Source organism: Eublepharis macularius, chromosome 14 (assembly GCF_028583425.1).
Source record: "Eublepharis macularius isolate TG4126 chromosome 14, MPM_Emac_v1.0, whole genome shotgun sequence".
Lineage (NCBI taxonomy): Eukaryota > Metazoa > Chordata > Lepidosauria > Squamata > Eublepharidae > Eublepharis > Eublepharis macularius.
The window spans coordinates 42,990,262-43,062,350 of NC_072803.1; the positions used below are offsets into that span (position 1 = coordinate 42,990,262).

At 44.8% G+C, this 72,089-nt stretch overlaps 1 protein-coding gene across 1 annotated transcript; it reads left to right on the top strand.

Annotated features, from left to right (window-relative positions):
* The first annotated feature begins 23,559 nt into the window (after positions 1 to 23,559).
* On the top strand, positions 23,560 to 41,681 carry LOC129342607 (epididymal secretory protein 4-like). The gene is made up of 8 exons (XM_054998455.1): positions 23,560 to 23,708; positions 29,964 to 30,090; positions 32,294 to 32,421; positions 34,458 to 34,528; positions 35,693 to 35,788; positions 36,916 to 37,017; positions 39,594 to 39,623; positions 41,536 to 41,681. The coding sequence occupies exons 2-7, from the start codon at positions 29,995 to 29,997 to the stop codon at positions 39,608 to 39,610; spliced, it is 510 nt and encodes a 169-aa protein (XP_054854430.1). The 5' UTR covers positions 23,560 to 23,708; positions 29,964 to 29,994; the 3' UTR covers positions 39,611 to 39,623; positions 41,536 to 41,681.
* The last annotated feature ends 30,408 nt before the right edge of the window (positions 41,682 to 72,089 follow it).

The window sequence follows — 72,089 nt, forward strand, 5'->3', positions numbered from 1 at the left end:
AACCGGAGGCAGAGACTGCCTGAATTCTACCTGAACTCCTGCTGTTGCCCTGGAAACCCCAATCTAAGCCCAATTTAGCTTGATAGGCAGGTCTTGATGGCTGGAGGAGAGTCTGCTGGCCCCCAAGAACAACAAACATGTTTGTGAACAGGTCATGTTCGTCAGTGTTCGTTGTTCATTGTCCATTGTTCGTGGATGGCAACGAACAACGAACACCATGTTCGAGGGTTTTTTTCTGTTCATGCCCATGTCTACTCATGTGTATTCCTCCCTGTTCACTTGCGCTCCACTTGCCCTCCACTCAATCAGTGGAGGGCAAGTGGAGTGCAAGTGAACAGGGAGGAGTACACGTGTGTCTCTTCACTTGCTGTTCAAGTGTTATTTGTCACTTGTAGCTTGGCTCCAACTGTGCAGATTACAATAATGTGGTTTTGGCAGATGCTTCCACCACAGTATTGGTTTTGTTCTCTCTCTCACTCCTCTTTCCCAATGTATTTTTAAAAAATCATTCCTCTTGTCCCCTGCACTTGGGCTTCTTCTATATGTGTATATATGTATAGTTGACTCCACTTCTTGTGGTGGCCATTTTGTGGTTGGCTTTGCCTCAGCTGGTGGCCATTTTGTGGTTGTACCCACCACCCTGTGTCAGAATTCCAAAGGTGCGCACAGGCTCAAAAAGGTTTGAGACTACTTCTCTAAAGTTACTCCAAGTTGTCGCCAAGAAACATTAGTTTGTCACTGCTTTTTAGAAAGCTGACCTTTGTTGCAAGTCCTAGAGTTTTGTGAGGAACAAGACTGAGTTTCAGCCATTCTCTGAACAGGCTGGGAAAGGCATCCCCTACAATATTTCAGACAAAAATAGGCACTTGCTTGTAACAACTCATAGAGTTACTGCTCAAGCAGCAGCACCACACATTACCACACATTACCAGCTGAGGAGGCTCTACACCATTTGATCTCTGCTGGACTCTTTCTCTCTGCCATAAATTATCCTGCACTGTTTTCTGTGCGATTAATTTTTTGCTCCTACGAATGTGCATAATTTGGTTCACTGGGTTGTAGAACGTTGATGGTTGATGTGTGTGCGCACATAGTAATACATCCACAAGCTGTGTTTGCTCAGTCTTACAGAAAAAAAACCATAGAAAAATCACAAGGGAACTTACTTAGGGACATCAACTTTAAGAACTAGGTCTCCATTACTTAAGGGCTGCATCGTGTAAGCATAGACTTTCCTCTCTGGTGGCACCTGTTTTGACGTTGCAATGGGATACCATTTCCCGGCCATCTAGAGCAAAGAATTTGTTCTTAGTATGTTATCCTGAAATGCAAAGTCATATATCATGCAACCAGTGATGTGATCCCTTTCCCTTTTCAGTCCAGACTGTTTTTTACAATTTGGGGGTGGGTGGGAGAGGAGAGAGAGGAGGCAAGAGCATCAACCTGAGAGTCAGAATTCGCTCACGCCAGTTCTGATGTACTTTTGGAGTGGTGGGCCTATTGGTAGTTAAAGAGTCATAAAGAGAATATATCCTGAAGACTGCACGGCCTTGCGGGGGTAAAGAAATGCTGGAACAGCCACCTCAACTCATTCCCTTCCTGCTTAGCAGCTCAAGGCAAGCAGCTATCATTTATTTTTATTTATTAATGTAAGTATTTGCACCAAAGATCCCATAAATACAGAACCAACTAATTTCTTCCCTGTGGTCTCTGTGCCTTGAAGTGCTGCATTAAAAGAAGAGGTCTGTCTTTCCCTACCATGACAGCCTCAGAGCAGCTGCCACTGTCTTGGAACTGTTAAAAACTCCAGAACTTTGGCCCAGTAAAGAAGCTAGCAATGCTGATGCCTCCTCTTGGGAGGATCCAATCCATACTTTACAGTCTGCTTCACTCCCATCTTGGCTGGAAACCCACCTTTCCCGCATGGAAATCCTTTTGCTGTTACCTTTTTGAAACCAAAGTCTGGCTGTACAGGAATGGTGTCATGAGCATAAATCAAGCAGACAGAGGCCAACCCAAACAACAGCACCACACTTTTCATGCTTGAGATGGTCGGAGGAAGGAAATTTTGCAACAGCTGAAAAGATGTGGGTTCTTTGATGCCACTTTGTTTTATACCCTCCGCAGATGTTCCCAGTGCTCACTTGAGCAAATCCACCCCATCTCCAGGAATTTGTTATGCCAAAGAGAGAAAGGGGAGAAAACATGAGCAAACAAGGCTATTTCTGAAGGAATGTTTCATTGCTGCATAGAGTGTGAAAACTCCAGAACACTCTGGACATCGCAACTCATCCCACAGACCTGTAAAGGGAGAGAACCCAGGAACTGAATGTGCCCCCAACAGCACAGGAGATGGTTGACAGTGGGCACGAGTGTCACCAGATGTTTGGACTATGACTAAGGGACAAGCTACAAGTGACAAATGACACTTGAATGGCAAGTGGATCGAATGGAGAGCAAGTGGAGGGCAAGTGAACAGGGAGGAATACACTTGCCATTCAAGTGTCATTCGTCACTTGTAGTTTGGCCCTAAAAGTCATGGAGAGCTCTCTGGGTTTGGGACAACTCTATCAGGCGCAAATACCCAGAAGCCATTTAAACCCAACTTTTTATATGCAACTTTGCCCTCTATAAGCTCCACTTCACAGTCTGCTAAGAAATCATGGCATGAACACTGAGGGCCAAGCTACACATGACGAATTGAACAGCAAGTGTATTTCTCCCTGTTCACTTGCCCTCCACTCAATCCACTTGCCATTCAAGTGTCATTCGTCATGTGTAGCTTGGCCCTGAGTTGTGAATTACATCTGTGTCAACAAATGTAATTCAACAGCTCCCGGTAAGGGAGCTGCACCTATTTGCACAGTAGTTGGAGCCAGGAGAGCCATTCCTTATGCTGCTTCCTCAGGAGCAAGGTTGAGCCACGGGCTGCCTGGGTAACCAATCCTGGGGCTACATTCAAATGGCAGTTAGGGGGATTATTGGGGGCTGGAACAGCCATGCTCATTGGCCTCCCTGATGGGTCATGACCTGCCTGAATGGGAAACAGAAACGTGTGGTAACGGGCCTGGCCAATTGCAAGCTACAGGCTAGTGTGGCCAAGCAAGCCAGAGCACCTGGTTTCCCAGCTCCTCCTTACCTGTCAGTCTGTCCACGCCCCTCCCCGAGCCAGGACTCAAGAGACAGGTAACCTATCTGGGAACTTGGGTTGTAGTTTTTAGTCAGACATTCTGGACTTAGCTCTCCTCCCGTGTTTGAATTCCCTCTGCGCACTCTTGTCCTGCCACTATGTGTACTTTCTCCCACCTTACACTATAAGCCCCTACAGCAGAGGGCTCTTGGGCAGAGCCTCTGGCCACATCTCTAGTTACCTGGGTTTATAGGCGCCCCAGTTGGCGGTCATGTAGGGTGGGCAGGGAACTGATTGGCTGCTGGGGAGAGGGTTTGGCTGCGCCAGGAGCATGAGTGGATTGGTAGCCGTGGTAGACAGCATCCTGTGCTCCACTGGGCTGCTTGGGCAGGGCTGGGCACGGGGGAGGGGAAAGTGACTTTGCTCTTATAATGGGCACCTATGGGATACACCATATTTTTTGTGGTGTAACTTTCCACTGCTGCAGGGGGAGTTCCCAAGCCCAAAACGGCTTAGGGAGTGACTAACTTGCACCTCATCTGGCCTGCCAATGCAAGGATTTACGCTGCAGACCCACTTGTGTCCAGCTGCTGAGGCTGGATGCTGGTGGGAAACTCAGGCACAGTGGCACCAAAGAGAACTGCCAACCTAAGAGGGGTTTACACTGGCGTAGTGGGCAGATATGCCATTCTCGGGGCTCGTTGGCTTCTTAACCTCTTTACCTCCACACATAGGATTGTACTGAATAAATTGCTAGGAGGGAAATAGAAAGAGAAAAGCATGGGGAAATTGTGGTGTGCAGTGTGTTCCCAAAGAAACTTACCTTGAGATATTTAGGAACACACTGCACATCACATGCTTTTATTTTTCTATTTCTCCCACAAGAAATTTATTCTCCCTCTAGCAATTTATTCAGTTTTCTATCTTTGTTTTAACAATGAGGAGCACAATCAGTTTGCAAGATGCTGCCAGATCATATTATTAAAAAAAAAAATCAAGAGTGCACATCAGGAGCCACTAGTTTTCCCCTTTAGGGAAACTTACATGTACTCATGGTATTGGTACACGGATGTTTCCCCAGAGGGGCAAAGAGCAGCTGCAATTTGAGTTCTATGTATAGAACTCCCAGGCCACCTGTCGACTGGCCACAAGGATTTCGTAACAAATGAACGTACTGCGTGAGCCACACCATGGCCGATTCCAGATGACTAACCTTAAGTCGCTTCATGCCGCCCTCTTCCGGATCGCGACGGGGAAAATGCGAAATATCGCGTTTCCTCGCGCGAGTTTTGCGCGACGACGCGCAAAACTCGCGCGAGGAAACGCGATATTTCGCATTTTCCCCGTCGCGATCCGGAAGAGGGCGGCATGAAGCGACTTAAGGTTAGTCATCTGGAATCGGCCCATGACTCCAGAGATATTCCCAAAATGAATCATGTAGGTGGACACAGTAAGAGCTGGCTACAGACTTGACAACTGAAGGCAGAGAGAAAGAGAGAAGGACAATGGTAGCCAAAAAAGCAGTGCAATCTTTGGATCAAATGGTTACTTACAGGGCTTTTTTTCAGCAGGAATGCAGTGGAACGGAGTTCTGGCACCTCTTGAAAATGGTCACATGGCCAGTGGCTCCACCCCCTGGTTTCCAGACAGAGAGGAGTTTAGATTGCCCTCTGTCTGGAGATCAGGGGGCGAGGACACCGGCCATGTGACCATTTTCTCCGAGGGCAAGCCACTGAGTTCCACCACCTCTTTTCCCAGAAAAAAAGCCCTAGTTACTTATATTAAGAATAACTAATGTATTTCATATACTGAATGGTGTCAAAAGAATCCTGACTGGCAGAGATCCATCAAAGGATTTATTAGCTAAGTTGTATCTGTGCTTTCAAGATAATGATAAAATGAGATATTAAGAGTAGATGGAAGGTGTATTTAGGGCAGGCTATCCCATTAAAGAAATGAGAAAGAGGCAAAGAGCATTTCAGGAGATAGCTAAAGTATTGCTTAACATAAAGAGAAAAGGGTTTTTAAATGTTCTGGTGGTATTTGATGCTGGAGAGATCAGCTAGATTTATAGGTGATTCAGAGCTAGGGGACTTTCTCTCATCTATGGTGGGCTTGTACATCAGTTCAAAAATTCTGAAATTCAGTTCATAAAGAAATAGAAGTTATTTTAAATTATGTATTTGATTTTAGGCCAAAGACTTATCTGTTAGGTAAACTTCCATTTAAAATGGGAAATTCACTTACAGCACTTGATTATTGCAGTGAGGATGTCTTTGGCTCAAAAATAGAAGCTACTATCTATCTACTCCATCTTTGAGGTATGTACATGATCACAACCTAAAAATGCATGTGGACACAGAAGTCTTGGGTTGCTTCAAAATCTGTAGATATTTGGAACCAGTTTGTTAACTATTGAAATAGTAATAATAATACATATTGTAAAATACAACAACAAATATTAGAGTGTGTTTAGAAATCTTTTAGGTGATATAATGATGGTTGTGAAATATGGTTAAAGGATTGCTTGATATATGTTAATGTGCGATATTTGTAAAAAATAAATAAGAGGGGGAAAGGTTACCTAGGAATTAAAGCAATATAAATGTTTGCCAATCTCTCTCTCTCTCTCTCTCTCTCTCTCTCTCTCTCTCTCTCTCTCTCTCGGTCTTCTCTGCAACAACTCTCGTCCTGGAATCCTCACATCCCATTTGAGGCACATGATTTTGTTGAAGAGTGTAGAAAGTGATATAATCAGACCAAAAATATTGGAGATAGGGATTTTTACCATTTAAAGTGAAGTTTTAATTATTGTTCAGTATAAGTTTTGAATAGATATGAATTTAATAGATATAACTTAGTTTACTAGGAAATATGAGATAATAACATATAAATGGAACAGATAAGTAAGGAATAAAATAAGATTAGGATTGGAAAGCTGTTGGAAGTCTGAGAAAAAAAGGGGAGGGAAAGGGTGGGGAAAATTGATATTGAGGTATTAAATAAAAAAGTTATTTGTAATATGTACTCACCTAATAAAAAAATTTATTATATATATATATATATATATATATATATATATATATATATATATATATATATATATAATCAGACCAGGGCTTTTTTTCTGGGAAAAGAGGTGGTGGAACTCAGTGGGTTACCCTCGGGTAAAATGGTCACATGGCTGGTGGCCGCACCCCCTGATCTCCAGACAGAGGGGAGTTTAGATTGCCCTAAACTCCCCTCTGTCTGGAGATCAGGGGGCGGGGCCACCAGCCATGTGACCATTTTCAAGAGGTTCCGGAACTCCGTCCCACCGCGTTCCTGCTGAAAAAAAGCCCTGAATCAGACAAGGTAACATCACAGATGCTATTAAAATGAATAATGTGAGTTATTCATTTTAGCCACAGAGTTGGCAAGGACAGTAAAGGAGATGGAAAATGGAACCACAAAGCAGCAGCATTCTTCAGGACAACCGGTTAATTAACAGAAGTGAAGTATCTGCAAATACCAGGCTTTTTCTTATTGGTCTTTGGTGTGGATTCAAACAACATGCTACTTTTGAGGGAAGTATCAAAATAAGAGAATCTGCCACACTACCCTTACGTCCACTGCATGGTATGTGGGCAGGTGCACCTGGGTGGACCAAAGCCTTTGTACAGAATGCCCTGTATATGTGCAGACATGTTTGAAAAGGAATAGACTTTGATCACTAAGGTCCATTTTTAACCCCCCACCCCACCCTCCCCACACACATAATCTTTGGAAGCATTATCTGATTCAGAATAGAACATAATGTTCTAGAGTTTTCAGAATGTGCCGTAAACATTGTTTCTGAAAAGAACCCTGCTATCTCAGATTTTCTATCTTGAATCACTAGTTCTTGGAGAATGGGTGGATTTGCTTAAAGGAACTCTGGGATGATAGAGGGTATAAAGTGAGGTTGCATTGGACGCTGAATCAATTGCACCACCAATGTAAGCAAAGGATCATTGCAAGAATGGAAGGTGTGCTGTTGATTGCTGTGTTGACCTCCGTCTTCTTGTTTCATGCTGATGCTGACATTCCCATACAGCGAAATTTTGATATCAAAAAGGTAACAGCAAAATGTTCCCTCAAACAGCTTCTAAGCCCAGGTAAGAATAGGCATCAGCCTATTCGGTTCATTTACCAACTGATTCTAGAAGGGTAGCTGTTTTTGGCTGTTTCCACATGCCCTTATAGGGACGGCCCACTCACAGAACGCTGGCGGCTTTCCCCTAGGAATCCTGACGTCTCCATTTGCAAAACAGTTGTGGGCAGTTTGGCTTCTATTTTTCTGCAGCTTTTCTGGGAATGCACTTTCTGCATTCCCCAAAAAAGGCACATAAAAAACAGAAGCCAAACAGCCTGTAACTGTTTTGCAAAGAGAGTCACAACCAGCGTTCCATGTCCCTATAAGACAGCCTTAGTCTGGTCCAACCAAAACAGCAAAGAGTTATTAAAGCCTTATGAACTGATTGTGGCAAAAGTTTCAAGAGTCAGATTTCACTACTTCAGATACACAATTTTAAAAACAAGTACATGGGTCATAACAAAAGAAAAGGCAGGGGGAGTAGTTATGAAATCCGGCGATCGAAGAAATAAGTTTGTTATGGCATAAAATGAATCAGAGCTGCAATGTACTACTTCCAGTGGATGATGAATGGGCAAAACTAAATGAATGGAGGGGGGTTGGAGCCTGTAATAAGAGGCAATTACTTTCTTCTGTGATGTCCACCCTGGTCTGCATTAAGTTCAAGCCTGAGCGTAAAATCAGCATAAGAATTTCATCTTGGCAGCTTTGCAGTTGACTCTCTCTTTGCAATTTTGGCTGAAGTATGGCAGCTCCTTTGTCTGTTGCTGATCTGGGGGAGACAGGAAGGTTGACATGCTCCTCCACTGTGAACACTGTCCTTAGAAAAGTTGTTCATTTATTCTCTTGCATTGAGACAGCCTGCTTTGGCCAATATAAATGGCAGAAGGACATGGTTAGCATATGATAATGTGGGATGGTAAATGAGCCTGCCTGGACAGTGTGGCAGGTATTAGTGGGCCCTGTAGCAGTATGCCTCGGGGAGGCCGAGTTGGCACCAGGGTTTGTTGCAGGGGCTGGTCAGGGGCCTTCTAGGTTGGTTTGTACTTGCTTCAGGGAGAGGCTGTCCAGGTAACATTCCCACCACCAGATTTCTGGGAGGGAGGGATCACCTTCTTCCTTCCAGGAGGAAGTGTAGGATCTTGATGAGGCCCCAAAGCGGTTTTAGGTGGGAGTGGTAGGTGACAACAAAGAATAACTACACTAAAAAAAAGCCTGCAAAAGGTTGGGAGGGACATAATTGAGCACCACTATATTGAATGTGGAGCTTAGCTCTGTCCCACAGTCTGGGGCAGATAGCTTCTCCAGAAAGAATCTGTACACGGTCACCACATTGCTTCTCCTACAAGTCAAAGGAAGGGCAAATTTTACTTTGCTCCATCTTAAAGGGGAAAGCTGCTAGATCTGGGAGCAGAAGAAACCAAGGTTCAACCATAACTAAGTTTATTGCCACAAAACACAACCAATGCTGAGCTCTTCCCCCTTCAATCACACTCAAAACTACAGAAGCTGAAGAGATCCAAAAATCCTAGTGAAAGGTACAATGCCCTCAGACATATACAACAAAAGCCTTAACATCTCCACAAACCATGCTTAGACACAGCATAACATCACCCTGTATTCCACTTGGGCGTGCTGTGTCCCATATGTAATCTGTCAGGGTTGTTGTGAGGATAAAATGGAGGAGGGAAGAATGATGGGGGGAGCTTCAGAATGGATATATAGTGGGAAGAAAAGTATGGTATAAACAGCCAAATAAATAAATAACCAACTTGTTGGCTAATAGGAGATACAGCTCAATTTCAGGACTGACTGTCACAAAGGGATCCTGCCTCAGTTCCACATGTAGGTGGAGGCAAATGTAGGGATTGCAGCAGTGTTTATGTACCTGCAAGAAACTTAGGAGTGGCAATGTTCCCACAGCATGGGGCCACAGGAACTTTGTTGTATCTAACCTGTATAGATAATGTTTCTTTTCAACATTCTGGAACTTTAATAACTCCCCTTATCGTCAAGGCTGACAAACAATCCAAACATAACACGAATGATATACATATCCTTTGTCATAGTAAATCATGCAAGTAATTGATAGATAAAAGGGGATCAAATTATACAATGTTTATGCAGCTTTCTTTACTTCCTTGCATCTTTTATACAGTTGACTCCTCCCTGTTTTTCCCCACACAAAGACTGGAGGGCAGAAAGCAATATTTCCTCACTTGTATGGACTTTTCATTCTAATATACATATTGATGGAATAAACACCCCAACATTCTGCCAAACCTATCGCATGAATCTCTGTTTCCTCCAGCAGACACAACTGCCCAGGATGACTTGTGGAACAGTTCATTTCATTCTGTGCAATACAAACTGAATTGCTTTCTTAGAAAGTAATAGCAAGTTTTTCTTTCTAGATGGCTGGGAAATGGTATTCCATTGCATTGGTCCTGGATAAAGTTGAAATGTTTCCAGCTGAGTCATCTATGCAAGAACTGGTACCTTCATATAATGGACATCTATATTTAAAAGGGCATGTCCTGAAGTAAGCCCCCTTGAGTTGCTTTGATCATTAACTTTCTTCACAAAATTGGATCAGGAGATGAAGTTTCTTTTTCTGTGTTAGGTAACGATCAACAGTCTGCCGCCCAGACCATCATATTATGTTTGTGCAAGCGGAAAATTAAGCATGTCGAAAATAAAGATTGCATGGATTTAATTTTAAAAAAACTCTTCAATATGTTTCGATTGCGAATCTTTTCTGTGTTTTGTGAATTTTCAACAGCTATTTGGTCTGCAACAATATCTAGCATCCAAAGTTGTCAAAAGACTTTCCAATATTCTACAAATGAAAGGCAGTAAAATTCAAGATTTCACATCACACTATCTGATGCAATTTGACTTGGCATTGTAATTCAATTTGAGAACTGAAAATCATATTTGGGAATCAAATCTGAATTTTGGAATTCACATATTGTGAAGTCTGAAAATTTCACAACCATATTTCAAATTGATCAACTTTCTTCTTGCTCCAACTTTCATATCTATATATAGTAATGGGGAATACCATAGCATGAATTATCTTGTTTTTGGTCCCCAGTAAAACTTCCTTACACAAGGATCTTTTCTAGTTCCTTCATGATTGCCCTTCCAAGCCTCAATCTCCTCCTGATTCCTTGGTTGCAATCTCCCCTTTGGTTGATTTCTGAGCTAAGGAATAGAATAGAAAAACTTTAACAATTTTAGTTTCTTCATTGTCAGCCTTAAAATTGTATAATTCCTCAGTAGTTGTTAGTTTTGTCTTTTTGATGTTCAGCTGTAATTCTGCTTTGGAACATTCATCAGTACTCATTTCAAGCCTTCACTATTTGCCACCAGTATTTTCTCAAGGGGCAATGGTTCTTTTCAATCTGATGATCATAAACACACAAGTGTTGAAGGAAAAGAGATTCATTAAAGTAATCTAGAAAAGTTTTAAAAAATAAAGAAGTACAGAACAGAGAGTATGCTTACACCCCTATACTGCTGTATGACAACTGGCAGACCCCTGGTTCTATTCAGTTGCACGGCACTGCCCTGAGTTGGGGTTCTGCTGTGTAGGAGTTTTCTGAGACTTATATAGAAGCTGTACGGCTGCAGCTGTCCACATGTTTGCCTGTAACTGGCCTTGAACAGAAATGACATATTCAAGGCCAACTGATAAGCAGTACATGGCAAATGTTCTTTTTAAAAAAATTATTAAAACTGTAAAATACAACTATAAACTGTTAAATAATAAGCACACAAAATTTAAAAACATGCATAAAGTCAAAGCAAGTAATAAGTAACAATTAAATATACAAAGATTTATAACTTACAAGAAGTCTATGTTAATAATGAGTAGTAATTATACTGAGTGATGCTTATTACAATATAAGGAATTATAGTTGATCTAGTAAAGAGAGGGAATTCTTACAAAGTACACCAGATATTCTATGAAACTAAGAGGTATTTTATATATTTGCATATGTATGAAAAAACTTTAGGCCGAGCACGGAGCTGTTATATTCCAGATATTCAAAAAATGGAAACCATTTCTCCATAAAATTAGTTGTTCTTGGGAAGTGTTCTACTTGATAGATTTTATCATACAACTTTTCCGATATATAATGGTCCCAATTTTTTTTTTGCCAGTTGTCAGTTGAGGGGGTAGCCTTAGATGGCAAATGTTCTAAAAGACCGTCATGCATGGTGCATGGCTGAACTCTTCAACATCTCACTCCCCAATACAATTACAGGGCATTGTGATCCAATAAGTGGATAGTTAGATGGAAAACATGTTTTTAAGAGAGAAGAATATCTTACATCGCCAAAACAAAATGTTCAGACCTGGCCTGTAAAGAAGTCTGGGCACGAAATCGAAGAACTGTGGCAAACCACTAGCTCCTCAAGTTCACAATAGTGTTCCGCATGTGCCCCTACAGCCAGTAATACGGTATCATCAGCATATTTAAACTGTTAATGTTGCTTCCACCAATTTTCACTCCACCTTCATCTAAATCTAATCCATCTTTTCTTATGATATATTCTGCATAGAGGTGAAACAGAAAGGGGGTATATTATACCTCCTTGTCTGACACCTTTTCCGTTTGGAAACTATTCTGATTCCTCATAATCTGTCCTAACAGTAGCCTCTAGTCTGGAGTACAGATGTTGTGGCACACCCATTCTATCTCTGAAGCAGACAGATTATTTTCCAGAATGTGTTATAAGTAGATATGGGCACGAACAGAAAAAAAATGAACATGGTGTTCGTTGTTCGTTGCCATCCATAAACAACGAACAACGAACACTGATGAACACAACCTATTCACGAACATGTTCATTGTTTGTTGTTCATGGGGGCCAGCAGGCTCTCCTCCAGCCATCAAGATCCCTACCACACCACTCCCAGAAATCCTACCTGAGCAGGCAGCAGGAAATGTACCAATAATAAATAATAGCTTGACCCCAGAGCCTGGCAGCAGCCCTGGAACCTGAAGGGGTAGATCACTACCACACCACTCCCAGAAACCTTACCTGAGCAGGCAGCAGGAAAGGTACCAGTAATCAATAACAGCTTGGCCCAGAGCCTGGCAGCAGCCCTGGAACTTAAAGAGGTAGATCCCTATCCCACCACACACAAAGAAAATTCAAGCTCCAATGCACTCTCCCTGTCTCTCTCTCAAAACGCCAACAACAACTGTCTCTCCCTCTCCACTGTCTGCAAAAACAGAGCTGGGAGCCCCCTCCCCCCTTGCTTCCTTGTAACAAATTTGGAGCTCCACACTTGAAAGGAAGACCTGCCTATCAAGCTAAATTGGGCTTAGATTGGGGTTTCCAGGACAACAGCAGGAGTTCAGACAGAGTTCAGGCAGTCCCTGCCTCCAGTTGCCAAGGGAATTGGTCAAATCATCCTTCATTCTCTCACTCACATATTTTTTGCTTCAGGAGTGTGGGATGGGGAAGAGAGAACTTTATTCCCTATTTGGGGTTTCTCAGTTACCAGTTACAAAAGCATTATGATTTTTTCTTTCTTCCAGAGATGGAAGATGTTGGTCAACCAAAACACCTTTTCGTTACACGAATGAGCCTGGTAAATTCTACACTCTTAGTAAGTATAATCAAGTCAATATCCTGACAGGGGAAGGGGAATCAGTGTTGCACAGGACCTTCTCCCCTGGAGAGGCTCAGAGTAGCTTCTGCTTTCAATATGGTGGTCTAAAGTTAATTTGAAAATTCTGTTCCAGTGTTCTAAAGGTGTGTGGGGAGAAATCCACCTCTGACTTGCATTTTCTGTTTTTGTGTGTTGAAGATATGACTAGCACCCTGCGTATAGTGGATGTAAATTATGGCCGTTACTACATACTTCATGTTGAACTGCAGACTGGTGCAGCTCTACATCTATACAGTAAGTGTCATGGATGATGGTGGATACCTGCATTCTACCACAAATTTTGTTGGTCTTATCAGTGCTACTGGACTCTTGCTCTTTTCTATTCTACCAGTTATGTTTATTTAACTAATTATCTTGCAGTCAAATTATGAAACATATCAGAGTATAATCATATTCAAATTTACATAGTTAAAATGTCTTATGAATTTTATCAGTTGTAAACAAAATTGTTTCCCCATTTCTTCTCAAATTCTTTAATTGGCCTTCTGTTTATACAGCTTGTCAGTTTTGCCATCACAGCATATTCTGATATTTTGTCTTTCCAAATTTCCCTGGCTGGATATTCTTCTTCTTTCCATTTGGTTGCCATTACTACTCTTGCTGTCATCAGCAAATATCTAAATAGTTCATGTAGTATTCTGTCAACATTATCTGGTATTTTTCCCAACAGCATAGTCTGGGGTTTCATGGCAAAATCCATTTTTAAAATCTTCTGAATCTCAGCATGTATATAATTCCAAAATTTTAAATTTTTTTACATGTCCACCACATATAAAAAAGGTGTTGTCTGCTTTCTTACATTTCCAACATGACTCTGCCTATTTCTTACCCATTTTTTCAATATCTTTTGGTGTAATGTGCCATCGAAAAAACATCTTGTACCAAATTTTATCTTAGTGTTTGGCTTGCTTTAAATTTTATGCCCTTAGTCCATAAATTTTCCCACTGTTGAAATGTTATTTTTTTCTCCTGAGTTTTGTATCCATTTTAACATACAGGTTTTAACTTGCTCTGTTTCTGTATCATATTGAAGTAGACGTTTGTAAGTTTGGGCCAAGATGTGATTCTTTTTCTGCATAATTCTCAAAACCAGTTAGATCCCTCAATTGGCCTTAAGAGTTCCCTAAGAATAGATGGACATAAATCTGATATCAAAAATCATAACATTCAAAAACTAGTGGAAGAACATTTCAATCTGCCAAGACATTTCATTGCTGATTTAAGTGTGGCAGTTCTCAAGCAGAGGAACTTTAAAGGAAAATTACAATGCGAGATGGATGAAATTGAGGTTATTTGCAAATCTGGAACAAAGGAAACCCACCTCTTCCCCCCATAACTTAATAGGAACATTGCCTCCCAGTAGAGGTGGGCACAGTCCAGAAAACGGACCAAAATTTTGCATGGTCCGGCCTGGTTTGTGGTTCGCGAACACACAGTTCGTGGGACTCAACTTTTTCATGAATTTTGGTCTGTTTGGGCCGGTCCATGAAGACATCCTGGCACCGATCTATCAATTCCCTAGGCAATAAAGAGGACGTCCACAGACCTTTTGCAGCCCTTAAAAACTTAATAAGCAGCTCTGCCTGCTGAGCAGAGAGCTCCCATTCTGCTCTATGAAGCAAGGAGCAAGAATGAATTCCCTAGGCAATGGTGGGGTGGACGTTCTGCAGCCAATCTTAGCCCTCAAAACCTTGATAGGCAGCTCTGCCTGCCAACCAGAGAGCTCCAATTCTGCTCTATGGAGCAAGGAGCAAGAATGAATTCCCTAGGCAATGGAGAGATGAATGTTCTGCAGCCATGACAACACCAATCTTAGCCCTCAAAATGTAGATCAGCAGCTCTGCCTGCAAACCAGACAGCTCCCATTCTGCTCTATGCAAGCAAAGAGGAAGAATATATTCCCTAGGCAACAGAAGGATGGATGTTTTGCAGCTATGGCAACACCAATCTTAGCCTTCAAAACCTTGATAGGCAGCTCTGCCTGCCAATCAGAGAACTCCCATTCTTCTCTATGCAAGCAAGGAGCAAGAATGAATTCCCTAGGCGACAGCTGGGAAGGTGTCTGTGTGGTGAGTGAGGGGTTTTCCCCCCACCCTTTTTAGTTTGATTTTGCCTCATTGCAACTTTTTGGTGCTGCTAGCCAATGCAAGTCAATTGGCATTTGTGACTCCGGTATGTACTGGAAGGTTCCTGGGGGGTGGCCCCATTGGGGTCTGTAACTCGGACGTTCCAACTTGGAGGGTGGCTGGAGGACAGCCTGCTGGAGGAGAGCTCCATCAATAGTTCCAAGCTATGTTGATTGAAAGGAGCCTCCATCTACAGCAGGGGTGCCCAACCTTTTGATTTTGTGGGCACCTTTGGAATTCTGACAGCAAGTGGTGAGTGCAACCACAAAATGGTTGCCACAGGAGGCAGAGCCAAGCAAAAAATGGTTGTTGCAATAGGCAGAGCTGAGCACAAAATATCAGGGAATAAGATTATGTATAACCATTGTGTTTTTAGAATATTACTCCACTTTTTGTACAGGTAAAGTAGTACAGTAATAAAGATAGTTAAAGATAGGAGAGTAAAGATAGTTTCCAGTAGGAAGCCAAGCTTGTCTGCAGTAAAACAGTATGATTTGAAACCAGTGGCAACTTCAGACACCAACAAGGTTTTCAGGATATGCTTTTGAGATCCAGAGCACCCTATCTGAAGAAGGAAGTGTTTGAAAGCTTATACCCTGAAAATCTTGATAGTGTCCAAAGCTGCCACTGGACTCAAATCCTGCTACTTTACATAAAGTCCTTGTTATATCAAAAACATAAGAAACTCATAAAGCCCTGTGTATCCCCACACACTTTCTAAGAACTCTTAGCAGATGCCAGGAAAGGTATTGGCAGACACCGTGGTGCCCACTGGTACCACATTGGGGACCACTTCTATACAGAGTGTAAGCCTGGGAATCGTCTTTTGGAGCTACAAAATTTGGCACTAATCCTGGGGTGTAAAGCATTTTACTATATGGAGTTTAAGGCACTTCACAGTTGGGGTTCCTTATAACTTCTTGAAATGCATCGCCTGCTGTACTTCTGGATGGTGGTGCTATTACTCAGATAGCCTTTTCCTGGTGGTACCCACATCTGGGAGTGTCAGTTAGTCACAGACACCCTCTGTTAGGTCAACTCCTCATGGAAGGCCTCCCAGAGTGGGTGCCATAACACAGCACCTTCATTTACAACTTTCGGGGTGTAAAACTGGTTTGTTTCCACAGGCATTTGGTGGAGGATGTACTTTTTTTGCTGTGTTTTTAATTATATGTATTGTTTTTTAGCTGTGTATTTTAACAGTGTACTGATTTTAACTGTGTTACTGGTTGCCGATGATATTTGTGTCCTTGAAGCTTTTGCTGTTTTGTTAGCTGCCTTGAGTCAAAGCAGATAGGCGGGAGCGGGGGTTGGTGGGTTAGTATTTTAAAGAAAGAAAGAAATGTAACTCAGTTGAAGGATGGAATGGACAGAGTCCTTGTTGACCAAGGCCACTATTATCTGGCCATCACCACATCCCTCTTCCCATTGTTGATACATTTTCCACTGGCATCAAAGTGCAAATTTTGAACAGATTCAAGAATCTGAATCCAAACTCTCTCTTCATCTCACCTTGCCATCATTTTCACTGCAGTCTCTGTGTTATATCTCAAGCCAGGAAGAGACAAGGAATAGCCCAAGAGAAAAAAATATTCATAAACCGTGCAAAGTCGATGGGATTCAATGTCAACAAGATCAATTTCCTAAGAAAAGGTGGTAAGTGCAGCTGGCCCATTGGATTTATTACTTTGTGGTATGGGAGTTCTAAACCTGAGATTACGTTCTCCTGTCCATGCCAATAGGTGGCTGGAGAAAGAGCTGCGTGTCCTAAGCCAAATTTCCTTGCTCAGGAAAGGGCAGCTCAAATGTAGATTTCTCTGGGTTTCGTATTGCCAACTCATGAAGAGGGGACCCAAACCAGGAGAATCTCCAGATGTCCAGGAGAAATTTTCACAGTGTGGAGATAAATGGGATTCCATTCTAATCCCCATAGACTGAGCTGTGGTTAAAAGCTTAGGAGCAATGGGGGGTAAAAATGTTGACAGCCTTTTGAAGCCTCCCTTTTGTGCCTCATTCCACATTCTGCTATGATGACTTGATCTCTTTCCTTCCACAGATCCATGCCTGGGTTGAGAATCAAGGCAGGCGATACTGAAAACACTCAAAGGATGTTTCTATTGGTGAGCAGTTGAGGGGGCCGCACACCACACCAGAAGTTGGAAGAACCAAGGACACCGTCTTACTTGAAATGAAAAATAGCACCTTGCCTGTTCTGTAGAGATGTAGCTAAATGCTATGCCAAATAGAAAGCTGGGGAGCCTTTTGAATCTATTCTGTAGGGATGTAGCTAAAAGAGAATGCTTTTGAATCATAATTTGAAATCAACAGCTTGCTCTACAGAGACGTTGCAGTGGGGAAAAACTGTGAACTAAGAAAGTAAAATCCCCACACTCACTCTTTAGACTAATAGTTTAACAATGTGCAATATACATAAAGTGCTCATAAATAGTACAAAATATATCTATAGTTTTCACATTTCAATTCATATAACAATAAGTACAAATCAATGAATATCAATTACTCCCAAGATTAACTATCCACCAGCAATCAATAACTCAATAAATAAATCCGAAGTACAGTCTGTATAAAGTGCAGTCCATATAAATCACCAAGGTTGTTACTTGTTCTTTCCTCCCATGGCTCTCCACTCTCTTCAATCATCAAACATCTCGTCAAATGGCATTGTTATATGCCCTGAGCCTGCTCGCAGGGAGGGCGGAATAGAAATTTGAAATAAATAAATAAATGTAGTTTTATATCACACGGATTTCCATGAAGAGCACATGGTTCCAAATCTGCCCAACAAACTGTTGGCCGAGTTTCTTTCGCACACACCAGATTTTTCAAGGGCAAATAGACACAAATCTAAACCAACCTTGTTATACAAACATACTTCCTTTTTTCTAATACTTAAATTTCCATTCTCCTTATTACTTACAGCATCATAAACTGAGTTTTCACACCAGATGTACTATCTCTTTCCTTTGACGGATGCCGTTCCCGCAACATGGAGGAGTGTTAGTTAGTTTATATAATATTCCAGGGCTTTTTTCTGGGAAAAGAGGTGGTGGAACTCAGTGGGTTGCCCTCAGAGAAAATGGTCACATGGCTGGTGGCCCCGCCCCCTGATCTCCAGACAGAGGGGAATTGAGATTGCACAGAGGTCAAGCTAAACTCCCCTCTGTCTGGAGATCAGGGGGCGGGGCCACCAGCCATGTGACCATTTTCAAGAGGTTCCGGAACTCCATTCCCCCACGTTCCCCCTGAAAAAAAGCCCTGTAATATTCCTCTTAAAGGGACCACGCCATATACACAATATACATTCAAATACCAGTATACATTTTTGAGTGCAATCGTATGGCCCATTCCCCCCACCCCGCGTTCCTAAGAGTGAAAAAGCCTCCTTAGAATTCTGTTTGTTCTTCCACAGGAAAATTAGAACATCTGTGTCTCAGCAGTCCAGATGATTAGCGCTGCAACCTGCCCCTCATCTTATGACTGGATTTCATGCCTAGTTGCCTACCCTCTGATTTCCTAACCAAATAAAAAGATCCAAAGATTATTCTTCAACACCATTTTGTGTCCATTGGTAAAATACTGCATGACTCAAAGGTTTATGTTTAATTCTTTTTGCTGCCACCCTTCCTTCCTCTAAGCTTTCACAAACTTGACAGACTTCTACACCTTCTTGAGTAGCTTCAACTGTAAAGCTTAGGGTCAAACCACACGAGACATGTGGTGAGACCCTTACAAGTGCTTCTGGAGGATATACTTGCCAGGTCCAAGTAAAACACTGCCTAGCTAGGCACTTTGCCAAGTCAGACTTGCTATGTCGAAGTGCAAGCCCCTTACAAGACATTGACTATGCTGCAGGTTCATCAAGCATTGCTTAAACTGACATGCCAGGTATTCACCACTTTGCAAGACCTAACATTTTGCTCTGTTTTGAACTGTGCTGATGAGTTCCTCTCAAATGGAATGCCATGGCTCCAGTTCCAGCACTTGTGGAAGTAAGGGCAGTTCACACACACCTCTATGTCCAATAAAGTCACCTAAAGGGGTGGATGCTAGATTTATCATTTTCCTTGACTTCCTGTGACACCGGAAATGGTGACATTTGAGTTCTCCCAAGCAGCCGAGTGATGTATTTTGCATGCACTTGGGGGGCAACTGTAATATTATTAGAGATGACAGGTACAGATGACAGGGAGAAGGCCATTCTAGTTTGGCCATGTTCCCAGTGTGTTATACTAGCTTAAGAGCCGATGTTCATGGGCTACAGGGCCAGTGAAAATCACTAGGATCTATTAGGATCCGTGCATTTAAACCATGGTTTTGTACAGTGGCATTCCGGCAAAGCACTTATGGTATGGTTTCTGTGGTGCAGGCTAGGGGGGAAAATGCAGCATGGGACTGTTATGTCAGTTTTGGGAGATCTCATCTAAAAATTGACAGAATCCATGGGTATCTTTGCTTCTGAAGCAGGCATTTGTGCCGTTGCAGTGCCAGGAAGTAGTGGGTGCAAGCCTTTTTTAGAGTAATCTGTGACAATCAACATGATATAGAACTGTATGGTGAGTTTGGCACGTTGCTATATGAAAATCAACAGAATCCATGTTGCTCCATAGTCATGAAGCACGGTTTTGATACATAGTGGTGCCATGAAGCAGCGGGTGCATGATTCTTGGGTTGAAATCTGTGGCAGGTTACATGACATTGGTCTGAATGGTGAGTGCTGTGTTGCCCCATGTAAAATTGTGAAAATCCATGGGAATCCATGCTTTTGAAGTATGGTTTTGCATCGTGGAGGTGTCATGAAGCGGCGAGCACATGATTTCTTTGGTACATGATATGTACTAGACAGTGAGTTTTGGGTGATCCTATAAGTAAATCCAGAGGATCCATGTCTATCTGTGCTTCTGAACCATGCTTTTTCACTGTGGCAGTTCCACGAAGAAGTGGATGCATAATTTTTTTTATTGCAATCCGTGTTAATGGACATGATATGAGACTTACTGGTGAGTTTGGGATGACAGTGTGTCATTATCCAGATGTTCCATGTGGAAGATGTGGGTGCATGATTATTTTCAGTGACATCTGTGACAATAGACATGAATTGTGATGTTGTGGCGGCGGCCCGAAGTGGTGGATGGCTGAATTTTTTGGTGTCATTTGTGGCACTGGACATGATGTGGGACTGTATGGTGGACTTTGGATGACCCCATGTAAAAAACAAAATGATCCATGAGGATCCCTCCTTTTATCCATGTTTTGGCACCGTGGCGGTGCTGTGTATCAGTGGATGGATGAATTTTTTTATCCCATTTGTAGCAGTGGACATGATATGGGATTGCATGGTGGACTTTTGGTGACCCCACATAAAAATCAGGCTTCTTGAGCAGCCATGCTTTTATCCATGTTTTTGCACCGTGGCGGTGCCATGAAGAAGTGGATGGCTGAATTTCTTGGTCCCATTTGAAGCAGTGGACATGGCCGGGATTGGGTCGGAGCCGGGCAGGAGAAGTCTCCGGTCCAGGCTGGAATGGGTCAAAATGGCCATTTTCGGCCCATTTCAGCCCGGATTGGGGCCGGATTGGCCTGGATTGGGTTGGTACCAGGCAAGGGAAGCCTCCCTTGGCTGGCACCGACCCGGTCCCAGTCGTTTCAGCCCGAATCCAGGCTCAAAATGGCCATCGTCGGGCTTTTGGGGCAGTTTTGGCCTGGATTGGGGCCAGAACAGCCTATATCGGGGCCAAAATGGCCCGGATTGGGTTTTTGCCAGGTGGAGGAAGTTTCTTACACCTGACACGGACATGGTCCTGGCCGTTTCGGCCCCAGTCCTGGCCAAAACGGGCCCAAAATGGCCATTTTTGGATATTCTGGGCTTGTTTTGGCCCCAGATTGGGGCCAAGGGGGCCTGGACTGGGTCAGTGCTGGGCAGGGGAGGGTTCCCCCGCTTGGCTCTGACCAGATTCTGTCCTTTTCAGTCCTGATCCTGGTCCAAAAGGCCCAAAATGGCCACTTTTGGCCATTTGGGCTATTTTCTGCTGGGATCGGGGCCAGAACTGACGGGATCTGGTCAGGGCCAGGTGGAGCACTGATCTGGTCCAGGCTGTCTCTGCAGTGATCTGGACCCAAACGGAGCCCAAATGGCCATTTCCAGCCCTTTGGGGCCCTTTTTGGCCGGGGTCAGGACCAAAACTGCCAGGATTGAGTTGGTGAAAAGGGGAGGGATGGCAAACCCCGTAACAATCTGGTATGAAAGAAAGGGCAAGCCCACGGGGAATACAATGAAACAATGCTTCACAAAGTGTTCAATTTTTAAAGTGCCAGTGCTGTATAATTTAAACATTCATACATATTTGTGCAGTTCTTTCAGGCCTGTCATTCCAGTCCCCAAGCCCTTCTGTCACACCCAGGGGCCGTCATTCCAGTCAGGGGCCTTTCATTCCAGTCCCCAAGCCCTTCTGTCACACCCAGGGGCTGTCATTCCAGTCAGGGCCCTGTCATTCCAGTCCCAGAGCCCTTCTGTCACACCCAAGGGCCATGATTCCAGTCAGGGGCCTGTCATTCCAGTCCCCCAGCCCTTCTATCACGCCCTGGGGCCGTCATTCCAGTCAGAGCCCTGTCATTCCAGTCCCCAAGCCCTTCTGTCACACCCAGGGGCCGTCATTCCAGTCCTAGAGCCCTTCTGTCACACTCAGGGGCCATCATTCCAGTCAGGGCCCTGTCATTCCAGTCCCCAAGCCCTTCTGTCACACCCAGGGGCCGTCATTCCAGTCCCAGAGCCGTTCTGGCACACTCAGGGGCTGTCATTCCAGTCCATGAGCCCTTCTCATATAGCCAGGGACCGTCATTCCAGTTAGGGGCCTGTCATTCCAGTCCCAGACCCCTTTTGTCACACCTAAGCGCTGTCATTCCAGTCATGGGCCTGTGATTCCAGTCCCAGAACCCTTCTGTCACACCCAGTGGCCGTCATTCCTGTCAGGGCCCTGTCATCCAAGTCCCCAAGCCCTTCTGTCACACCCAAGGACCGTGATTCCAGTCAGGGCCCTGTCATTCCAGTCCCCGAGGCCTTCTGTCACACCCAGGGCCTGTCATTCCAGTCAGGGGCCTGTCATTCCAGTCCCCGAGGCCTTCTGTCACACCTAAGTGCTGTCATTCCAGTCAGGGGCCTGTCATTCCAGTCCCCGAGGCCTTCTGTCACACCCAGGGGGCGTCATTCCAGTCAGGTCCCTGTCATTCCAGTCCCCAAGCCCTTCTGTCACACCCAGGGGCCGTCATTCCAGTTAGGGGCCTTTCATTCCAGTGCCCAAGCCCTTCTGTCACACACAGGGGCCGTCATTCCAGTCAGGGGCCTGTCATTCCAGTCCCAGAGCCCTTCTGTCACACCCAGGGGCCATGATTCCAGTCAGGGGCCTGTCATTCCAGTCCCCCAGCCCTTCTGTCACACCCAGGGGCCGTTATTCCAGGCAGGGGCCTTTCATTCCAGTCCCCAAGCCCTTCTGTCACACCCAGGGGCTGTCTTTCCAGTCAGGGCCCTGTCATTCCAGTCCCCAAGCCCTTCTGTCACACCCAGGGGCCATCATTCCAGTCCCAGAGCCCTTCTGTCACACCCAGGGGCCATCATTCCAGTCAGGGGCCTGTCATTCCAGTCCCAGAGCCCTTCTGTCACACCTAGAGGTCGTCATTCCAGTCAGGGGCCTGCCATTCCAGACCCCTTCTGTCACACCCAGGGGCCGTCATTCCAGTCAGGGGCCTGTCATTCCAGTCCCCAAGCCCTTCTGTCACACCCAGGGGCCGTCATTCCAGTCCCAGAGCCCTTCTGTCACACCCAGGGGCCGTCATTCCAGTCAGAGGCCTGTCATTCCAGTCCCCAAGCCTTTCTGTCACACCCAGGGGGCGTCATTCCAGTCCCAGAGCCCTTCTGTCACACCTAGGGGCCGTGATTCTAGTCAGGAGCCTGTCATTCCAGTCCCCGAGCCCTTCAGTCACACTTACGGGCTGTCATTCCAGTCAGGGGCCTGTCGTTCCAGTCCCAGACCCCTTCTGTCACACCCAGGGGCCGTCATTGCACTCAGGGGCCTGTCAATCCAGTCCCAGAACAGTCTATCTGGGCCCAGACACTTTCCTTCAAAATCCATTCCAAGGTTTCTTTACACCTTTTTTTGCTCATGTGTTTCAATGGAGCCCATGCAAGTCAATGGGCATTCCAGGTTCCCATTATTTCCAATGGGCATTCAAGCCTCTCTCATTATTTTCAATGGGCAATCCTGTCATTTGTTTTAGTACATCCCGTTTCAAACACCAGCTTCTGGAAGCAGGCTGACATTTCCCAACAAGTTTTAGCCCCCCTCAGCAAAAGCAGCCCATATTTCTTACAATCTTAAGCTTTACTCCGTCCCTACCTATACAATAATAAAGTTTTTACAACATCGCCACCTATCTGAAACAGGGAAAATAACAGGCAGGAAAAACAGGCAGAGAAAGCGGAAGCCAAGCCAAACAAAAGTCGTCGCTCTTCAACAGCAACTTAATTATGTTCATCTCGGACACGCGCAGCCGTGACTACAATATCAACCCTGCATGTGTACAGAGTAATGGTGCAGAACACGTGCTCATAAGGGGATAACTGAACACGAGAAGGTAAGAACAGACATGATTACCGCCACTAGCACATTCACGAGTATTTCGTCTCGTTTGGTTTGCCTCTGAGACGCACAGCTGCCTCCTCAACTGAAGGAGCTACATTTTCCAATGGGAGACGTGTCTATAGACCAGTATTTTGCAACCTGTAGATGAGGACCCACAAGTGGGTAGTAAAACATGTGGGTCGCAGGCAGTCATTCCCTCCCCCTACTTGTCTGTTGCATAGCCAAACTCATGTTGCATCTCTGAGGCAGGGGAGATGGGGTACTTCCAGCCAGCCAGCCAGCCAACAAGCAGTCCGTCAGAGCAAGACTGCAGCTTCGCTTGCCCAGGAAAGCAGCATGTCTCTCTTCCTGCACAGCACAGCAGCAGCCGGCTCCGTTGTCCTTGTCCTTCTTCTGGTCCTTTTAAGCAGCAGTTTGTGCAGGGCTGTACTAAAACAAATACCAAGTGGGAATGATGAGAGATGCCCGAATGCCCTTTGGATATAATGGGAGCCAGGAATGACAATTGCCTTGCATGGGCTTCGTTGAAATACATGGTTACTGTTCGAAGAGAAGGACTTGATGCCGTCCCTTTCAGAGGGGGACAAACCAGAGAGTTAGAAAGGTAGAGGTCAGCGTATCTGTTTACTGCTCTGACTATCTTTTGATGTGTAGATTGATAATCTTCGGACTTCCTACTCATTACATCCTTCTCTTCCTGGCTTTGTCACACTTCTCTCCCTTCTCTCCATCTTGCACCATGGATGTAGAACTTGTCCTGTCATTCATGTCCATCCTTAGACTAGATAGATAAATAGGAATCTATCTCTCCTCCTTCCTTGCCAGATGGAGTTCCTATACTAAAGAATTCTTTCCTTTCTAAACATAAACAAGTGTAAATTTGTATTTTTCCTCTTTCGTATTTATACCAGCCAGCACACAAGCTCCAACCATCCATCATATTTTCTCTGCAATCGAAATTACTCTGCTATGGATTCCTTTTAATAGGTTTCTGGGGCCAGTTTATACTGCAAAGAAAACATGGAACAGATTTTGAGAAATCTGCTCAGGGCCTCAAATGGCAGTCCCCAGAGTGGAATTAGAATGGCCCCTGGGATTAGAATCTGTTCTCTGCAACTGGAATCATAAACCTTAGAGTGAAATACCTTACATTTTAATTAATGTTTCTGGAGGTTGTGAAATGATCCCCAAACCAGCTCCGCTTTATTAGTTATCCTGCTTGTCAGTGGTTCTGTTTCCTTCTAGGGCCACGAAGTTGGTATCAGCTGCCTCTTTTAGCACTGTTGAGAAGAATATATCTTGGGCCTCTTCCCCCTCACTTTTCTTCCTGAGAGTCTACAGTGTCCAGGTCTGCTTCCTTCCTATTGTCCACGTTCCTGTTATGGCATCCCACTCTAGGGGCTGTCAATCCAATCCTTAGCACAGTCCTGGGACTGGGGGCTGTCATGCCAGGCCCTGATCAGGTTTCTTAAAATCTGTTCTGCATTTTCTTTGCAGCGTTTGCATACTGTAATCATGGAGCCCATGCTTATCAATTGGCATTCCTGGCTCCTATTATATCTAATGGGCCTTCAGTATCTCCCATTGTTCCCAATAAGCATTTTTGTCCTTTATCTTAGTACATCCCATTTCTGCTGCAGCAAAACAAAATGTAGCACTAAAGTTAAATGGAATGGGGGTGGGGGGATCCTTCAGTTCTAAAACAGTTCTGTAAGAGAGAGGAGCTTCAGCTTTGGAATCTGAAATTTTCAGCTAAATAGGGAGCAACCCAAGCAAACCCCAACCTCTTTTCAATATTGTGCTTTCTCAGAGCCTCGCTACAAGTGACATCTTCCACGCGAACGGCACTTGATCATTTTCGCAAGTCTTTCTGGGTACTGAAGTCCCTCTCCCACACCCCTTTTCCTTCTGTTCCTTCCCCTCTCCGTTAGCACGGCTGCCTGAAGAGAAAGCCTACGACAGCAGCTTTTGCAAATCGTCTTGCTGGGGGGTGGGGGAAGCTCTGGAGAAAGCTGACATGTCGGTGAAGTCCTCCCCTCTCTGTTAGAACTGTTAGGATTGCTGCCTTAAAAGTCAGAGAAAGCCTGCGTTTGCAAATCGTTTCTCTAGTCGCAAGCCTGCTCTCAATGATCTTTGGGGGCGGGCAGCTGCAACTTTCTTAGCTTTCTCTAGAGTATTCCCCCCCTCCCCGAGCTGCCCGCTGCAACTTTGCTAATCATCTTGCTCAGGGAGGGGGGGAAATACTCTAGAGAAAGCTAAGAAAGTTGCAGCTGCCCGCCCCCAAAGATCATTGAGAGCAGGCTTGCGACTAGAGAAACGATTTGCAAACGCAGGCTTTCTCTGACTTTTAAGGCAGCAATCCTAACAGTTCTAACAGAGAGGGGAGGACTTCACCGACATGTCAGCTTTCTCTAGAGCATTCCCCACCCCCCAGCAAGACGATTTGCAAAAGCTGCTGTCGTAGGCTTTCTCCGTCTCTTCAGGCAGCTGTGCTAACGGAGAGGGGAAGGAACAGAAGGAAAAGGGGTGTGGGAGAGGGACTTCAGTACCCAGAAAGACTTGCGAAAATGATCAAGTGCCGTTCGCGTGGAAGATGTCACTTGTAGCGAGGCAATCAGTCTTTATGTTAGAAAATAAATAAGGCTCTCGTGACATGTTTCTGCATGGGCGTACACTGGTTTTAACATGGGGCAAATAACTTACCGACATAGCGCTAAACAGTCGGAATGATAGCATCTTCCTGGCGCGTTTTATGACATCATCGCGTCACAATTCCACTCTCTTGGCATGATAACGTCAGAAAAAGCGCCAGGAAGACGCTATCATTCCAACTGTTCAGCGCTATGCTGGTAAGTGTGGATTCAGCTATGCTCCTTGTAGACACTTGTCAGCTGAAGGAATCTATGAGAGCTTTAAAATGTCAGAACTGCGCCATGGAGAGGAAAGGGTCATGTTCACCCCTCATCTCTTTTTCTAGAATAAAAACTGTGTGCAAGAGGGATTATTTCACTGATTTTGCAGCTCCACGTGCACAGATGTTGAACAACAGTCAACAAAATAACCCCCACCCACACATTTTCACTCAGAAAAATGGCTTGGGGGAAAGCAGGAGCGCTTTCTTCTGTGGGGGTGCTGTTCTAAGCTTGTTTGAGCTCTCTTTTTTTAAAAAGAAGCAGTACTCCTCAGCTGATGTTTGGCTACAGGGTACACGTTAAAACCAGTGCATGCCCACGCAGAAATGTATCATGTAGTGATAGGTCCTAAGTGGGGTGGCAGTGTAGGCTTGCCATTCCCCACACCCCCAGGGTGGGGAACCGCCACTCCTACCTGCTGTCCCCGCCTGCCACCCCTGGCACCACTCACTTGGCCAGCTCCTGCTGTCCCCCCTTGTGCCAGCCACAGAGGAGCTGCAAGTCATGCTGAAGCTGAGCTCTGTGAATACCACTCTGTCAGATTCAGGCACGCCCCGCCTCTCACGTGTCTCTTTCTGCCATGGTGGTGCTCACTCGCCGCCTGCCTGACTTCTACTTCTTGGCCTTTGGGTCTCAGAAGCAGGGTGATTGGGCCCTGGGTACTTCCCAGGGCCCCCCCCTACAACCCTGAGTAGACTGACCTCCATGCCAGCCAGCCAGCCAGGCCCAGCCAGCCAGGCCCCGGCCCCGCTGGGGCCGGGGCCGGGGCCGGGGCCGGGGCCGGGGCCGGGGCCGGGGCCGGGGCCGGGGCCGGGGCCGGGGCCGGGGCCGGGGCCGGGGCCGGGGCCGGGGCCGGGGCCGGGGCCGGGGCCGGGGCCGGGGCCGGGGCCGGGGCCGGGGCCGGGGCCGGGGCCGGGGCCGGGGCCCTCTCAACCTCCTTCCTCCCTCCTCTACTTGTGGGTGGACCTCCCTTTTATCCCCTCACCATTCCCAGGCACCACCTCCTAGACCCACCCCCAACAGCTTAGCTGTTGCCCTGGCTGCCTTAGGTAGCCACAGCTGTGCCTGTTTTGCCCCCAGCCTCTCCTGGCCCTTTTCCATCCCCTCTAGCCTGTTTTCTGGGTTGTTGGGCTGTAGTTCTTCCCGTGCCTGCCACCGGGTTGGGGTGCGGACCTGTGCCACCGGTGCTACCCATGATCTGCTGCCTGTGGTGGCATGGGCTGACTGTCTCTGCCCCCTGTGCCCTCTTCCTCCAGCTAGGCTGGGCTGCTCTAAGGGCCTGGCTGGAAAGTAGGCAGTGGCTAGGACCCAGGAGCTGCCATCTAGCCTGCCTCCTGCCAACCAGAGCTTGTCAGCACCTGGGCCATCTAGCCTGCCTCCTGCTGATGAGGGCTTGTCAACACCTGGGCCTTCTTTGGAGTTCCAGTTCTCTGTTGGTGCCTTTGCTGCCTGTCTCCTCCTTGCTGCTTGTTTCCTCCTTGTCGGGTGAGTGCCAAGGGTGGCAAGGCTGGATGATGGGGCTGCCAGTCTGGGTTCTGGGTGGATTCCCAAGTCCGGCCTCGTCGACAGACATGCTCCTTTGGAGGCAATTTTTACTGAGCTTGGCTTCAGCACAGCTCCTCTGTTGGCCTCATTTTCCAACATGAAGTTCTGGAGCTCACTGAAGCCGAGCTTAGTGAAAACTGCCTCCAAATGGGTGGTTTTCACAGAGCTGAGCTTCAGTGCACACCGCGACTGCTCCAAAACACTGGAAAATGATGCCATTTTCTATATGCCCCCAACCCCCCTTAACCCTGCTTTTGCCCCTGGGGTGCCTGGCAACCCTATGTCAGGGGCTATGCCTAGGTGAGGAACTGGCCAAACACCCAACCCCCACAATCCTGTGCCTGCTGCCCCATTGATACTAGCCAAAATGGACTTTATTGTGAATAAAACTATTAAAAGGTTCATTTGTTATATCTAACACTGTTTGCATAACTGTATGTTCTTAGGTTAATTTTTATAACTCAGGTAGCTATAACATGCAGATAGTTGTGTTCCCACATTGTCATAATAAAAATTGAGAATAACTTTGTAAGTGCTATAAATATTTCAACAAATTACACAGTAATAGGCGGATTAAGTGGATTTTTGCTTGGATTAACTTAAATAACAGTTATAAAATAGGCAAACTTACATTTAAAATGCTTGAAAAAGATGGCTGCCAAAAACCTATGGTCCAAAATTCATGTGACAATAAATCAACAGGCACCATACCAAGTAAAATGTGGGTTAACATACCAAAAAGATTTGGAACCAATGCTAAAGACAACTGAATGCAAGAGACTTGCATTCTGCTGCCTCCTTTCAGAACCTCTTCAAAGGAAAGCCTCTGCAACAGTCCAGTGAGTCTTCTCTCCCCTTTTAGACCCACTAGCACCAATGGGACCCAAAGGACTTCACGAAAATTGAAACGTGCCCTCCTCTCAGTGTGGATATAATTGGAGGGAGGGAGACAGGATATGCAATGGAGTGGTGATATAACTATGACTGAACAGGAGAACCAAGCCACAAATGGGGGTGGAATAATCACCACCATGGCCGCTTCAACACGTCTTACCTTTTGCCAGCACATCGCAGAAGACAGCTTCTTTGCGCGCAAAATTGTGCCAGGAAGACGCTGTTATTGCATGATAACAGCGTCTTCCTGGCGCAATTTCACACGCAAAGACGCTGTCTTCTGCGATGTGCTGGCAAAAGGTAAGACGTGTGGAAACAGCCCATGATGGGAGGGAACTGTGATGGGTGCCCCATTGGATGCCCCATAAACAAGGGCTCCTAAATTCTTGTGGATGCCCCCGAGAGAGATAATGTAGAAGTTTGGGAGAAAGCTTAGTTGGCTTTATCTAGAGGATTAGAAAAAAGGAACACGATTTAAAGCTTAGCCATTCTTTGATGGCACTTGGATGGACCGAAGACTTTTGCAGAATGTCCTGTGTCTGTCTGTGCACTCTTCTTAGCGAATCTGAAGGGCTCTCTACAGCTTCTGATCACTGACCAATCATTTAAGGGTTCCACAGCCCATCATGTACCCTCTTTGGGCATATCTCATCACAGGCTGCCTCCTGAGAGTTCTACCGAATAAGCTCTAAGGTTCCGAATGTTCTCTTGTTTTCCACCTGTGTGGAAACCATTACTTCTGAAAATAACCTTGTTATCTAAATGTTATCATTTTGCATAATTCAGATGGGGTGTATTTGTTCAGGTGAACCTGGGAATATAAAAAGAGGAATGTGAAGTGAGGCATAATTAAAAGCTGAGATCTCTTTGGCCATTGAAAGAATTGCCCTCCACAGGTGTGCAGAGACGGAGAGGACTGTTGCAAGGATGAAATCTGCATTGCTGATCACTGTGTTGGCCTCCATTTGCCTGCTGTCTAATGCGGCTGACATTCCTGTATATCCAAACTTTAATGTCCAAAAGGTAAGTGCCAAAATGGTCTCTAAATGAGGCTTTAAAAAATGGAATGTGATGTTAAGAATCTCAGCAGAAGGCTTCCACTTATCCAACTCCTTTCTTGTCTGATTCCACAGGGACAGCCATTTTGGTCTGTTGCAACCAAAACATGGGTCTTGGGGCTTATGAAATATTGTCAGACTTATTATGGTAAAAGCTCAGACATAACAATCAGCTGGCAGAAATATATATTTGGGGACAATTGGACTGTGGCTTTGGAGAAGAGTGAGAGTTATAAAGCGAGGCCAGAAACCCAGCAGTTCAAGAGAAAGGTGTTACGCTGCAGAAATGGAAAAGAAGAACAAAAAATGTAATGTTAAAAGTATTTAAGTTCCAGTCAGAGTTGACTGGACGATTCCTAGGAGATGACGTAGTGGTAATGCAAGATGAACCATATACATAAAGTTGTAAGGGAGGACAATTCTTTTCTCAAGAAAATCAATCTCTTATGAGCCCAAGCCTGACAGGGCCACATTGGCGCATGACTTTGAACTCGCGTGTTTAGGAATTCCTCTTTGAAACCCTTGTACCCAAATAGGTTACTTTTGAAACCAAGAAAAATTACATGTATGTAAGTGGACCAATCACTCCTCTTTCCTCTTCTTGAAGGTAATTTCTCTTCTGCCCTTCCACCCACTGGAACAGAACCAGAGAAGACAATATGGTTATGGGTACTACAAATAAAAAGCACCCCTGGACAAAACTACATACAATATTTGTTTGTTTGCTTCTTACATTGCCTTTCTGCCAATGAAATGAACACAAAATTGTTCAGAATTTATAATGACATGATTTGATTGGTACGCTACAAATGAAAAACAGGAAGGAAAAGGAAAACAGATACATTCTGATACCAGCACCTACATCATACATAGCCAAATAAATCCAAATAAACCATGGCCAGGTGGATGGAAAACTTCAGGAGGCAGTACTGGTGGGTTGCAGCCAGGTGGAAAGTGAGCTCAATAACCATTTCACACACACCCTCTCTGATGCAGCAGACAGAACTGCTGCTGAGGGGAAATTCTTGGTGGGGCAATGCCCCTGAGAGCTGTCTCTCCCTCCGCCCCCCTGCCCTAAGGTGGTCGCACTGATCCCTCCATGGGCACTCGATTGCTGGTGCCCCTTCAGCCTTGCTCTGCCGCCCTGTTGGCTGCCATGTTACAGTCTCTAGGCAGGCATGTTACTGAGTCTCAGCATCTAATTTCAAAGCTAGGAAGGGGATGGGGGGAGGGAAATCAGGCCTGGCATGTGGGCTCAACGCAAAGATTATGGGGCTTTTCAGAGCCTGCACCTCTGATGTTGGAAGGAATGGCAGGCGGCCCAAGTGTTCACACCTCGGGGCTCATTGGGACCCTGGATCCAGTGTTTCCTGGCTTGATCACAGCAGTGTTAGGCTGGGTCATGTGCCCTGTGAAAGGGGCTTGCTCAACCGGAGAATAGATAGGGAGGAGGGGGGCTTTGTAGGCACCCTGCCTCTTCCTCCTCTCATCCTGTTCCTCTCCTTCAGCTGGAGGTGGGGCATCAGGCATGTCTGCCTGGGTCAACTTCAGCCCCTTATAAAGAGAGCGTGACAAGCCATGCTCAGAAGGCTCCGTCCTGAACCCTTTCAGGACTGTCCCCCGCTTGGAAGGATGGGAGCTGAGCTGGCCACCTCTGCAGCCATGCCATGCCCCTGATTCTCTCAGCTTGCTGGTGCTGCACAATGAGGATTATAGATCCAGAGGAGATAGCTGTGTTAGTCTGTAGTAGCAAAATCAAAAAGAGTCCAGTAGCACCTTTAAGACTAACCAATTTTATTGTAGCATAAGCTTTCGAGAATCAAGTTCTCTTCGTCAGATGCCTGATCAGGCATCTGACGAAGAGAACTTGATTCTCGAAAGCTTATGCTACAATAAAATTGGTTAGTCTTAAAGGTGCTACTGGACTCTTTTTGACAATGAGGATTGTGTGCTTCAAAACAGGCGATTCCACTAAAGCTATCAAAAAGACTTCCTTGCTTTTGCCTTTTGACTTTCTTTGCTCCACCATTTGGCTTGATCAAAAACATGTCCTGAGCCACTACGACCATTTTTCCCAGGACCATTTCATCTTCCCAGTCTGGTCCTGCCTGCATCATTCAGACTGGTTTTTTTTGGACAGCACATTGATTGTGAGCTCCTCTTTCTAGCTTGCTGGGACATGGTATCGCATTGCGGATGTAGTAAAAGGCAAGGAGCGGACGAACACTAAACCCATTGATGATGTAGTGGAGCCCTCCGAAGAAGGAGATATGGTTCTCAGGATGCGTTATATTCAGTAAGTCCTCATGTGTTGCAGTGATCATCAGCTTCCTTTGTAAAGTGCAATCTGTTTATAAAGTCCAAGTGTGGGTGGGAAGGGCAAATCAACCAGCAATGTTTTACAGTCTTGGAGAGTTGCATGCCACAATCAAATTAAGAAGTAAGCATGTTGCAAGCAAAGCTGAGCTAAATTTGGTACCCAAACTGTTTTCCTTTGCACATTTTTACAGTGAATATGCTCCCTTTGTTTGTGAATCTTCTACAAATATTTGGTCATATTTGGTACCCACATGATGTTACCCTCTATTCATCCTTTTCTGCATTTCCCTCTATTTGTTGTGATCTTTTTTCCTGCTGTGATCCTTTCTTATGAGTGGTTTGAGACAATGTTTTTGGAAAGACTATAGTCAAAGCTCATTCAGATGCCATGCAAATGGCAAGATGCATATTTGTTCATATCCTGCCAATATTGGTGCCATTTTCCCTGTAGTGGCTATCCTTCCCCACTGGAGGGCTTTTAAAAAAAAATCAGTAATACCTATATTTCTAAACTATTTTAATATTATAACATTCAGTTACAACAGTGTACTAGTTCCCAGATCGCAATTTCTTAAAATAAATTTGTTGCCTTTTTCATTACAGTTATAAATGGAAAGGTACTGTCTATACATTTCTCCTTATAGCTCTGCAAACAAAGCACATAAAAACTTCTTTTAATAATGAAAACTGGGAACAAGTATATTTTTGCAATAGTTATACTCAGGGCTTTTTTTTAATGGGAACGCGGTGGAAGGGAGTTCTGGCACCTCTTGAAAATGGTCACATGGCCGGTGGTCCCACCCCCTGATCTCCAGACAGAGGGGAGTTTAGTTTGACCTCTGCGCAATCTAAACTTCCCTCTTTCTGGAGATCAGGGGGTGGGACCACCGGCCATGTGACCATTTTCGCCGAGGGCGATTTAAACTTTTAACCTCCCCCCTTTGTTCCAGCTGACCCAAAGTGATGTCATTGTGCGGTTCTGAGTTCCACCACTGAGTTCCACCATCTCTTTTCCCAGAAAAAAAGCCCTGGTTATACTAATATATTGAGACAGTGTGTGGAGAAATGCCTTTCACCCCAGAAATCATATTAACATTCCCAAAATTGGCACTGCACTCTCTCTATGAACCGGAGCCTGGTCACAACCTTATAGCTGATAAAAAGAAAAGGTACCAGGCATGAGTCCTCAGACCCCAAGCACTGAACATTGCAGTGCTTATATAGTTACGTAGCTGGACCTGGCCTGAGCGGAACAAAGGATTTACTTTTAGATTTGTTGTTGGCTGTAGTTACTACTAGGGTTTCCAGGTCCTCTGTGACAACCAGTGAGAGAGGGGAGCTTACCAGGTCATGGGAGTGGCTTGCCAGTGACGTCATTATGTTGCTGGTGATGCACTGATATCACTCCCCATCTGGACTGACATCAGTTCATCATCAGGGGACTCTGGGGACACTCTGGTATGTGGGCAAAACTCTATGGATAATCATAGAGTTTTATCCAAATACCAGAGCATCCCCACCTTTCTCCAGCAATATGTTGACATCACTGCTGGGTGCATGTTGGAACACTGCTGATGTTTCCTGACATTCCCCCACCCTCCCACCAGCTGAGCAGTGATGGGAAACTCCTGCTGGAGGCAGAGGATCCCCCACTGAAAGCAGAGGAATGGCAAGCCTGGTTAGTACCCAGAGAGAAGTTGGTACACACCTCAAAAGTGAATGAAAGGAGTGGTGCCCCTGGGCAGAGACTTGGGGCAGCCAAGAGACTTTTCTGAGCTCCTGTGACCTGAGGGAATGAGGTTTGTAAGATCATTCCTTCACACAGTGATAGAGCTATGAATGACCCATTTTTACAAGTCTGAAAAAAGTCGTCCAGCAGTGGAGAGAGGGACAGCCAAAGAAGGCTAAGGCAAGGAAAGTGTGGGGGGAACTTCCATGTTGACATTTCATTGCCATTTGCAGCAGCAATGATAGCTATACAGAGAAGCAGCATCTTTCCTTTTTCTCCCTCAGAGATGGAAAATGTAAGGTGACTCCTGTCCATTTGTCACACACTGACAAGCCTGGTATATTCACAATTCCTGGTAAGTATGAGTAACTTACAGACCGGAAAGAGAGAACAGCTAGGTCCACTTGAAAGATAAATCATCATTTGTGGAAAGGATTAGACGCCCCTTCTTTTTGTCTCTGATCACTAAATTTGGCAGACTTCTGTATTGTTTTGATCACAGATGCCCATGGGGAATCTGTGTTGAAACCAAACCAGTTTAATTTCTCTAGTGCCAGCCTCAGTCCTTCAATTGCTTACAGTGACCGAACCAAAAAGAAGGGAATGAATGCAACAAAAAACAAAACTTTGAGGCAGAAGGATGTAGAAAATTCATACATACATACATACATACATACATACATACATACATACATACATACATACATACATACGAGAATATATATGGTGTCTCAGGGCCAAGCTAGACGTGACGAGTTACACTTGAATGGCAAGTGAACAGACTCGCACGTATTCCTCCCTGTTCACTTGTGCTCCACTTGCACTCCACTCGATCATGTGGAGTGCAAGTGGAGCGCAATTGAACAGGGAGGAATACATGTGAGTCTGTTCACTTGCCATTCAAGTGTAACTTGTCACTTCTAGCTTGGCCCTCAGTTTCTTGTATGTTAAAACTGTAAGCACAATTCTGTCGTGCACTCAAAAGGAGATGATAATTATAAGATTGCTGTCCGAGTCCTAGGAAAGATTCTATCACTGGAGTTGGGTCTTTGAAAAAAGAATGTTAATGTTCCTTAATTGTTCTCAATGAAAAGTCAAAACAACAGGTATGCATCATTCTCTTCCCCTGTGAGGTAGGTTAGGCTAGGGTGACTGGCCCAAGATCACGCAGCAAGCTTCCATGGCAGAGCACGGAATTGAACCTGGGTGCCCCAAATCCTAGTTTGTCACTCTAGCCCTGATTGGGGTTGGGGGATTGCTTTGTGAATAAAGATGTTGCTTCTGGGATTGCCTTGCATCTGTCAGCTATAAAATGAGATGCTTCAAGGAATCTTGGTGTATTCTGCCTTCTTCCCTTGGGGAGTCTTCATATATGAGCAGAGGCAGGGGGACCAATGTTGCCCAGGGCTTCCCCATTCAGAGGGACACAGTGCCTGAATTCAATCTGCTGCAAATTCTAACTGTATGGGGAGAAGTGAGATTTCTATATGTCATATGTGTTTGTTTGTTTGTTCCCCAGCTTCAAATGAAATTGTACACATGGTGGATGTGCGTTATGAAAGTTACCACATTGTACATGTTGAACAGAATGGTACCTATAGCCTATATCTCTTAAGTAAGTGTCATTGGTGAAATTGGGCAGGTTGGCAGTGGATGGAACAATGAAATGTGTTGGGTATAGCTGATTGTTTTTGAAAATTATAATTTTTGATGACTAAAAATCATGCTCTTCATCCAATAAGATCAGGATAGGGCACATGGATTGACCCCAATTTATCCTGATGCTATGAGCCCACACAAATTAGGAATTTTGCTAGCATCATTGAAACTCTTTTGCTTCCTTTCTGAATTTCACAGAAGGTTTATCTGAGAACTGGCTTCAAATTCCCTCTTTTTTAAAATATTAGATGAAATCTAGCGACAATGCAGAGATGCGCATAAATATGTAGATGAAGATGGTGGCCTCATCTTTTCTTAAGTATGCTTCAGATATTTTGCATGAGGAGGGATGATAAATTTTTGTGACAGCCTTTTATTCACTAAACCACCACGTAAGGTAAAAAGGCCCCTCTGCTTTAAAAACGAAAATATAGGAGCAATTTTTAGAATTGAGATATGGGTGTTTAATTGAAGCAATGTTTCCATCAAAAAAAATAGTGGTTGGGGCTTTGTTCTCTGAGTTTGCATGTAGTTTGGTGGGATCCATGCTTCCTGAGAGAGCATCATGGCTGGACATGGATCTGAATTTCTAGGTCCAAATGCAGCTAGAACATTATGCTGCTTCTTACTGATACAGCATTCTCCAGTGGGCAGTTAGAGAGAATTACAGCGGATCTCCATACTACAGAGATCAGTTCCCCTGAAGAAAATGGCTGCTTTGAAGGGTTGACTCTATGGCGTTATACCCTGCTGAGCTCCCTCCCCAAACCACACCCACCACAGGTCCCACCCCCAAATCTCCAGGAATTTCCCCACCCAGAAGTGGGACCCCTAGGAGTTGTATATCCCCGACACTCACGCATTTCTCCCCTCAGACTTTAGTGGAGTTACTGGGGGAGGCAATGGATGGGGCCCTCCCTGACCTTACTCTCTAGATAACCCCTCCTAGCTTCCATTGGCAATAAACTGAGCATGAAGGCCACAGCAAAGGGTTTTGAGCAGATGAAGGGGTTTGGATCCAAAATGTACTGGTTTGTCATTCTAACCTCATCATTATTTTCAATAATTTCCTTGGGCCTCAAGGCAGGAAACGAAAAGTGGCAAATAATGTGAGAAGAAAATTCAAGACACTTGCTAAAACTCTGGGATTTGATGTGAACCATATCATCAATGTAAGGCTAGCAGGTAAGAAAAGTGACTCATGGAATTTATATTCCGGTGTCTGAGGGAAATAAAGACCCGTGACATGAGCTGAGATACTCTGGGCCATATGAACAGATGGAAGGATGACAAGGAGATGGTTCTGCTAAGACAAATCTTCTTGATCAGAAAAAGTCATCAATATGTTCACACAGGAATAGTGCAAGCTGCATATAGCTACATATACCTTTTCTGTGAATGTAGAGGTTAAAGAGAATGGGATCAAACTACTATATAGGTGGTATTACACTCCTGCCAGATTGGCAAAGATGTTTTGTTCAGTGTCTACTAGATGCTGGAGATGTGATAAAGTGATTGGCACCTTCCTGTATATTTGGTGGAACAGCATAAAGGCCCAAGTATACTGAGTCAAAATAGTTGAGTGTATCAGTAGGCAGGCAGATTTTTAAAAACCCAAGTATGGCACTTCTAGTGTTTTCTGTAGCAATCCCTTGCAAATGAAGACTATTGTTGTTAAATATGCTTGCGGCATCAAGAATCTTGGGAAAAGAACATTTTACCAGATATGAAGGGATGGCTTCAGAAATTATGGTACCTAATGTTAATGAATAAAATAACAGCAGCTAAGTATTTAAGAGAAAAGAAATGTTTTAGGCAAGAAATGTTTGTGGAACAATGTTATCCAATCACTGGAAAGCAGACATACAGTTCTTATAATGTCTGGCAAGAGATTCTTCTTTATGTTTATTGCTTGTAGATATGATAGGTATTTATTACTTTAATGGAATATCATGATGGTATTGTCTGTTCTATATTTCATTCTTTTCTGTTTTCTTGTGCATCTGTTGTATATTTGTAACATAACATTTTAAGAGGAAGAAAGAAAAAAAGCATCTCATATGAGCAGAGTATGGAGTATCTTCCTTCCAATGAAAAGCTAAAGAGTTTGGAAGAGTTCCACTTTACTACTGAGGGCCAACCTGCACAGTGTGTTCTTTGGTGACCCAACTTCTTTTCCTCGCACCCCTGCAGCAACATGGAAAATGTTATTTTAAAAACTGAAGAGAGCCCAATGCAGCTCAGAATTGCAGCACAGGAGGAGGAATGGCTCCTGCCTTCCCCCGTGCCATTTTCCTGAGCCTCAGTGGGAAGTTATTTGCACAACTTCGGAGCTGCATATGCAAGGAATACTCAACGTAACACTCTAGATTTATGCAAATAACTCCCTTGGGGGGGGTGTCTGCTCAGGGAAATGGTAGGAGGCGGGAGTCCCCTCCACACACACACACACATCACAGTTCTGAGCAGAATCCCATTGATTTTAAAATGACATTCCCTGCAGCTGCTGTGTGGCTGTAAGGAAAGCATGCTGGGCCTATGAATCTATCTATACCTGACTTGCCAATACAATTTAGTTTGGCCCTGAGGTAGTCTCAGTGATGAAGGCCAGGAGTCTCAGGATCCAAAGCTGGGATGGAGCACAAAAAGCTAACCTACAGCCATATGTGTTGAGCCTTTTTCTTCCAGCACAAAAGGCTGTACAACAGGCAGTTTCATGGTAGGCTGGCATTAGAAGAAATCCTAGGAGGTGGGCTTTTGGCATGTGGCACCTCAGTCACAACTGACATGATTCTGGTTACTAGATATGGGCACGAACTGAAAAAAATTGGTGAACCAGCAGATCGTGGTTCGGTGCAGACGACGATCCCGAGTTAGCGAACCGCAACGAACATCTCCCGTTGCCGAACTGGTCGCGATCGCCATTTTCGTGGGGTTTTACGGTTAGTAATGCGGTTTGTGCCCATCTCTACTGGTTACTACTGTGTACTGATTTGGTTGGTATAGTATGCTAAGTCCCATATGCATGCTCACCAGGGCATAGGGTACCATAGCAACCAAAGCAGTAGGTATTAGCCACCAGAATCATAATAATGGAAGGGCACTCATTTGAAGGAGGCTTGAATAGTTCTTGTAGACTATTCATTATTCAGGAATCGTCTGAGTGTTAGTAGTCACCTTCCGTAGAATGGCAAAATCAACAATAATTAAGGAAGCTCTAGCTAAATGGGAAGGAAAAAATGGTCAGAAACCATCAGGAGCTAAAGAAGTAAAACTTTATGCCTAGATTCCTCCTATAGAGACGATGGAGGATGCATCTCTTTCCTCTCTTGTTAACTGTGGGTGGGATCTACCCTCACAGACCTTGAACTGTGACGAATATATCCACTGAGTCCAAATTTCGGACAAGATTGCCTGGAAGAAGATGGAGGCTTCTTGGCCTTGGGGCATCATTGTCCTATGCTCCAACAGCTTCATCTGTTAACAGAGCCTTGTGGTTGGTGCTTCATAAAATCTCCCTAGTAGCCATTTTTCCTTGCATTCTAAAGCATGCTCATAAGAATATCTGGTTGTGATTAGAAAAACCAGCTTGGCTCACTCCTGTGCTTGGAACAGCACGTTTCTTTGCTGAGATCTCAGATGGTTTTTGCAGTATGGTCCTAGAAACATAATATTATAGATCAGCAGATAATTACAGACTTCTGTTTATTGGAACTAATCCCACATCTTGCTGTGGTGACCAGATTTCTTTCCTTCCACAGATTCATGCCCGAAGTGATACTCAGTATTAGGTAAGTTCCCAGAAACCAAAAGACCATGTGTTGGTGGACAGTGAATCCTACACTCTACAGCAAAGGTTGTAAAAATCAGTAACAACAGGCAAACCGCCATGCTTGGGGGAAAAAATAACCCCCACCAAGATCATATAACTCTGTACAGATGTGCTGAAAAAAACTTCACAACGCTGAAATTCAGGGAGCTTTTCAAATCCTAATTTGCTTTGATCTTTGTAGTTTTGAAATGCCATGTTAATATTTGTTTTGAAGAACAGTTCTCATCAGAGGAACTGGGAAGCAACAATGGCCCTGGAAAAAAGTTATCATGTGTTTGTCCAGTCTCTGTATCAGGCATCTGACGAAGAGAACTTGATTCTCGAAAGCTTATGCTAAAATAAAATTGGTTAGTCTTAAAGGTGCTACTGGACTCTTTTTGATTTCCCTATCTTTGTACTCTGATCAGTCCAGCATGAGTTTCCTGAAGTGGTTTGCAGCACAATCTTATTCATGCCTATTCAGAAATAATGCCCCTTATTATTGCCAATGGGGCTTACTCTCAGGTAGGTGTACTTAGGATTGCAACCATACATTATCCTTGTTTCAATGTCAAGATACCACTATGTCCCTGACTGGAGCACTTTGCCCCATTGGCAAAAGTAAAATGCTGCAAGAACGAGCTAGGGGATGGTACTCTCTAAGGGGACAAGATCTTCTGAGGCTGAAATGTGAGGGAGGCACTTGGGCCATGCAATGGGAGCTATATGCCTCATGGTCCCTGGATGCTCATTTCACCCCCTCCCTATGGCAGAAGATTCAAAGTCAGGGCTTGTGTTCCCTTCACAGTGCATTATGCCCTCTCCCAGAATGGGCGCAGTTTCCCCCGTTCCTGGGGTGGGATCAGGGTACCACTGACTCTGAGCTTGAATCTGGGATTCTCAACTGCTATTCTCATCAACGTCTACAGCTAAGAAGTTTCCAAGATGTTTATGTAGTTGCAGAAAAATTCCCAAAATATAGCCATAAAATATCTTTAAATAGGGAAAACCAAAATATAACAAGAAGTGTGCAAGCTTATGAGTTATCCAACATTTTTCACCAGGCTTGGATGTTCCTTATGAAAGAAAACAGAAGAAACAAGGCAGAGGGGAGCAAAAAAGATGTTTCGGGTCACAAGTACAGAGACTCCCAGATTGCAGCTGGTGGAGTCTTAAGATGGAGGTTAGGAGTCACCTTTTAACACAGCCAGCAAGTTTTGCCAGCTGTACAGTGCAGGGCATGATCTGTAATGGTGGGCAAACTGGAGTTTAGGGGAGTGCATCTGCCATCCATGACTGACCTTCTCCTTGAGAAACCCATAGTAAGTTTCCAATCAATCAGTTCCCATCAATCGTTTCCAATAACTGTTGAAATTGCTCCTAGATTTGAGTAATTCCATAATGAGGGGTTTTGCAGTTACGTTGATCTTGGTTTTTATAACATCCCAGGGAAGATGATAGCCCTTATCCTAATGGCCCCAGTCCACCCCAACCGCCCTCCATACACCTTATCTGACCGGAGAGGGGGGAAATGGCGGAAAGGTACAACAACCTCAAAGAAGGAGGCCAGGAGGCATGCAGGTGAAATGGATGCCCATGTTACCAGTTGATGACATCATTTCCAGTGCAACCCAGAAGTGACAGGTTGCACCAGGGAGGTTTTTAAAGAATCAGCCCTTGCATGACTGAACCTAAGCCTAGCTCTGCCATAGAGCTAGGGCCCCTTTTTGTGAGTACATAAGTGTAGGAAAGGAGGTAATTGATCCATAGAAAATGATCTTGTGAACTTACCTGCAATTTGGATGAAAGATTTTTAAAAAACATATATGGAGTCATTTTATTTTCTGTGTACGAATTTCACCTAACCACCCCAACAAACATCTCTCTTGCAGACCTGTTTATCCTTCTGCAGGGAAATCCAAATGTCCCCAGATCATCCGTCAGCGTCAATAGCGTCCTGGTGCTCTAGATGACGAGCACTGCAATCTGCACCTCTCCTGTGATGAAATTTCCTGCATTGGAAGTCTAATAAATAAAATGCGTGTAATGCTATTATTCTTGTGCTGAATTTTTGGTGTGGAGGACCAGAGGGACAGGCCCCATACGGAACATTATTTCAGATAATAATGGAAAACTCCATTTGGGAGAGAAATGTATCAGTGCGGCCAAGATCGGCACTGAGTTCAGTACTCTTACACTGACTTAAGTGCAAAAGGATACATGGTGCCTTAGCAGTGCTGGCATCACCTCCCCCCCCCCCACACACACTGCTTCTTAACATACTAGTTTTAAGCAGACTACTAAAATGTAAAAACTAGACCACATTTAAACAGCTGCAAAAATCAATCACAAGTCCATAACATTTCACAATGGAAAGAATGATGGTTTTGGTGGGTCTATTATCTTCTAATAAAAGAGGTAATGTCTCCATGTGGTCTATATTTTGGCGCAAAGGAAAAAATTAAAAGATTCTTAGCCTCATAAAAATAGCTGCATTCAAAAATCACATGATATAGAGCGTCTACAATACTTAAATCACAGTTGCATCCTATGTCAGAGTATGGAACCCTACGATACCTCCCTTGCAAAACTCTGGATGGTAAGTCATTTAGGCACGCCAACATAAAGGCATGCCTATACTGAGGAACAGTCAAATATGAGCAACAGTCAGGTAGCTGACCAGATGGAAGAATACCAACAAACTTAGTGTCTCTCTGCACATTATGAAATACATAGGGATGCCCAAGTGAATCTCATTTCATGTATTCCCCCTCCAACATCCCATGCACTTGCTTGCACAGTCACACTTCAGTTTTCTCCCCATCAGTACTTTCTTGCCTTCAATATCAGTTCCTCCTCAACTGCTAAAAATATCCCAGTTTCCCCCACCTCCCACATCCATTCATTGAAATACAGATCTTGACAATTTCTCACACCTTAAAGAAATGCAAATTGACAAGTCAAAGGAGCATACTTGCAGTGAAAACAGAGCTGGACTCTGCATACAAGAATCAATGCAGTTTAAAGTGCTATGTGCTTATAAACCTCACAAAAGCATGACTCTATCCCAATGGGATACAAATTAAAGTGACAGTGCTTCTCAGTGCTAAGAAGAAAGTATGCAACATACAAATTTCAGCAACAGTCTTAAAAATAAATATTAAAGAGTATACATCAATCATTTACAAATATAATATATCAAAAATTAATAGCAATGAATAACAACTGTAGTTCAAACTTCCAACAAGGATTTTTCTTCAAGTTTCCTCCATTTGTAACTGCTACAGGTAAGCTAGCATCTTCTTCCCATTTCAGATATCTTTCCTCATGGCAGTCACAAAAAAAACCCCTGCAAATCAAAGCAATTCATACAGAATCCAGGTGTTATCCAGCCTCACCTTCAGGGCTGTGACTGCCATGAGGAAAGATATCTGAAACAGGAAGAAGATGCTAGCTTAGTCTCATGGGCAGTATTATAGCCGGCCAATGAGATGCCCATGGCTGGACACCGTTCTGCAGATGACAGGCAGTATGTGTAGAGAAGGGGACTCCTGCTCCCTGCCCCCCGCCAGCCTTTTTCCTGAGCCGATGATGATGATGATGATGATGATGATGATGATGATGATGATGATGATGATGGAAAAGTTATTCACATAACTTTGAATCCCTTCACATGGAGGACCACGAGGCCATGCCAGAGTGAAATAATTCTCCATTTGCATGCCCTGCCATGTAGAGGTTATGGGGGTCTTGCCAGTGGTGCTCCCCAAATGTTATAGCTTGCCTTTCTGGATAACTCACTGAGAACAAACTGTTTTTGGTAGTATGCTGGAGAATGGAACTCCATTTAGGCCAGAATACAATGAAAAAACAAGAGTGATTCCCATTGTAATGATACCTGGTGCGAATGAAAACATCCTGGTAGAAACTCTTGTGGAACTTTCCTTGCTATGTTCAGGGATGAGCTGGCCATTTAACTTACAGGGAAATGGCCCAGTGGGCTAAAGCCCAGCATCCCTTGCCAGCAGCTCCAAGGCCATTTGGCTCAAACCCTTCATAGATAATCAGTGTCAACCCACCAACGAGCTTTTCTTGCACTGCTCCCATTTTGTGGTTGGAGGCTGGTGCCACTAAATTCAGTGGCCCATTTAGCATCAAAAGGGCTGCCTCTGCTGGGCTTGCTCCAGGGCCATTTTCACTTCCCAGTCTGCTCCTGGTTGTGTTTGATGTCTTCCATCACAACTTAGTTTTATGTTAGTATAACAGCACCTTAAAGACCAACCAAATTTCCAGGGGTCATCATAAATCAGCTGTGTCTTGCGCTACCAAGCTTTCCACCGCTACCAAGCTTTCAAGAGTCAAGCTAGAACGTTCCATCACTGACTTAGAAGTGGTGGTTCTCAGAGAAGCTTCAAGGCAAGATTACAACGTGAGTTCATCCACAAATTTAGAACAGTGTACCCCCCTCCCACACACTCACCAGGGTTAAATAAGGACATAGGATTCTAATCTCACTACAGATGCCAATTTCCTATTTTCTCCCCTGCTCTAATAAAGCTGATTACATTTTATATTATATTTTAGGATCCTGATCCCCTCCTTTGCCACACCCCTTCCATCTTCTGACCGGGCTATGAGTTCAGGGATCTCCATTCCCACTTGTATCTGATGAAAGAAACTTGAATCTTGAAATGTTATACCTGGAAATCATGCTGGTTTTAAGGGGCTACTGGACTCAAATTTTTTCTTTAACACCTGAGGGCTTTCCCACATAGGGCATTTTCATTAGTTCTGGCCCATTACAGTTTCGATTTATGCCATGATTTCCACAAGCATTTTTTTCCTTTAGTTTTTTACTTTGTCCCCTCCCAGGGGAGGGGGTCCCATTTCTTTTGAGACCACTTTTACTGTGATTTTTTTTTAAGCCAGTTCTGAGTCACCTTTGTTCTTTGCACAGAATGTCTCTTTCAGTTTTGTTTGTCCCACCCGCACCCACTACCTCCAACCCACTTTTTGATGACTGGTTGTTCATCATAGTCAAACACGCCTCCCTCTCTCCACCTTCCTTCCCCCTCCTGGTTTCACTTCCAGTGTTATAATGATCTAACTTTGTAACAATAGATGTAGCAGGTTCTCTAAATGCCCCGTTTTCATTTTTTTTAAAGGAAGTCTCTGGCCCCTTTCACATATATAAAGAAAGGAAAGATATAAGGAAAAAGGCATACCTCTGCAACAGAAGGGGCAAGACTTACTTTTTGGGGGAAGTGAAAGCTGGATATTCAGAGAACCTGCTACGTCTATTATTACAACGTTAGGGCATTATAACATTATCAAACTGATGATTTTTTTAAAAAAGATTGCAAGGAGTGCCTTGACACCAGTGATGATGCCACTGATGATGATAGCACCCTCACTTGGAAATCTTGACTATTTAGGGCACATGAGGAAGAAAATAAACTGACTTTATAACTGCACCTTACACTGTGTAATCCCCTTTAGTCTTAGGGAGAAAGGTAGAGTACTAATAAAGTCAAGTCGGTAAGGGTGTAGAAAGACAGTTCTAATGAGCAATATATATAACCCCCTCAGGTTCCCTCTCTATCCTCCCTTTCTTTTTCTACAGGCTTTTCTTCCCTTCTCTACTCCATGTTTTCCTCTCTCTCTCTCTCTCTCTCTCTCTCCAGCCTTTTCTCCACTTCGCTCCTTTTCCTGTCTCCTTCTCTCTTTCTCTCTCTCCCTCTCCCCAGGTTTTCTCCCACCATTTTACCCCATCCCACATTTCTTCCCTCTTTTTTCCAGGTTTGCATCATCTTTTTTCACTCCATCTCTCTTTGCAGCCTTCACATCCACCCTTTTCCTCTCCCTCCCTCAATTCATTCTTTTCTCCCCCATACCACCATTTTTACCCCTCTTCCAATGTTCCTCTCCCTCTCTCTTTTTCCAAACCTTTATTTTCTTCTTCTTGTTTTCTAGACTCTGCCTTCCTAGATTTTTCTCTGCTTTTTCTCCACTTCATGCTACTGACTCAGGCACTGCTGTCAAGATCACCAGGGCTGGATTTAGGGTTGTTGGCGCCCGGGACAACCCAAGTCTGGCTGTGCTTGTGTGCGCGCATAGCGCGCGCACGCTTCCAACACTGTGTGATGACATCACTTCCGTGACAATGTATGGGCTTTGATTAGTTTGTTGCTTTCCTGCATTTGATTACTACTTCTAATTGGCCTTGATGTCCTTCATTTCCTGTTTGAATTAGGAGCAGGAGCTAAAGAATTCAGCACAGCTATGATCAAGGCTGATCACTGGTCTAAGAGGATGTTGCTTTGGAAGGTTATTGCTGAGGTTCTTCAAAGCATCCTTACGCTGTTTTGTTGTCAATAAAGAATTTTGCTGCATTTATACTCCATTCATTATTACGGTTCACAGAATTTGTTCCCAGAAATAGGGTTCCCAGACGGTTTCAAGAAAAATAGTGGGCACGCTTGATAAAAAATTGTTGACCAAAAATACACACACACAATAATAATAAAGAATAATACCCTGTCTCTTTAACAAAGGCTAATATGTGGATATGAGTCATTGACTCTTTGAGTGGCAGGGAGGTAAATATAATCCTATTAAGCCTCTATTAAAGGGACAAGATATTTTTCTCCAAACACATGGCAATCCTAGGATCTGCCTAGCCTGACATGCAAAGTGCTATTATACCACATTCCCCTTCCCCCATTTAATACACACAAATATATACAGAGTTTTCTAGTTGTGCAGCAGGTATAAATCAGGCAAAGCTAATAATAGGTTATGGTTTTTTTTTTAAATACTGATGTTTTATAGCTTCTAAAAAGCAAAAACACTGAGTTCCTGATCATATTATGGTCTCCAGAGGCCAAGTAATAAAAAGTAAATGTCTACTGAAGGTTCAGGTGGGTAGCCATGTTGGTCTGCAGCAGAAAAGCAAGATTCAAGTCCAGTAGCACCTTAAAGACAAGGGAATAAGCTTTTGTGAGTCAAAGCTCCCTTCATCAGATACAAGTAGGATACAAATATTCCTACTTGCATCTGATGAAGGGAGTTTTGACTCTCAATAGCATATACCCTGGAAATTTAAGGTGCTACTAGACTTGAATCTTGCTTGTATATAGGTGTTGCACATTTTTGTCCCAGCTGATGGTTCAAGTCATTTGTGCAGAGATCTTTGCACACAGCATTTATAGAAAGCTAACATGCCTAACATACCATGTATAGAAAGCTAATAAGACTAAGCTGGAGCTCTTCTCCCTGGCACCTAGTTTTCTGTGTGCAGAAGGGGTTGTTTTGTTCATTAGAATCTGCCATTCACTGTCTGATTAGATATGCTGCATGTGAATGAATAAAAACAGCACAAGGCTCAGCTGGGTCCCTGTGTATGTTGTGTGCGTGCATACGCTCCTTCCTTCCATTTCCCACCAAAGGTTGGCAATAAAGGTCAGAGAGCTTGCAAACCTCTCAATTTTGTCCTGAGTAATATCAGCTTGAAAGCTTCAAAGTATTACCAATGTACCTGCTTCCTAGGTCAAAGTAAAGCACCCTGTAAGGGTCTTCTGCCTCACAGCCTCTTTGTAAAAGTAGGTTTGCTCCTTCTAAGACCCAAGCTGGAAGTTTGCTTCCATCTCTTCACTCCTTTGCAATTATGTTACCCCAGATACTTCTTGATACTGTGCTAAAGATATTTTCTGAAATTACTCATCATTGTCCAAGGCTGGTACTCAAGGAAGCACCGCAAGGCGGCCTTGATCCCACTACGTTCCATCAGTATGGATGGATGGAAGTTTTCCAAAAGTTTCTGTTCCTTCCAGGCTTCTTTTGTAAAAGTAATATGTAAAATTTCCCTGCAGTCAGAAGAGATGATTTCTATTGGGCTAAATCAGGAACTGAACTTTGAAGACAATTTACGTGTGACCCCTTCACACTGCCTCCCAAAAGAACTTCTCCTCCGGTTTCAGGTTCAGAGAGTCACTCAATTAGGCAGTTACAAATCGCCATGCATCTCATCTCTGTACAACAGGTAATAACAATCACATTCAATTTATACACCGCCCTTCAGGACAACGTAACACCCACTCAGAGAGATTGTTGTTATTATCCTCATGACAATCACCCTGTGAGATGAGTGGGGCTGAGAGAGCTCTGAGAGAGCTGTGGCTGACCCAAGGTCACCCAGCTGGCTTCAGGTGGAGGAGTGAGGAATCAAACCTGCCTCTCCAGATTAGAGTCCTGCTGCTCTTAACCACTACACCAAACTGAGAACCCTTACCTTTTTCCAAATACCAGGTCCCCTCTCTTCTTTCCCAGAGACATCACCAGACAGAGCAGACTGGTTCGCTTTATTTGCCACCCCTCTCCCAGGAACTGCACAGGGCTAATGAAGTCAGGGAACTCGATACTTCTTCCCCTTATATGCTGCCACCATGCAGTTAATTCATTTCATTGACCATAGCCAAAAAGGTTGGTGTGTGCGTGTGTGTTAGTGCGTGTCTTATTTTCCCTGAGACACTAGACATCCAGTTAACAAGGTTCAAACAGAAATGGGAGGATAAATGTTATTTTTAAAATTTGTTTTTTTATTTATGTTATTTATAGTCTACTTTTATCACTGAGACTCAAGGCTGATTACATCAACATCCAATAAACAATATAATAGGTATGGATTGCAGAAATTTGAAAATAAGCAGAAATCTGGTACAAAGCTGAAACAAAACATAAGCAATCAACATGGAAACTACCCAGTTAGAATACACTTGCAACAACAGATGGTATGCAGTAGTACAGTCTACAGTTCCTATCCCTTTACTAAAGCATCTTTCTGAACCTTTTCCTTACAACACAACCCTAATACCTGTATAAAAGAAGCTCTCCTAAATAATTCAGTTTTTCATAGTTTGTGTAAGGCCAGGAGAGTGCGACCTCTTTAGACAGGCCATTTCACAAGGTGGGGGCCAACACAGAGAATGCATTTGTACAGGCAGCTTTTGAGTTGGCCCATTTGCAGGGTGGTACCTACTGAAGACCCTGTTCAGATGAGCAAAGCTGCTATGGCAGACCATAGGAAGAGAGGTGGTTACACTGGCAAAATCAACAGCTGCCTGTATAAGTATATTCTCTTTGGTGGCCCCACCTTATGGAATGGCCTATCTGAAGAGACCAGGAAAGCTCCCACTCACCTAGCTTTCCACAAAATATGCAAAACTGAATTATTCAGGAGGGCTTTCTTACACAGGTAATAAGGCTGCGTGGTAAGGAAATAGTTCGGAGAGATGCTCTGGAATAGGATAGGGATTGTGGACTATAGTACTGTGTACTGTTAGTTGCTGTAAGTATGCTCCTACTGGAAAGCTATGCATCATGTAATACGTCACGTCAACTTGCTTATGCTTTCTTTTCAGCATTGTTTTCTGCTCTGTATTAGATGTCTGCTTGATTTCAAATTTTTGCCATCCTTTCCCTATAGTATTGTTCATTGAATGTCCCACTTAATTGATTATATTAACCCACGCTGTGTAATCTGTCTGGAGACTCAGTAAGAGGGGCGGACTATAAATTGCATAAACAAACTAAAAAATAGACAAACGAATAAATCAAATAGCACTAGTCTCAGTACCAATCTTTGTGGATCCCAATTGCTCAATCCCCGCCATTATGAGACCTATCCATTTATTCCTAGTACTTCTTGTCACATAACCAATTTTACTCCCTAAGGGGACCTCTCCTTTTATTTCACTGCTAAGTTTACTCAGGAGTATTTGGCAAGGTACCTTATCAAAAGCCTTTTAGACGTTCACATATATATATGTATATAATATGTATATAATCTCCCTTATCAATATGCTTGTTACTGTTCTAAAAAAATTCCAAAAGATTGGTGAGGCAAGATTCTTTCTCTGTCTGTTCATTTCCGTTCCTCAAGAACCTTATACCTTCAAACACATGTGGCCTTTATTAAAATCAACAGAGGATGGGTAAAATACACTTTGAACATAAGTTGTGATACACTTATGCTTAGATAGCCATCTCTAGACATAAAAATTGCTTGCAAGAAATCCTTCTAAGAAATCATAGCTGTTATATAAGATAATTGCTATGATTTTTTTCTCTTTTTCTCTCATTTGTATATCTACTTTTCAATAGTTTAACAAAAATCAGCTTTATGACTTGAAAATGTCTGTTATTTCATAATAACATTGCACCAAGTACACACTTATGTATACACAGACTTCAAAGCTTTCTAAATCTGGGCAGGAGTGGGTTTTGCATTGGGATTTGGGCAGTTTAAAGGGCCCTACCGCTTGCAAGCAGCAGGTCCCTTTAAACTATCAGGCAGCAGGCGGCGAGGGGGGGATCCCCCTCTGCCGCCTGCCAGCTGATAGTTTAAAGGGACCTGCCGCTTGCAAGCAGCAGGAAAAGTTTATATGGCCATTTCCCTGGGGAAATGGCCATTTAAACTGCCCCTTCAATACGACCCAAACGAACCAGTAGACCAGTTCATGGAAGTTCGTGGAAACGAGCTTCCACGAACCAGCCTGGTTCGTGTGATTTTGGGGGTCGTAATTCAAATCGTGCCCATCTCTACTTGTCACCTATATTTCTTGAGTAACCAAGTATTACAATAGTTTAGACTAGAGGTTACTGTGGCATGGAGCCACAAGGCCAGATTTGCAGGGTCAAAGTAGCAAACTATCCTCTGTGTTAAATGAAGATGAAAAAAGTATTCTTCACAATAATTCTTGATTAAGTACAACCCCTGCCCAGACCTGGATGGCCCAGGCTAGCCTGATCTCCTCAGATGCTGGCTGCTAAGCAGCATTGGCCCTGGCTAGTACTTGGGTGGGAGACCACCAAGGAAGACCAGGGTTGCTATGCAGTGGCCGCCAATGGCAAACCACCTCTTGCTTTGATCAAAACTCTACAGGGTTGCCATGAGTTGGTTGCCACCTGAAAGCGCATTCCACAAAGTATAAGCCGTGGACTCTTGTGAGTCAGCGAGAATCAGCTGAACAGTCTCAAATGTGGGGAGTGCAATTCCTCCAAGACCTCAGTCTTCCTGACCAGCATCACTTCCATCCTGCTAGGATGCAGCTTGTTCACCTTCCGCAAACAAAGCTCAGGACCACTACAGCAGCTGCAGGTGGTCTGGAGAAAGAAATAAAGGGTTGGGTCCAATCTGTAAGGAACAATTTCAATATGCCTGAGCACCTCCCTCAAGAACTACTTCTGGCTCCCAGCATTTCAATAGACTGGCATGATCCACCATATCAAAGGTTGCTATTAAATTCAACAACAACAAAGAAGTGCAACCCTTGCCTCCATTCAAATGGAGGCCATCAACTAAAGCCACCAACACTGTCTCCATCTCATAGCCCAGCCTGAAACTCAATGTGGAGTTTGGAAGGGGTCTATAGCAGATGTGTCATCCAGGAAGATCTGAAGTTTCTCTGACCCCAGTCCCTCAATTACCTTTCCCACAAGAAAAAGAATAAAAAAGGGATGCTAATTGACCATATGTCAATAGATAACAGAAAAGGAAAAACGCTTCTGCTGCCGCCTGCCAGAAATCCTTCAAACTGATCTAGAGGTCTCTGCAATGTTCCAGTGACTCATTCCTTTTCTTTTTAGACACCCACCCACCCCAGAACGAATGGGACCAAAAGGAATTCAAAGAGAGACACATTTTGCTCCCTCTAGTATAGCCATTTTAGACATTTTGGCTTTATCCACCAGCTATAAAAAGCAACATGGTTTAAAATTTAGTCAGTTTTATGTGCTTTGATATGATCTGGGAGGGCCGAAGGCTTTGATTGTGCAGAATGTCCTGGGTCTGTGCATTCTTCGTCCCACATGCAAAGGGTTTTCTGCAGCTTCTGATCACTGAGTTTTCCACAGCCTATCATGAACCATCTGTGGGCATATCTCATCACAGGCCACCTCCAGAGAGTTCTACAGAACAAATTCCAAGGCTCAAAATATTAGGATGTTTTCAGAATGTACTGAAACCATTACTTCTGAAAATAACCTTGTTATCGCAAATGCTGTCATTTTGTATAAATGATCTGTAGAGATGCTCAGATGAACTTGGGAACATAAAAGGTGAAGTACAAAGGCAGCATCAAAGAGCTCTTTGGCCATTGAAAGTTTTCCCCTCACTGTGGTACAGAAAGAACAACCGTGAGGATGAAAACTGTGCTGTTGATCTTTGTCTTGGCATCCACCTGCCTGCTCCATGCTGAAGGCAACATCCCTGTAGTCCCAAACTTGAATATTAAACAGGTAAGTGCAAACTGATCTCCAGATATGATTTAAACACAGAGATGCTGATATGAGTATCCCTGCCGGAAGTGCCAGCTCCTTTGTTGCCTGACTCTGGCAGGACAGCCATTTGGGCCTGACCAAGGGGGAAAGGACCACTCGCAGCAGATGATAAAATGCAAAGCTAGGTAAACACTATACATGAACCTTTGGTGGAGAGTGCCCTCTACTCATAGCGGACATATGGCAACCCTGGTGAGGTTTTCATGGCAAAAGACTAACAGCAGTGGTTTGCCATTGCCTGGCTCTGCCACCCTGGTCTTTGCTGGAGGTCTTCCATCCAATTACTAACCAAAATGGACACTGCTTAGCTTCTGAGAGCTGAAAAGACCAGGATCACCTCAGCTATCCAGATCAGGGTACATAAGCCTTTAAGGAGGGACAATTATCTTCTCTGGTCAGTCAACCACTCCTGTTCTCCAACGAGCTCAACTGGCATTAGGCAGAAGCTCCATCTGGGTGTTCCTCTTTGGCCACTTGTTTTGCCAGAAGACAGCAACTTACCTTATGTGCAGTTTGAAATGATCCCCCATTCCCCCCTTGTTTTAGTGATTCCATTTTCAAAACATCCGACTTCTGTTCATTTGTTTTGTTGTGTACAGCAATGTAATTTGGACTATGTAAATGGCAGAAGGCATTGCTCACACATAAAGGTGTGATGTTAGAGGGTGTGCAGGTGGACAAATGCTCTCCTTTGCTCTCTGAGGCTGTAGTAACCCCCACTCCTTTGCTGTCAAGGCTACTAAACAATCCAAACACATATGCTGGGCTAAGGGAAATTATGCATACATAAAAGGGGGCAAATTGTGTATCTTTTATACAGTTTTTATACAGCTCCCTTTGCTGTTCCTCACTGAAATACAACTGCAGACAGCGGATAATCTCTCCTCTGTATGCATGCAGTGTGTCTCTAACCTGAAGGTCTTGCCTTTTTGTAAATGCAAGTGAAACCCCCAGAGTCCCAAGGACCAGGTTCAATATGTTTACCAATTCAAATATAAATGCAATTTATTTAAACACAACCATTAAAACATTCCCAAAGTTATTAATACTGGATCAGTAACCAGTGACCCCAGAGTACAGTCCTACTCACAACCCCCTGGTAAAGTGTGCAGGCAGTTCTGTAGATTTGGCCAGAGGCTTTGCCTGGAACAGCGTCCCAAATATCTAGCAGGCCTTGCCACAGCAGTACTCTTCTTGTGACGATGCTGTCGGAATCCTGGGGCTTGCTTGTTGCCCTACGAGCAGTTCCCCTTTTCTCCTAGCAAGATGAAGTGGGGCAGCTCTGTGCTAGGGTGCTGGTCTCAAGCAGTCAATGAGTTCAGCTGCCAGCAATTCCTGCTCTTGCTTCTTCAGCTCTTCCCAGCTACTGCAGTTCAGCTCTGTGATGATCTTAGCTCCAAAGCTTGGAAGCAAGCTTTGCTTTCCAAGCAGCAGCAGCAGCTCTTCTCCCTTTTAGTATTTCCAGCTAGCCTAGTCCTGTATAACACCACTCCTCTTAGTCATGGTGACCTCTTTTTTATATACATGCCCCATGGGCCTTTGCTAAACATGCAAATTAAACAACCCTAGGTACAGCTCAGTTATCTGTTAGTCTGGTCTATGTATCTGCAGTCTATTACTCAGGCCTAGGCAAGGGTGTAGACTTTCCATTTTCCCGAGGGGGGGTGGGGCTGGGACAGAGGCACTGCTATATCTGGTCCTTAAAACAACCGGGGTCCAGTGACAGCATAGGGAGGAGCCAATGACATCATAAGGAGGGGCTTCCATTACCACCATCTATGGAAGCGGGGCCATGGAGGATTTAGGGAGGGGCTCCCCACAAATTTAGGAGGACCCAGGCACCCATGAGGACCCTCCTAACAATCCCCCTGGGCTGGGCCAAACCTAGGAAAAGGTGGGAGTTGGCCAGTGGTTATAGTGCTATCTCAGCAATCTCCCGCTGTGTCCTGTTTTTGAAATTCACTTTTAGGATAGTCACTTTAGGACAAACTAATGGTCACATATTTGACACTAAGAAAGTCAACACAGAAAAGTCTGTAGGGGAAAATGTGTTAAGTTTTCCTGGACGTTCATTTACAGGAGTCTTGATTCTGCCTCATTATAACGGTGACTTAGTACTGAAATTTACTAAATTGTAGCATTGCAGATGCCTTCACTTGGTAAATGTGTGGTTGAAGTTTGAACCAGGGCAGACATCCTGCCCTGCCTCCATCCTGCCTCCAGCTGGAATGGGAAAAAGAGAAACAGCTATCCCAGACAGAAATTCTCTTTAGTTGAGAACAGCCACTGCTCCAAGAACTACAACCACGTTACATATGAAATTGTTTTCTACTTTTCTAGCTTCTTGGGACATGGTATCCCAGTCAATTCATCTACAATGGATTGCCAGAAAATAGCTTGAAAATAATTGACGATGTAGTGGTGGCTTCCGGTGAAGACCTCATTGTCAATCGGCATTATAAGAAGTAAGACTCCTTGTGTTGCTGGATCATCAGCTTCCTTTGGAATATATGATCCGTTCATTAACTTGTTTGTGTGCATATTTGTGTGTGTGTATATGGGTAACAGGGCTTTTTTTCTGGGAGAAGAGGTGGTGGAACTCAGGACCGCACAATGACGTCACTTTGGGTCAGCTGGAACAAGAGGGGAGTTTTTAAAAGTTTAAATCGCCCTTGGTGAAAATGGTCACATGGACGGTGGCCCCGCCCCCTGATCTCCAGACAGAGGGGAGTTTAGATTGCCCTCTGCGCCACTCGGCGGTGTGGAGGGCAATCTAAACTCCTCTCTGTCTGGAGATCAGGGGGCGGGGCCACTGGCCATGTGACCATTTTTAAGAGGTGCCGGAACTCCGTTCTACCGTGTTCCCACTGAAAAAAAGCCCTGCTGGGTAAGCCAGCCACCCACTCACATTCTGTGTCCTGGAAAGTTTTATTCCTGTTATTCCTAGGGTGGCAGTCCCTGGCAGTTAGATCCCCAAGCCCCTCACAGCAAGCACGCAGGTGCATTGGTTGAAGAAACTTTATTCAGAGATCTATTCAGTTCAGGTGTGCACTCGTAGGTAGAAGATGGCAGAAGTGATTATTCAGACAATAGGACTACTGATTATAGGGAGCGTTCTCCCGTTCTCTGGCCCGTTTGCATTCAGGTGCGAAAACCCCAAAAATTACATGGGAACAGAGTAGTTTATTCTAGATAAAGTACAGAGTGGAATCATTCCCTCCTGTGAAAAAGGTACATTTCAGTACGCAGCTGCGGCTCCGGTCCCAGGACACTCAGAAGTGAAAGCGCATATTTCTAAGAGATAACAAAGATCTTATACTGATCACTCTCAGTATAAGATGCAGAACACAACAATGGCATGGGTGCTTGCATACATGGCAATTCCACAATTAAATTAAAAATTATGCAAGTTGCAAGTAGAGATGAAATGAATCTGATACACAAAATGTTATCTGTAAATTTTGGTAGTAATAATCTTCCTCAGTGTGTGAATGTTCAGCAAATATTTGGTCTTCGGTGAGCCATCTGGTGCGCAAAGATTTTGTCAGAATCCAACATTTAAACAATGATGTGCAGCGGAAATGGGGTGAAAACAAAAAGAAGGAAGGTCCTCAACACAAAAGAGGCAAAGCCAAGACCTAATAAGTATGAAAGGCTGATTAATAACCAACCGTATATGAAACATATAATATATGAAAATGTAATGGCCAGCATGGAAGAATAAAAATAACTTACACAGAATATAATTACCAAGGTGCATTTGCAAATACAACGTACCGTATCCACTAATAATATGAACAACCCATAATAGCAAGTGATACAGACCAGTTATTTTCCCACAACTGAACATGTACAAATTGCAAATAATGAGAAACAGAACATGAGATCCAAGCTACACACACATTTCAATATTCTCGCAATATATTGCATTTAAATGGCACTGCTGATACTCTGAGCTTATCTTAACACCAATTCTCCAGACAGGAGAAACAGCTGTGTAACTAGTTTTCTTCAGTTTTCACCTGAAAAATGAGACATGGCCAAAATTGATTTGGGGTAGATTGGCAGTTCAACTTGCTGTGAAAGTTCCTGGTGGGCCACTGCCTTAACCAAGAACTAGCACAGCCCAGAACCAATAGCTCTGCCAGCACAGCAGGTGCCTCTTGGCTGTGAGCTTTCGGTATCACCAGGACTTTTTTTCAGCAGGAACGTGGTGGAACGGAGTTCTGGAACCTCTTGAAAATGGTCACATGGCTGGTGGCCCCGCCCCCTGATCTCCGGACAGAGGGGAGTTTAGATTGCCCTCTGCGCCGCCCAGCCATGTGACCATTTTCTCCGAGGGCAATCCACTGAGTTCCACCACCACTTTTCCCAGAAAAAAAGCCCTGGGTATCACTACCGATGTGTGCCAGCTCGTCAACTACCCCCTCCACTCACATCCTCGTGACTGTGGCCAGATCAGAGCCACGGGCTCCAGCAGTGTTGGTTTGTAGTGCTACAGGCTGAGAGTTCTCAGCTTGGGGGTTTATGGCTTGGTTGGCTCCCGCTTTGCTCCATTTTACCTCCTGAGTCCCTATCTAAGTCTATTAATGGATAAATGGCTTCCTGAAGTGAAACAAGAACCAACACTAAATTTTGAATGTTGTGTTTTATTTGTAGAGGTGCAGAATTTTTTTGTTTGCTTGTTTGTTAGTTTCTGGCTGTGGGGAAATCATTGGGGGGGGGGAAATCTCCTACAAATAGAAATGGAGGTTGAATAATGTAAGGCTTTAAACAAATTGCTGGGGCTGGGTTGTGAATCAGCACTCTGTTGGTTTGAATCCCACTATTGTCACAAACTCAGTACATGGCCTTGGGTAAGTCATTCCTCACAGCCCTGCTCCCAGCTGTATCGCGGGGATCATAATAACAGGGACTTTGGTCACTGCCCTGAGTGTGGCACTAATCTGTCCAGAAGGGCGGTATATAAGCACACTGTTGTTCCCCCGCTAAGATCAAGGAGGTGAATTTTTAATTCCAGTTTTCCACACAAGGTGGCACTGCAATATGGAATTAGGTGGCAGAATCTGGCTTGGAAATTACCTAAACAGGGCCGTTTCCAGACGGCCCCCCGCCTCGCGAAACGTCGCGCGTCGTCGCGCGTCGTTGCGCAGAAAACGCGAAATATCGTGTTTTCTCGCGCGAGTTTTGCGCGACATCGCGCGAGAAAACGCGATATTTCGCGTTTTCTGCGCAACGACGCGCGACGACGCGCGACGTTTCGCGAGGCGGGGGGCCGTCTGGAAACGGCCCAGATTTCACAGTCTTCTAAATCCATTGAAATGATTTGGCTGAAAAGGGTGTGACTGCTTTGTAGATAAATCTCTTATTGAAGTCTCATTACTCTTCAGACCATGGACAGCTTGGTACATTTGTATCCTGGCTAAACAGGGAAGCCTGCAGAGGCTATTTCACCAAAATGTGAATATAACAACTACAGGTTTAAGCATCTTTCAGTACCTAAAGAGCCTTTCTTCCTGTTCAGATTATGGAGAAGTGGGATATTACAGATGGAGCACAAATCTGTACAGCCCGTATAATTTCAGATGAAGAAAATGCATGGAGCAGTTAGTCATGAATCAGCAGGGAAAGCGAGAGTCCAAGTTAGCCCGTGTAGGGTGGACAATTAAAACTGCTTTATACTGAATCAGAGAAAGAAAGAAAAAGGAGGTACTAGTAACAGTGGTCTTAGATTGATATTAAAATGCATAAAGATAATTATTAAAGGTAAATACAATACAAAATTGCAAAAATGTGAAAAAATTATTATAATTACAAAATTACAAAAAAACCCCCATCATTTACTGCGATAAGCATATGTTATAAAGAATGGACAAGCTACAAACAACACACACAACAAAGGCCGTTCCCACAAACACACAACATTGCGCAAAACTCGTGAGAGAAAACGCGATATTCCACAGGTTTTTTTGCATGCTGTGCAGCGTTCCGGGTTCAGGTAAACCGTGTGGGAACGGCCAAAGACAGGATGCTGGGTACGTTCCTGTTTCGATGTGTGAATCTCCATCAGTCATGAGCGACCTTGTGCAAGTAATTTTGAAGACAAGGATTCAGAAGCTGATAGGTGCATTTTGAGACTGACCACAGCTTCAAAGAATAAATATCCTGGCCTCAATCTTCATCAGTCATGAACAACCTTGCACTATTAAATTTGGAAGCCAGAGACTCAAAAACGCAATTTGTAACACGCAGGGCTATGTAGTTTCAAAGACCAACAATGTAGCTCATCTCCAAAGGGCAACTCTTGTAAATTCTGAATGCACGTATGTTGCTTCAAATGAGCGACATTGTTGGTTTTTGTGGTGTGTGTTTGTAGCTGGTCTGCTCTTTATAACATATGCCTATTGCAGTAAGTGATGTTTTTTGTAATTATTTTTTTTATATTTTTGCAATTTTGCATTATATGTGCCTTTAATAATCCTCTTATTGCATTTTAATATCCTTCTTAGACCTCTGGTACTATGCTTTTTCTGTCATTCAGAGGCTTCCTACCTTTTGTTAATTATACTGAAGCAGACCTTTGGTCCATCAAAGTCAGTATTATAGGCTCAGACTGGCAGCAGCTCTCCACAGTCTCGGGGAGAGGTCTTTCCCATCACTTCCGACCTGATCCTCTTATCTGGAAATACCGGGGATTGAACTCCAGACCTTCTGCCTGCTGAGCAGATGCTCCGCCTCTAAGCCATGGCCCCTCCCAAGGTCTCTTTGGGTTTGTCTTGAACCCATTAATGTAGGTCTGGAAAACAGCCTTAAGTGGGGCATGTGTCTTGCGGTGTGACTTGGTCTGGTCTGAGCTGATGGAACAGAATGCATCAATTTGGATTGCAGGGGGGAGGATCACAACATTGAATTTGCTCCCTAAAAACAGCTCAGCAAGCAAGACATTGACCAAGAAACTTTTTCCTTGATGTGCTAGTTGTTGAAATTTTTTTTTAAGATGGGGAAGAACAGGGCTTTTTTTCAGCTGGAACTTGGTGGAACGGAGTTCCGGCACCTCTTGAAAATGGTCATATGGCTGGTGGCCCCGCCCCCTGATCTCCAGACAGAGGGGAGTTTAGATTGCCCTCTGTCTGGAGATCAGGGGGCGGGGCCACCAGCCATGTGACCATTTTTGCCGAGGGCGATTTAAACTTTAAAAAACTCCCCCCTTGTTCCAGCTGACCCAAAGTAACATCACTGTGTGGTCCTGAGTTCCACCACCTCTTTTCCCAGAAAAAAAGCCCTGGGGAAGAACATGTAAAAGTGGCGCCCTTCACTTGCATTCTGAAGAAAAATAGTGAATTGTATTTTACCTCCTCTGTCCTGCCTCATTCCATCATTTACCTATGACATTTATCTCCTACCCTCTCTCTTGCTGCTCATGGGTCTTAGCTAGGAAAAAGCAGACGTAGAATTGTGTTCCCTATTTGGGATTTCCTAGTTAGCCTGTTCACAGAACTGTAGCCTCTTCTCTTTCTTTCCTCCCCCAGCGAGGGATCATGTGAGAAAAGTTCTTTTGAACTCCAGCACACTGACCAACCAGGCAAATTCTTTATTCCTGGTAAGTATGAACAAAGCCCATAACATTTAGTTTGGAGGCAGATGAGAGATGTTTCCAGATAGATGGGGTCAGTTTAAAAGAGAAATCACAATTTGTGGGGGAGGGGGCTTTTGCCTTTGATCAACAGGCTTGGCAGGCTTCTGCATCGTTTCCAAAACCTCTTGAATCAGACATGACTGTAGGTTAAAAGAAATGCATGTCTGTTCACAACATGAGAATCAAAACCAACAGTGAAACCCAGAGATCACTTTCCATGGAGTAAGCACCATTGAACCAACTTGAGTAGGATTCTGAGTAGACCTGTCTAGGATGGCACTGCAAACCACTCTCATGTCTCTTTAAATATGAATGCCTAGCACAGACATTTAATTGCATATAAGAAATGACTGCCAAATTTCTTTATAAGTCTCCCCCCTCCCCCTGCAGTTATTTTCCGCATTAAAATTGGATGCATGCTTCTATTTTGCACTCAAAAGGACAGGAATGTGTGTACGCATGCATCATTATGGGACTTATGTCCAAGTATTGGGAATGGACCTAACGGGAGTCAGGGTATGAAAAAAGAATTTAAACATTCCTTAATGTTCTTGATGGACTGGCTGAACAACAGCAAAGCTTCCTCCTTGCAAGTGTGTGGCCCGCTAATTTTTGTTTCCTCCCCTCTCCTTTGCCAGCTCAGCCAGTTCTCTGGGATGGGATTATCTTCTCAGCAAAGGTGTTGCTTCTCAGATTCCCTTGACCTCGGTAACATGAGCTGTTTCAAGGAATCCTGGTGCACCATACATTTCCCAGAATATTGGCAGAGGGAGGGTGATCAATGTTGCTCAGGGCCTCTCCTCTCCCTAGAACAGAGGATTCTTCCAACAGCTTGGCTTAATTGAACCTCGGAATTCTGCACAAAATGCAAGAAGCTGAGGGGGGACAAGTTGCATCTTCACTTTCAATGCATGTTTTCTGTTTCAGCTTCAGGTAAAACCCTAAGCATAGTGGACCTTGTTCCTAAAAGTTACCACATTGGTCATGTTCAACTGGATGACAAAACTCTTTTGTATCTTACCAGTAAGTGTTATACAAGAAAATGGAAGCATTGGGGTTGGATGGGGCTATGCAATGTTTTTGGTGCAGCTGCTAACCAATAGAAATGATGCATTTTGTTGGCTAAAAATATCATGCTGCTTATTTCAAGAGCTCAGGATGGATCAATCCCTCTTTATACTAAAAATATACACGCACTATCTTTATCTCTCCTACAGCTAACCCTCTGCACCCTTTCCAATTATACATAAAGGGCTGGAGTGGCGTGAGTGGTCTATAGAACTTTAATTGCAATTATAGGAGAGAGAACAAAATACCAAAAATGGTTCCCTCTGGCTCCTCCCTTGAGCAGCAGAGTTTTTATAGCATTTATCCAGAGGAGTTAGCCCTGCTAGTCTGTAGTCACAAAATAGTAAAGAGTCTAGTAGCACCTTTAAGACTAACCAACTTTATTGTAGCATCTGATGAAGAGAGCTGTGGTTCTCAAAAGCTTATGCCACAATGATGTTGATTAGTCTTAAAGGTGCTACTGGACTCTTTACTATATAGCATTTATAACATCAGAACATCACTGTGCCTAATTACAATATGACTGCTTCATAGTTTGTCACAGTTAGAAATTTTAGTATGCATGTCACCTTCTTTAGTGCAAAATCAGCTTATGTTACATTTGTGGATGTGTGATCCTACAGAATAAGCCATCTGAATATGTTACTTTCTGCCTGAATGTATCTGGCAAACACACAATGTTAGCCTTACTTTTATCTTCTGAGACAAAGCACTGAATTCTTGCCTTCGGTACTCAATGTAACTAAACACAGCTACTCAGAATAACTAAGCAATTGTGAATTGCTTATAGCAAACACACAAGAAATCACTGCTTGTATTGGTCTATCACACACGTTAGGAATTTTGCTAGAATCACTGAACCTCTATGGGCTCCCTTAAGAACGGCACAGAAGCTTTTTCTGAGGATAAAATTCAAATTTCCTCTGCTTTTTTACTTATATGAAATCCAGTGAAAACTCAGAGATGTTCAGACCCTTTTTACAAACACACACACAATGGACATATCTAGAAAGATTCCTCTTCTTTCCCCAACTATTGTGGTTTCCACTAAAACACCTCAGATATTTTGCCTGAGGAGGAATGCTCATTTTAAGACCACTCTCTTTTTATCCTGACACACACATTATAAAGTGGGATAGCCAGGACTTTTTTTCTGGGAAGAGAGGTGGTGGAACTCAGTGGGTTGCCCTTGGAGAAAATGGTCACATGGCTGGTGGCCCCGCCCCTTGATCTCCAGACAGAGGGAAGTTTAGATTGCCCTCCGCGCTACAGCACGGAGGGCAATCTAAACTCCAATCTGTCTGGAGATCAGGGGACGGGGCCACTGGCCATGTGACCATTTTCAAGAGGTTCCGGAACTCCGTTCCACCACGTTCCCCCTGAAAAAAGCTCTGGGGATAGCCAAGGGAACTAACTACAGATTACAATCAAACATGTATAAAAGCCCCCTTTGCCTTACAAGAAACCTCCGCTTTGACCTGGGGTCTGCTTAGTCCCTTCTTCAGGCCCTGCAACACCACCTCTGGCAATACCTCAGCTGCAGGTGCCTCTACAGGGCCCCAGGCCTCCTCCACCCTTAAGCCAGCAGCAGGCGACACCCAGACACAGCCCTGAGGATGCGCCTGCAGCCACCCAGCTGACTCACCCTTTCCCTGTAGTTGCCCAGGCAGCTCCACCTCAGCCAGGTCCACAGGGGATTGCCAGCAGCTTGAGCCAGGCAAGCACAGGGCCAAGCGGCCAAGGGAAGGATCCAGAAGCAGCAGGAGTGAGCCAGGCAGAGGGAAGACCAAATGCCCCGCCCTAGGCTGGGATGGAGTGGGTGTAGGGTTGCCAGGTCCAGGCTGGGAAATTCCTGGAGACATTGGGGGTGGAGCCTGGAAAGAGTGGGGTTTGAGGAGGGGAGGGACCTCAATGGGGTATAATGTCATAGAGTCCACCCTCCAAAGCAGCCATTTTCTCCAGGGAGACTCATCTCTGTGGCCTGGAGATCATTTGTAATTCCAGGAGATCTCCAACCACCACCTGGCGGAGGGCAATCCTAAGCACGTGGGACCAGATGGCTGCAGAGTCTACCTAGCCCTCCCATCAGATAGGTGGATAGCAGGGCCAGTCAGGGAGGTGAGGTGTAGATTGGGAGAAAAGCCAGGGAGGTGGGGCAAGGAGAGGTCTTTAAAGTCGGGTTCCCATGAAGGCTGAGGAAGATTTGTAGGGTGAGATGGTGGGAGTGTGCTGTCACTCCCAAGACAGGAGAAGGAACACGGTGGTGCAACCTCCTTCCCTGCCCATTTGAGGCCAGAGGAAATCCTCCTGGGGAGCTGACAGGATGACAGACCATCAGAAGGGGGCACCAGTGAGCAGGGCCAGTGCCTCCATTGAGGCAACCTCGGCAATCGGCTCCAGTGCTGAGGTGCCGGCGGGGGTGCTGGGGGCAGGGGCATGCACCGCAGAGCTGGCAGCAGCAGCATGCAGGCGGCTGACCGGGAGGGATTGGAAGCTGCCCGTGAGCCACCCCGGCCTCCTGCCATGACTGGCCGGCAGCCTCTCAGCCCTCTCACCCAGACGCCTGCCGCCCCACAGTCCAGGTGTGTGCATGTGCACTATGCACATGCACACAAGGGGGCAGGAACAGTCCTGAAGCTGACCCTCATGCCTCAGGCGCCAGAAATCCTGGCACCAGCCCTGCCAGTGAGGGAGGAGCCTCACATACACCACGCTGGTCCACAAAGTTACAGAGTTTACCCGTGGGCAATTAGGAAAAGGGCTGCAGATCAAACTGGGAGAGGGAGACCGAGAGACCCACTCATGTCCAGCATCTGACTGTGGTGGAGCTATTGGTGGAGGGAAGAGACAAGGCCCTTCCTGACCTTGACTTCTGGTATCTGGCTGTGGAGCCTGCTCAGTTTCCATCGCCAACACACTTCATCACTGAGTTCACAGGAAGAGTTTTGAGCAGATTCAGCGGTTTAGACCCAAAACATATTCGTCTGTCAATCTTACCGATATTGTTATTCTCAACACGATTCTTTCTCTGGGCTTCAAGGCAGGAAACGAGAAGTGCCAAAAAAGGCAAAAAAAAAATTCCATTCAATGGCTAAAAAGTTGGGATTTAATGTGAAGAAGATCATCAATGAAGTCTTAGCTGGTAAGAGAAATGTCCTTGTTGGATTCAGTCCTCTTTCTTTGAGGTCATAAAGACTCATGATGAGATGAGCTTAGACTCTCTTAGCCCTATGAATACCTGGGAGGAAGAGGAGCTGGTTCTTCTGCCTTTGTACAGAAAAAGACAGTCAAAGGCAATCAATGATTAGAGCACCTCGCTTACAAAGGAAAGCTAAGCGCCTGGAAGAATATCCTTCTCCTTCAGTAAAGAGTTGGCTGGGGCTGAATGGGGAACCTCTGGGCATAATGCTGGAAGGGAGTCCGGAATGGAGCCCTATGCCCCAAAGCTTCCTCTTTGCTTTATTACCAAAGGAGCACTCCTTTGGGGCCAGACTAGGCACAACAGTGCCCCCTGGTTCGCCTCGTGGATACCGTCACACCTAGCTGGCCCTTACTTTATTTATAGTCCACTATTTCTCACTGAGGATTTTTCTCATGGGGTTTTTCATTAGTTCTGGCCCATAGTGTTTCACTTTATCTCCTGATTTCCACACACTTTTTGGTTTTGCCTTTAGTTTTCACTTCAATTTACTTTTTCTGTTTTTTCCCCTGATTATTTTGGGAACTCTTTTACCCTAATCTTTTCCTGAAAGCTGATTTTGACTTGATTTTTTCCCCTTGAGCGGAATGTTTCTTTTCATATTGTTTGTTCCACCCACTCGCACCCACCTCCAACCTACTCTTTGATTATTGGACATTCTCGGCTTGTCAATCCCCAGATGGGACTCGTGGATCCCACCCGCTCCAGAGCATCCCACGTCGCACCATGAATGACATCATTCTCAGTGCAACGGGGAAGCTATGGAGTGGGTGCATGCTGTGCGTGCTCAAGGTGATTCCCCTCCTGCACTACTCACCCCACAACCCCCCCCCCCATACCCTGCTTTCACCCCCAGGGGACCTGGAAATCCTGATAATGTACATCATTATAAAACAACTCCACCACTCCCCACCCCCTGGTCTTTTCCATTTTTTTAAAACATCCTTTTCATATCGATAGATCAACCTACTGTTGTTATGATAGATCTTTAGCTCCTTTCCTCTTGGAGATATGGCTTTTTCCTTATATCTCTGCAATGGAAGGGGCTAGACACTTACCTTTTTTTAAAATGAAAGCTAGGAATTCAAAGAATCTGCTGCACCCAATACTACAAATTTAGAGCAATATACCAACATGATATTGACCCTTATTTTTAAAAAAACGCAAAAGCAGTGGTAGCCCTGGGGAGGGGGTGGCAGAAACTTGAGACGCCAGAAAAAAGCAGCATGGTTTGAAAAGCACACAACCATTGCTTTTTCAGGATCCATCCAAACAGAGGGTGATTTGCCCCACTGCTGCCAGTCTCCAACTCATGACTCTTGATCAGCGTGGGTGGGGCAGGCAGAGCTGCTCCCCGTTCAGGCTTCCCGATGCAAAAACTGGCAGCGTGTTCATTTTTGATATATTTTTTTAAAAAAATCAGCCCTTGCATCAATATAACAATAAAACAAGCACAAAAAATAAAAGGAGGATCCTGTGATGTCACTGAAAATGCCACCAGTGATTATGACAACACCCTCATTGTAAGGCAGATGAGGAAGAAAACAAGCCAACTCCATGACTGTAAAAATGCAAAGGGAGGTCTGATGTGCGGAAGAACCATACACAAACTGATCTCATTGTTTGTGGATCATCTGTCAAGAATATCAGGAATAAGATGAGTGTGCATGCAATGTATCTCTTGCTTACAGCCGCCTCCTGGACTTCTGCTGTCCTGACTGGAATCCCATCAGGGGTCTCTCCAGGGACTCAGATGCAGGGGAGGGGCTAGTTTGTGTCACCTTGCCATCTCTCTTCCTATGAAGGCATGAGTAGCCTTCATGCGGCAGTGCCAGATCCCACCAGCGTCTCCTCCCCAGCCGTGAAAATGGAGCCCTCTTTTGTATTCTCCCCACCACCACCAGTCCTCTAACTCCACCCTCCAAGGGCTAGGGCTGTCAGGCCCCATGGTGGGGGCGGGGGATCCCTCAATCCCACCCCCTGCCCCCCTGCCACCACTCACCTGGCCAGTGGGGGGAAAGGCAGGAGAACAAGGCTCCTGGGTGTGCTCCCCAAGTGGCACAAAGCCGTCACTCTTGGGAGTGATGTCATCACGCAAGCCTGTTTGGGGCCAAATCAGCCCAATGCAAAGCACAGGACCACTTCCAGGGCTTGCACAATAACATCACTCCCAGAAGTGGCATAATTGCACCGCTTCAGGACCACACATGTGCGAGGAAAGAGAAAAGGGCCATTGCCACACGGCTTACCTTTTGCTGAAACAAAGCATCTTCATGCACAAAGTCGCACCAGGAAGATGCTGTTAATTGCACGATTTTGCGTGAGAACATGCTGTGTTCCAGCAAAAGGTAAGCTGTGTGAAAACGGCCAAGGTGAGCACCAGATTCCCCCTCCCATCTCCCCAGGAAGGTAAGGGGACTTGGCAACCCTACCATTGGCCCACCCTCATGGCCTGCTTCAGGACCTCTGCCAGGGGCTGCCACACTGTCCTCTGCTCTGATAGGACCCACCCCCCACTTGCCCTCTCCTGAGTTGCTACTGGAAGGGGAGGAGCTGAGCTTGCCTCAGGCAGTTTGCCCTAGGCCTGGCCCTTCTCCACACATTGCCCATCTCTCCTGTGCCACACCTGCTCCAGCCTGCGGGTGGCCTAATTTCCAGGTGTAGCCTGGAAGCATTTGCTTAGGTTCTGAGAGAAGTTGGTATTTTCAGGTATATGTTTGAGTGGTCTAGAGTGTTTAGTTTAGTCCTGCAAATATATGTTCTTAATTGTGGCTGGCATATTTGGTGCTGTGGTGAATAGGGGTGTGCAATTTGGTATTCGTATTAGGTTAAAAATACCAAATCAGGGCCATTTCGGGTTTTTTCAGTATTACCGAAACTTTTTCTGAATACCGAAAAATTTTGGTAATACTGAAACAGAGATTACCGAAACGATTCGGCCATTGTTTTCAATGAAAAACCTTTTCCCGGCTTTCCGGGAGTCGGGGGGGGGAATTTTCTGTCCAACTCACACCAAACTAGGTGGAGACCTTCTAATAACTCTTCTCGAACTACCCCCCAAGTTTCAGAATGATTGGGCTTTGGGGGGCCACGTTATGCCCCCCAAAACAAGGTTCCCCCATCCTCCTACAATCTCCATGGTTTTCTATGGGGAAAAACAAGTCATCTTTCTAGGTGGCTTGGGGTGGCATTTTGCAAGCAAAATGCACCCAACTTTCAGGGGACCTGCTCCCACCTGCCATCCCACTCTCCTCCAAGGTTCAGGCGGATTTCACTTTGGGTGGCCATTTTATGGCCTCCCAAAGGAGGTGCCCCTATCCACCTCCACTCCACTATTCCCTATGGGGGGAATAAGAGAGGTTTGTGTGGCTAGGGGTGGCATTTTGCATGCAAAATGCCCCCAAACTTCAGAGGCCCATCTCCCACCTGTCCTCCCACCCTCTACCAAGGCACAAGCTGATCCCACTTTGGGGGGCCACTTTGGGGGGCCACAGCCACAGTCCACCTGTACCCAAACTGCCAAATACCACACACCCCTCCCCAAAACCTAACCTCCCCTGTCCTGTGGCTAGCCCTTTCTATTGATTCCTGTTATGGGAAAATCTCCCACAGCAGGAACCCATGGAATGTGGCATCTGTGGCAACAGGTACAGTCCCCCTTTTAAATCCACCCTCCCACAGCCCCAGAGTGACCCAAAGACACCCTCCCCAACATTCCCACACCGGCCACTACCCCAGGAGCAGACTGGCCAGCCGTCCCCCATTGTTGCCTGTGATGGGAACTTTTAAACTCTCTTTCCCAGGGCAATTATGCACAGCCCAGGGGTGCCACAATGGTGACACACTCCTGAGTGTGAGCTTGTCCCTGTGAAAGAGCATCTGAACCACAGACACCCTCTCCCAAATTCCCCCACCACCTACAGAGATGGCTGGCCGGCCAGCCCCATTGTTCCCTATGATGGGAACCAACTGCACAACAAAGAATAAAACACACTGAATAAAGTTTTTTAAAAAATATGTTCTCACTTTCAAATTTCAAGTAGGCAAAGCATTGTGACACATTACACCAGCAGTCCCCCACACAGAAAAATAACACAACTCACTTAACATCAGAGAATCACAAAAAGACAATTCCTGTCAAAAACACTTTATTTCTTTAACAGCTTTAGGTAACACAGCAGGGGGGCACACCAAAGGGCATGCCAACAGTATCTCACACAAAAATAACTCAACTCACTTCACATTAAAGAATCACCCAAAACACAATTGCTGTCAAAACACTTTATGTCTTTAACTGCTTTTAGATTACAGAGTAGGAGGGCACAACAGGGCATAAAAGCAGTCTACCACACAAAAATAACACAACTCACTCCACATAAGAGAATCACCCAAACACAATTGCTGTCAAAAATGGTGATGTGAGTTGTGTTATTTTGTGTAGTAGACTGCTTTCATGCCTTTTGGTGTGCCCTCCTACTGTGTAACCTAAAGTAGTTAAAGAAATAGTGGCCCCCCCCCAAAGTGAGATCTGCTTGAGCCTTGGTGAAGGGAGGGAGGACAGGTAGGAGGAGGTCCTCTGAAGTTTGGGTGCATTTTGCTTGCAAAATGCCACCCCAAGCCACCTAGAAAGATGGCTTGTTTTTCCCCATAGAGAACCATGGAGATTGTAGGAGGATGGGGGCACCTTGTTTGGGGGGGCATAATATGTCCAATCTTTCTGAAACTTGGGGGGGCAGTTCGAGGAGAGTTAGCAGAAGGTCTCCACCAAGTCTGGTGTGATTTGGACAGAAAATGCCCTCCCTCCCAGACTCCCGGAAAGCCGGGAGAAGGTTTTCTCATTGAAAACAATGGCCGAATCAAGCCGAAAAGCGAATACCGAATCGGCTTGCTGTTTCAGTATTCCCTGAATACCGAAACGGTTTCCTGATTCAGTTAAATCTAAATCAGGTTTAACGAAACAGGCAGGCCTTGCACACTCCTAGTGGTGAATCACAGAAGGAATTTTTGATTAGGGTATGCAGGAGGCCCCCTGGGAATCAGAACTTCTTCCTCGTGCCTCTTGCTTGCATGTAGCAAGGTCACAATTCTCTGTTTTGATATCAAAGATGGATTCTCTTTCTACCACTGACTTCAGAGGTCTGAGGATTTTATAAGGTCATAAAAGCTTGGCTCCTTAGAAACTGGCTTTTGTGAGTAACATCTTGCAGCACAAAGGGATAGGGACAGGCAGGGCTTTTTTTCAGGGGGAACATGGGGGAACAGAGTTCCGGAACCTCTTGAAAATGGTCACATGGTTGGTGGCCCCGCCCCTGATCTCCAGACAGAGGGGAGTTTAGATTGCCCTCCATGCCGCTGGAGTGGCGCGGAGGACAATCTAAACCCCCCTCTGTCTGGAGATCAGGGGGCAGGGCCACCAGCCATGTGACCATTTTCTCCTAGGGCAACCCACTGAATTCCACCACCTCTTTTCCCAGAAAAAAAGCCCTGGGGGCAGGCAATATAACAATAAAAATAATAACATTCATTTATATACCGCCCTTCAGGATGACTTAACAACACCCACTCAGAGCAGTTTACAAAGTATGCTATTATTATCCCAACAAAACACCCTGTGAGATGGGCTGAGAGAGCTAGAAGCTGTGACTGACCCAAGGTCACCCAGCTGGCTTCAAGTGGAGGAGTGAGGAATCAAACCCGGTTCTCAAGATTAGAGTCCCACACTCAACCACTACACCAAACTGGCTCTCAGCTGTTGTGACTGTCAGGTAGTATTAGGATGAGCCAGCATTGGTACAAATCCTAGAGGCCAAGCTTTTTTGCTTCTGCAATTGCAGGTTGCAGTTTATTCTGAAGTCTCTGACCAGACACACCGTGAGCTGGAAAACATACCCTCTTGGCCCAAATGTGGGCAAGTCTGCCCAGAAAGAGAATAAGAGTAATTTCCTGAGGTTGGGGTACCAAATGTCTAGCACACCATCATCTTCATCCAGTATCAGTCCTGTGATGGGTAGTTCCAAAAATATCCCCTTTGCTATGCATCCTAAAGCATGCTTGCAAGGCCATCTCGTGTGGGTTGCCAACTGATTGGAAAAGCCAGTTCAGCTCACTGCTAATATCAGTAGAGGAAGCCTGGCAGCACTATGGAGTCTTAAACATAATCACATTTCCCATCAAAACTTGAGGGAAGCTGACAAGAGTCCAATCTGGTCCTTTTGTCACTTGTAGTTCCGCTCTTACTATGGAACAGGGGCCCTCTATGGCATTTTGTTTCTGCCTCTGCTACCTGTTTCTGTGGTGACCTGATCTCTTTCTTCCCATAGATCCATGCCCAGAGTGAGACTCAGTACAGGTAAGTTCCCAGAAATGGGAAGGCTATGTGTTGATGGAGAGTGAATCCTAAATTCTGCAAGCCAGGTTGTAAAGCCCAGTAACAAAAAAATAACACCACAAAGATCACATACTTTGTAAGTATACAGGTGTAACAAGAAAACTTCACAAAGCTGAAATCCAGTGAGCTTTTGAAATCCCAATTTGACTTCAAGCTGTATGGAATCGGGGGGGGGGGGGGGGTGTAACAGAAGGAAATATAGCCGACACATTAAGGCTGGCTGAGAGATACCATTCTGTTTTTCTTCACAAAATTCAGTTCTAAGCCACTTTACTCATCAGCATCTACAATTAAAATTATTCCAAAATTTAGGTGGCCACAGAAAATTCTGAAGATGAGCCATTTAATATAATTTGATGCAAGATAAAATTGTGCATGCCTCAGGCAGGATGTTCCATACAAAATTTAAACAGAGAGAGAGAGAGAGAGAAGTGGAAGTTTCAAGGCCTGATGGAGAGACTCCCAGTGCACTGCAGGTGGAGTCTTAAGATGGCATTTAGGACAACCTCATCCCCCCTGCAGGAAGGAGAAAAAGAAGAGGAAGAGCAGATTCCTGCCTCCACTTGCACCTGCCCCATCTGGTGATAAGGAAACTGGTTCCTGATGGCAGCAGTGGCTCCTGCCCACCTTGCTTGGTTCTAAGGGGGCTGCCATTGGGGTGGCAATGATTCTGGGGCCCCATCTGGGGCTTTTGCACATAGCTCCAGAATCATAGAATTCTTTATCACCCTCAGGAAGCTGGTATCCCTTTTCCCAAATGACCATGCTGGATGCTGAACAAGGGACATTCACAGAGGCAAAGTGTATGTTTTTCCACTGAACTATGAACCTGGGATCTTCATGAATGCTCAATGTGCGCTCGTTCACTGAGCTATGTCCCTTTTTGCGAGTGCACAAGGGTGGATCCATGGAAAATCACTGTGTGAACTTGCCAGTGATCTGGAAGAAACGTAACAAAGAGATCAGACTGATTCAGTTTTTCCTGTGTACACATTTCACTTAATGACCCCCCCCCCCAAATGTCTCTCTTACAATCCTGTTTGTCATTCCACAGGAAAATCAGAATTTCTTCAGCGCACTGCCCAGACTCACTGCTTCACGTGGTCCAGATGACAACGGTTACAGTCTGCCATTCACCGTCTGATTAGATTTGCTGTGTCTGAATGAATAAAAACTGCACAAGGCTCTGCTGGGTTGTTGTGTATGTTCAAAAAACACTGCGCCATACCAGAGTGAAATTTCTCAAGGCCACCCTGTCTTACCTCACAGCCTCTTCATAAAAAGAGGTTTGCTCTTTCTAAGACCCCAGCTCCTTTGAAAAGTCAGCAGGCCATGATGGAATTTCGCTTCCTGCCATTCAGTCCTTTGAAATGATGTTGCCCCAGATACTTCTGTGCTAAAGATATTTTCTGAAATTACTCATCATTATCCAGGGCTGGTACTCCAGGAAGCAGCACAAGGTGGCTTTGATCTCCCTGCTTGTCCACTATTCCATCAGTAGGGGTGGATGGTAGTTTCCCAAAAGTTTCTGTCCCTTCTAGGCTTCCTCTGTAAAGGCAATATGTAAAATTTCCCTGCAGTCAGAAAAGAAGGGTGAGGGAGTCCAGGGGGACAGACCCTTAAAAGCCCACTTATGAATATCTGGGTCATAGAAGACTCATTGGCACCAACCAATAGGGCTGAAATGAGCTGCAGTTGTTGTGAATGAAATGATAGAAGGGTAATTAGGAGATAATTGATCTGAAATGGGGTACGGGGTTGGGGGTGGAAGGGGAAGCGGGAGAGCTGGTGGGAGAGGGCAAGGAGAGCGGTGCTC

Excerpts from the sequence above, each read along its gene's own strand:
- LOC129342607 (XM_054998455.1), top strand. The coding sequence starts at position 29,995 with ATGAAATCTGCATTGCTGATCACTGTGTTGGCCTCCATTTGCCTGCTG. Across the intron at positions 32,422-34,457 it reads CTCAGGATGCGTTATATTCA|AGATGGAAAATGTAAGGTGA; the intron begins GTAAGTCCTCAT and ends TTTCTCCCTCAG. Across the intron at positions 34,529-35,692 it reads TGGTATATTCACAATTCCTG|CTTCAAATGAAATTGTACAC; the intron begins GTAAGTATGAGT and ends TTTGTTCCCCAG.